This window comes from Vicia villosa, unplaced genomic scaffold (genome assembly GCF_029867415.1).
Source record: "Vicia villosa cultivar HV-30 ecotype Madison, WI unplaced genomic scaffold, Vvil1.0 ctg.000345F_1_1, whole genome shotgun sequence".
NCBI lineage: Eukaryota > Viridiplantae > Streptophyta > Magnoliopsida > Fabales > Fabaceae > Vicia > Vicia villosa.
This window is the reverse complement of record NW_026705154.1, coordinates 811,539-883,627: the sequence shown is the minus strand read 5'-3', so window position 1 is coordinate 883,627 and position 72,089 is coordinate 811,539. Positions and strand designations below refer to the sequence as shown.

The following is a 72,089-nucleotide window of genomic DNA, read 5'->3' as shown; positions in this document are numbered from 1 at the left end:
TAAAGTGACTTTCCCTCATTCTCAGTCGTACGATAGTGTTAAGTGGTTAAGATATTTATATGTGTCTTTTTATTAAAAATAAAATCAAAGTAAAATTAGGAATGATAGAAAACCTAATTGCAGAGAGGAATAAAATAAGTTAAAAAACAATATCGTATTCACAAATATTCACCTTTATCCACCGCCACTGCCACCTTGTCGTCTCCGACCGTAGTTTTTTTTATCATTAACCACTGTTGTGTTGTTTCTTTCTCAGTCGTTTCCTTGCTTCTTTCTTCGTCTTTTTTTCTTCTTTTATCGACGTTACCTCGCTTAAGTCGTCGATGTTTCTTCGCTTACATCGTCGTCGCATCTTTACTTATTTATCTGTTGTTACTCTGTTTCCGATGCCACCATTCCAAGGTTAGTTGAATGTTTTGCTATCATCTATTTCTGAAATTTTGGAAAATCACTGATGCAGAAACTTGAACTTTGTATTTCGCAAGAATTATGCAGAAATCATGTGTAGCATAAAGAAGAATCTTATTTGTCTTATACATAAATCATGTGCCTTGTTTGATGTACTTGTATTGAAGCATGAAGTGAAACATGGAGGGATCAAATTTGATGTGTAGATATTTGTGAAGTCTAAAGAAGAAATGAAGAACTCTGATGCACCTTTGTGGATATAAAGAAAAAAAGGACCAAACTTAGTTTGTAGGAGTATTAAGACTTTCACTAACTTGAGTACTTCGCATGTCAAGTGTGAATGTTTTCTTCATATAGCATGAAGCGCACTTTCTTTTAATAACATAAACTGATTTGATCCAATTTTTTTCATGAATGTTGTAGTTATTCATCAAACCAGTCTAACTTGCCTCAAATTCCCCTTCACTATCAAACTCATACATGCATTTCTTGAAATCTCTTAAAAAATAACTTCCCTCCTTCATCAAGTTCCCAAGGTGTTTTATTCCATTTTGCAATAAATGTCAGGTGCATAAATCGTGATGAGCCTCAGGCATCACTTTAGCAAGTTCTCTTGACATTGCTTGATCTCGGTCAGTAAACACAGTCTTAGTTTTTTTTTTTTTGTTATGTGCTTGTAAAAATGTAGCAAACAACCATTAAAAGGACTCGATCGTCTCATCATACAATAATGTTGCACCAAAAATGACTGAATCTCTATAGTGGTTAAAACCAAAAAATAGAGCAAGTGGTCTATTGGCATGATTGGTACAATATGTTGTGTGCAATGACATAACGTCACCAAAATACCCGTAGTCTAAAATCATATTTGCATCACACCAAAATACGTTTGTGATTTGTTCTTCTATATTCATTTGGTATGCATGGAAGAACGATGGATTTTCTAACAATTGTCGTTGAAAGTATTGGGAAAGACATCTCGCATCGCCATACACCATACCTCTATGCCTTCTTGCATTGAGATAGTTTTTTATATCAACGCGTGTATATACAAGATTAGAATTATGCCCTGCATGTGTGCTCATAAGTTAAAACGTTGACTTATGTCTTAATCCCGAGTCATCAGCTAAATCAATTTCATATGCTTGAATTTCAGTTATCTGTCTATGTGATGCTAGCATGTGTGTTGTCTTTGGTAGTTGCAAAGTATGATTATGATCTGATACAAATTCATGGATGACAAACTTCTCATTCTTCAATACAAGAGAAATCTTTGCTTTGCAATCCGTTCTAGTTTTGGCTCTATGGTTTCTAACAAAAGTATCTCTCTTGTCTGCCTTTCATAGTCCTTTCCTTACAGCAAATAAACCTACAAGATGATATAGATCCATATTTTTTATTCTTATTCACATAATGTGTCCTAACACCAAAGCCCATATTTGCACCATAAGTGAGACAAAATTGATAAGCTGCCTCTGATGATTCAAATTCCCCATACCAAGCATTGGCTTCCAATCAATATTTAAAGATGCCATTTTCCTAAATAAAGAAATATGGTAAATAAATAAATAATTTATTAGCATATTTGTCAATTATATTTGTAACAGTATATTTAATACTCTAGCTTCTTAGTTTCTAGTTGAAGAAAACAAAGTTTAACCATAAGAAAAACAGTGAAACAACTTCCATGGCTTCCTTGAAAAAAATAGATAACGACACATGCTCTTTGTAACAAATCAACAAACAGAGCTAGCTATTTGACACAAAATAGAAAACAGAACAACCTTAATAAGAGTAGGAGAAAGCAAAATGTGGCAATGACGATGATTGACGATGGCGACGATCAACAGAAAAAGCTAAATGTTATTTCTACTTCGACACTTTAGTTTTAATTTTATTTGTTAAAATAAATTTTCTACGTGTTAACATAGTATGCACTAATTAAATTTGATGGTGGAGAGTGAAGGAAAGTTACTCTAACGTTCTCGCGCAAACATTAGATAATCATGTTCCATCCAAAAGAGAGAATCAACTACCTACCTAAGACAATTATATGTCTCTATTCTCTCTAAAATGTCCTTCAATGTTTAACAAATTTATACTTCAAAATATCCTTAATAGTACTCCCTCCTTTCCTTTTTAAGTGTCATATGACAAATAATTATTATTATTACTTTTAAAACAATGGTTACTTTTTTGTCTATAATATCCTTAACTTTTTAATAATTTATTTTACTTTTTTTCTCTATAATAAATGATTATGGGTAATTTTGCAAAAACTACCATCATTGTTACTTTGAACTTTGAAATGACACTTAAAAAAAACATTTTTTTCTAAAAAATAACACTTATAAAGGAACAAAATAAGTAATAATTAACAAATGTTATTACTTCATACATTCAAACTCACTTGTAACTCATTAACTCACATGTGATGGTCACTCAATTACACCAATAGCATGTGTTGGTTTGTCTTTTAAAAGAGATAAAAGCAATTCTAGAGTTATAAGATTGATTCTGGAGTGATTTTGAGGTATTTGATTCTTTTAAAGTAGAATTAATTTTGCCTCTAAAATTGATTTTATTAGAAGCTCGAATTTGTAGCTTGAGTTTAAACATGTTTTTTACACTGAAATTTGTTGTTTAACTCACTTTTACACACATGTATCCAAACATAAATCAATCATATTAAACTTAATTATATTAAAATCAATTATGTCATACTTAATTTTTTTCAAAATCAATTATGTCACCGTCAATCTAAACATAGGAGTACGCTGCACTTGGATTATGTAAGTTTCTTGTAGATTAGTGAAGCAAACTTGAAAGAAATATTAGCAAAAAGATAAGATTTAATCATAAAGATATATAATAGGTATTATTAATCCTTTTTTAATATCTATTATTAGTAAATGTTATCTTCATGGAAGTGTTTCACAATATTGAGTAATATTTTTATTATTGTTAATTATTTCATTATATTTATATTTTTTTTGACAGAATTATACTTATATTTTATATAAATATTTTAATGCACTTTAAGTTGTGTTTTGACTGCTGCATTGCTTATTCAGATAGGGTTTTATACAATACAAATGGAACCTAGGTCGTCACAAGGATACAAATAGTTTTGGAACAATTTTATTAATAATTTATGTTTTAGATCACTTTTACATGTGATGTTAATGTATAGAAACTACTAAAACATATTCTTAAATAATTATAAATTAAGTCTTAAAAATTGTTATTGACCTATAAGATATAAATGATTTTACTCGTGCGAATGTATGAATTTTTAACTAAGGATACTTAGCAATTGTATTTTCCCTCTTACTTTATTCTTTCCTTAATGTTTGAGCTCAAGCAAACAATACTTTAGAGATGGAAATTGAATTCATTAGATTATTATTGATTCAATTCATCTATCAAATAATTCATCTATGTTCATATGTTATATGAGAAATTAATTAATAGATTGAATTCAATTTATCTATTTAAAGTTATAAATGAATTCAAGTCATCCAACATATTTTAAATTATAACAAATTATTTAAAATTTAATGATCACTTTTATGATTAATAATAAAAACTCATTTATATAATCAATTTTATCAGACAATGATCTTGATGATATTAGTTTCAATAACAACAAACTTGGCAGCCTTCAAGATTAAAGACATTGCCAGTTTAATTTTTTTTTGGAAATAGAGGTTTCAAGATCATGCATGAGAATTACTATCTGTTAGAGAAAATAGTCTCAGATGAGTGTTGAATCAGTGGATGTATCAAGCAAGTGATCGTGAATCTTCAAATTTGTGATAAGAATTACTGAGACAAGTCACATACATATACTTTTAAATGATCATAAATCCTCTCTGATTTTGTTAAAACTAACAAAAAAGCTTTATAGTGCGTAGTTAATGAATTAAAGACTCATTTGGATCAACTAAGAGGATTTTTACATGGAATAATCGATTAGCCCATCAGGGTTATTCAATTACCACTTTTGTAATCGCAATAATTGATTATAGGATGTCATAATCGATTATATGTAGCGCCATTTAAAAATCTTCCATATTTAAATAACATATCAATTATGAGCATTAAAAAACCCATGAATTTTTTTTACTGTGAGTCACGATTCATCTTATAAATAAAGAGGTCGTTTCTTATTTCATTTACACTATAAAACGTATTTTGAATACTCTTTCTCACTTCTCACTCTCTTATCTCTCTTTATTTCTTCTTCACTTTTTACTTAGTGACTTTAGAATGAAATTTACTTATAGGGTATTTGGTTCTTGTGTAGAGGCAACTTTGTAATATCTTTTGTGAGATCTTTTGTTTGGCTATAAGCAAAACCAAGGTAAAAAGTTTTTTTTTTGTTTGTGAGGATTTCCGTCAAAATCTTATGTTTGTTTAGCCTATTATAAAAGCTCTCGTTTGGTTCAAGATATTATCCGTTAAAATATCCATTTGGTTTGTAATTTGCGCCTAGTGTAAAATCTCTCATCTGATTCGGAATTGGACTTGTACAAAATCTCGTATTTATTTTGGAGGGTAGCAATTATTGAAACTAATGTTTGGTTTATAGGATAGTCATAGTAAAACTTCAGTTTGTTTGTAATGAGATTTGTGGAAAAACATATAAAAAGCTCACAACTTAGTGGAAACTCTCAAGAAGAAATTCTTGGGGAGAGGAGTATTCAAAGTGGTTAGGTTGACCTCTATAAATCCCTAGTGTAGTTTTATTTTCCCTTATCTCTTAATACTTTTTGTCATATATTTATTTTTGTTATTTTCAAATCTTATTTTAACTCTGATTTTACTCATCTAATTTATTTTGTTGCTTACCGTTTCCAAAAGTATTTTTAATAATTTCTTTTAGGAGAATACTTAGATACAATTCCTTAAGTATGGTTTGTACTATTTTCTAATAAAAATATGCCAAGTGTATAATTTTCTCTAACACATATGTAATTTTCTCCTATTTTCACTTTTTAAATGATATTAAAATACATTTGTCATATTTTCATTGGCAAATAGCATAAACCACGCCTAAAGAATTGTATGTAAGTTTTCTCCTTTCTTTTATAAGAGATTTTTAATTAGACATCCTTTTTCAACGCCACACAATTCACCCCCCCCCCCAATACACACACACCATCTTCTGTTTGGGTCACTTGTCTAACAATTAGGAATCCATAAAACTTAATACGCGGAACCTAGAGGTTCAGTAAATTAATTTTTCAATGCTCGATAATGGATAGGGTTTTTGGGGCATGCTTTGTTAAGATCAATCATATCCTCCCACACTTGCCATATTTTGGATTCCTTTTTCACTATCACATCGTTAGCTAGAACATTTAGGTATTTAATCTTTCGTATGAACCCAAATTCCTTCAACCTTCTTACCACTTCCGAAATGGATGATCTTTTAACCTTCCCCACCTTGCGCTTCCTCTAAATGACAAGATTAAACTTAGGTTCATTCGCTAGATGGTGACACATTGCATTTGGATCTATTATGAGTGTATCGACTAATGCCCATGCAAACAAGTCCAAATTTCTCTTTAGTAGCTACACAATGTTCGTCTTCTTTACCTCTATTATTGTAGTGCCTATCTGGGTGAATTGGGGGCCTTTGGGACCTATTAGCACGGTCTTTAACTCTTCATAGGTGTTAATATCCCATTCTTATGGTCCTCTTATAGGTCTAAATCCATGTGGTTGACCTTGTGGGAGCTAGATGGAAAGGCTAACTTTGCCTTGCTCTTATTTCTTGGCTTTAAATTTTCTCGGTAGCACATTACCATCGATTCTCGATCACCCTTGACTATCTTAACTCGCAAGTTACTTAAAGTGTATTTCATAGTTAGGTAAAGAGTTGATAATACGACCTCCATAGCATTGAAAGCATGTCGCTCAATAATGATATTATACGGGGAAATGGTGTTCACCGTCATATATCTCAGCTTTACGGACTTAACGTCCCCCACCCCATTTCAAAGGTAGTGAAAATGGTGACGTATCTCTTCACTTTCACTTATTCTCCTAAAAAAATCGACCAGTGAGCCTTTAAAAGGGTGGAAGAGCTTGGGGTCTATTTTCAAACCCTCGAAGACTTCCCAATAAAGGATAACAACGAAGTTTCCAGGATCTAACAAGATCCTTTTGACATTCCAATCATAAATATAAAGGTTGATTGCCATCAGATCATTCTCGTAGGATATGATCCCCTCCACATATCTGCTGGAAAAACTGACTTTTAGTGCACAAATTACTTTCTTAATGGGCGGGGCACTAACAATATGCATCACTTGCCACACATACTTTTTCCTAGATGAATTGGACTCAACACCCCTCGTGAACCCTACACTTTTCGTATTTGATGTGTGATATGTTCGGTCAGGCTCATGGCATATTCAATACTTAGACCCCTTCGTGGCGGGGGTGTCCTCTTGTGAGATTATTTTCACAGGGGGGTGTTCTTCTTTCTAAACCGTATAAATTTCCCTGCACATATTTCTACAGGCGAACTCCTTGAATCGACCTCCTGATCTCACGCTTTAGATGGGGACATAATATCGACTCTAGATCAGAACCAAGTCTAATAAACTGACATGTACACAATCTCTTAAACACGTTGTCGAAAAAAAGGAAAAATGCTTTATATAAAAGACCGGAATGTACAAATTCCAATAAAAATAAAAATCTAACAAAGTACACTTCATATGTTTAATATTTTAATAATGAGCTCTTATTTTATATAACTTTATATCGTATAATTGTATACTAATGTCGAGCTCTTAGCATTAATCTACAAATCTTAGACAAGACATATATAAGAGATGATTGGGATGTAAATAAAATTTTAAAGTTTAATTTTCTATTTTATTTTTGAAAAATGTCAAATTATAATTGAGTAAGATACAATGATACAACAAAACAATACAAGAAAAAATACTCAAATACAAGTAATAATTTATGTGAATCATCGGATCTAAAAAGAATATAATTTACCGTTGAGATCGTAAACAACATATAATTTCATAATTTTATTAGTTACCATTCATAATCTTCAAAAACTTAAGAACAACGTCCCAAAATACAGTGTCAAATATCATATGAAACTAATAAATTAAAGGCTTTAAAAGGTGAATACAATAAAAAGTGAATAAGTTAAATACCTAAAAAAGAAATAAACAAATATTTTATTTCAAATAAAAATAAATGCAGGAAAAGCAAAAGAAAACATAGACTGCATTATTCATCTTAACAATTTTCTTGATCCTCCATAACATAAGGCTCATTCAAATCAAAATCCAATATCTTTTGTTCATCATTATGGTTCATTTCTTCCTCTTTAACATGAGACTGAGACAGGCTTTTGTCTCTCTTTATCTTCTCATCATCGCCCTCATCATCATTCTTATTATTTTTGTTTCGAATCTTCGATGAAGATCCTATAAAGATTTTAATCTTTTTCATCCCAAGCTTTTTCTTCTGAATCTCATTTGAAGATGACTCACCCTTATGAAATTCTCCCTTATGATGAGCAACGGATAATTCAGGAGTTTTTGACTCATTGCTAGACATATGAATATCTTCTTTATGAAGAAGATCAGAGAAATTACGAGTTTTTGACTCATCACTAGATATGTGAAAATCTCTTTTATGATCGGTCCATGAAATAGACTGATATTTATCGGATCGAAGATACAAAAGATTGTCAGCAGCCTCAGCACTACCAATACATTTTCGGCCTCTCTTATCTCTCTTTTGCCATCTAGGCAAGGAACAATTATCATCGCCTTGATCATCTTCATCTTCTTTGTTTTGTCGAATAGACGAATTAGAATTGTTGGAAGAAGGAGGACTAACTCCTTTAACAACCCTATCGGGGTGAGATCTCATATGACCATACAAAGCATTGTTTGTCGAAAATTCCTTCTTGCAAATATAACAACTTAGTTTCTTTTTCTCATCAATTTCTTCTTCATCACACTTATCATTATCATTGAAACGATTAGCTCTATTGTTACTAACTTGAATTGAGAGAGGAGTTTTCACCTTTTGTGAATGATGATTAGCTTTCTTCTTAAGAAAGTGAGATCTTCGGTGACCACCCAAAGCTTTTCCGTTGTTATATGCTTTGCCACAAATATTGCACTTGTGCTTTAAATCTTCAACGGAAATTTTATTGATCTTCAACTTAGAGTTGTCTTCATCACTAGACACTGAGCTTGATCTTTTCATCTTCATAGAATCACTCTTTATTCATCTGAAAATCAAGTAATAATAAAATTGAAATCAAACAAAAAAACCCTAAATAGAACCTTTAAACAAATGGAAGAACATGAAAGAATATAGTATTATATAACGAGAACATTTACCCAATGTTGAAAAACAAATATACAAGCTAAAAGGGTTATAAACTTTGAAACGTTTATATAAAAAAAAACCATGAATCATGGAAGAGGAAAAGTTATGATTTTAGGAAGAATTAAATGAGGAAGAGGTATTCTCTCCCAAAAGGATTTGACATTAAATCAGATTTTAATACCAAATCAATTCATTATTATTTTATATAATTTATAAATAAAATAAAATAAAGTACTAGTAATTATCCGATCCAATTATGACATATAATATTTATTTACATGTTTAAAAAAACTTAAATATTCAATGCATAGCTATTACTTATAATTTTATATAAAAGTATTATGACAAACAATTTGTTTAACAAAGGATAAAGTTAACATGTGCCCTTGTATGCTCAAAGATACATGTTAAGAAATCTAAAGATAGAAAATTTGTATTGGACAACATAATAAATACATTAATTATCAACTTTTAAATAAAATAAGAATTTTTAAGAATTTTTTTCCACATTTAGCTCTTAACATCTGTCTGCATTATCCTTTAACAAAACTTTACTTAAGGAGTAAAGTTTATCTATAATATAAGAAAATTTGTTGTTCTGGAAATCACAAAAATACCTCTTTTGTTATCTTAGTATAAATTAATAATTTGGGGAAAAATAATGTCTTTTGTTATTTTTTACATCTCACTTTTTATTTTCCAACTCACTTTTCACTTTTCACTTTTTACTTTCCACTTTTCACATTTTCACTTTTTCACTTTTCATTTTTTATTACTTTATTATTATTATTTCTAATCAATTATTAACAAAATATTTTAATAAATTACTTTTTAATAAAAAAATTATTATGATCATTTTACATAATTATTAATTTATATTTAAAATAATATTTAATTTTTAAAAATTAACTTTAGTAATTGAAAATTAATAACGAATAAATATAATTTGAAATAATTTTATTTTAAGAAACAATATTTTTTAACAAAATAATAATAATTTTAGTTTAAAAAAAATTATTTCAATTAAAATGAATATAAAAATATAGTTGAAAATGTGTGTTATTGGATAAAATACAAAAATGTGTATCACTTATCATTAACTTTAATTTATATCATTCAAAATATTATTATATTAATATATATATATATATAATTAATAAAGTTTATACAATTAAAATAATGCTTGCACAACTAAATATTAGAAAAATTATTTGTTATTGATGTCATTTCACAAATATATGTTATCAATGTAAATAGGAGAAATATATATATCTATGGAAAAAAGTGTATTACTTATTCAATTGTAACATACTACTATTATTTATAGACAAATTTTATTAGTATCAAATTCTATTAATTCAGATACTTTTGTAATTGATACCTAAACAAAAATAATATTTGTATACAGTAAAAAAATCTATTATTGATCTAAATATATTTATATAAGAAAAATGGTATTTATGATCTAAAAAAAATTTATTCAAAAAAGGTGTACAAGAACAAGAAAAAAAATTATTATTGATCTAAACATCTTTATGTATATTGATATGCTGAGAGTAGTTGTCCCTCGTGTGGCTGTGTTGTAGTGTTCCTCTCTTTGGGCTTAGGCCCTTTTTGTATTCAAAAAAATAAATATTTTTATGTAAATGATACCTAAATATAAATAATATTTGTATATGGAAAAAATCTATTAATGATCTAAATATTTTTATATATAAAAAATGGTATTTATGATCTAAAAAAAGTTTATTCAAAAAAAGTATACGGGAAAAAAACTATTATTGATATAAATATTTTTATATACAAAAATTTACAACCGATTCAGATATTTTTGTAAACGATACCTAAACATAAATAATATTTGTATATGAGAAAAATCTATTAATGATCTAAATATTTTTATATATAAAAATGGTATTTGTGGTCCAAAAAATTTTGATTTAAAAATGGTATTCGGGAAAAAGTCTACTATTACTTTAAATATTTTTATATACGAAAATTTACTGTTGATCCAAATATTTTTCTAAATGATACATATACAAAAATAACATTTGTATGCGGGAAAAATATATTATTGATTTAAATATTTTTATATACAAAAAATGGTATTTATGATCTAAAAAATTTGATTCAGATTGATTTTGATTTAAAACAAATATATTATGTAAATAAATGCGTGTACCAAATCAGAACTCGTGCGTATGCACGGGTTTGTTATAGTTTTGACACAAAGTGATAAGATCAGTTGACACAATGAGTCAAAGTTTATTTTGACATTAAATTTTATCACTTTCTTATTTTTAATTTAAAAGTCAATATTTATTTATTTATTTATGATTTTGTTGAGGGCATATTATATGAGAATGTTTTTTTTATATGAGAATATGAGAATGAATCTGAACCATTGGATTTTAAAATAAATGGTGGAGATTATGTGTGAATCTTTTTTTTCTCTCATACATCAATTATTTTAATAATGGAGGAGAGAGAAAAAAAATTCACACATAATCTCCACCATTTATTTTAAAATTTAATGGTTCAAATTCATTCTTACATTCTCATATAAAAAACACATTCTCATATGATATGCCCTCGATTTTATTTTATTTAAATAATATAATTTATTTCCTTTTTAATATGAAATATAATTAGTTTTTCAAAATAAGATGTTTTTTAAAACACTTCCTTCCTTTCTTTCTATTTTATTTTATTTTTTATATTGAGAACTTAAACTTATTTAACTATTTCATTAATTTTATATTTATAAGCTTATTTTTAAAATAAAAATCACTTTAAGTTGTATTGGAAAGCAGCATTTTGTAACTTAATTATAATATGTATAATATTAAGATAACATTTTTATCCATAATAATAATATTATAATTATTATTATTATTATTATTATTATTATTATTATTATAAAAAATTTTGATATAACATATTACTTTGTTTTGTTTTGTTTTTTATTGAATAAAAAATATACTCGACCACTCTCTTATTTATGTGTAATATAAATATTTTAATAAATTATTTATATGAATTTTTAATATATTAAAATTCTATATTTTTACTAAAGATAATATTAGTTATCAATATATTTTGGGCTAAAATAATATTATCATGATAATTTTATATTTTTTTTAATTTTCAAAACTATTTATTATTAGTATTATTATAGATTTTTAACATAACATATTTTTATCGATGATGTTTTTTATTATTAATTTATATACAAATATTATAATTGTATAAAAAACCAATTAATTTATTAATTTAAACCGTCAATAAAGTTATATTAAGTATTCAAAAAATAAAAATTAATATATTAATATAACTTCGTATTAATCAAAATTATTAATATAAATATAATAATAATAATAATAATAATAATAATAATAATAATAATAATAATAATAATAATAATAATAATAATAATAATAAACTAATAATATATAGTTATATTAAGAAATGTGATCATTATATAGTTATATTACTTAAGAATTAAGATAACTATAATTATAGTTATATTAAGGAATGTGATCATTATATACTTATATAGGTTATTCATTAATAACATATAATTATAATCCTGTCGCTTCTCCCTCTTTAAACATTTTTCACTTGCCATTAACCCTTGGCTACCAGAATCCAAAATAAGTAAACGAATCAACAATCGACCGCATAGCGCAGTGGATTAGCGCGTTTGACTTCGGATCAAAAGGTCGTGGGTTCGACTCCCACTGTGGTCGCTCCTTTTTTTCCAATTCGTAATGCTTCAAAGCTTTCAGGGAAGAATTGCTTTCTTTTCATGTTTCTTTTTTGTCACTACCATTTTTTTTATTTTTGTTTATGGTACATTTTGGTCCTTAAACTTTTCATTCATTTAGGTTTTGTTCCCTATAATTTTGAGTGAATAACATATATTTCATAACATGGTTGTACAAATTTATAACAGAGAACCTCTCAAAGAAGGGGATAGGAGAGGCTAGTACAATTGAATGTTATAATGTTATGCTGTTTTTTATGTTATATTCTTTAATGTACATGCAGAAACCGACACTAACTATTGCACAGAATTAATATGTTATACTAAGCTTGTTTATGGTTGTCCGAGAGATGAGAGTTTGTTATGAAAGGAATGGTGAGCTGTATTTTCTGTTAAATGAATGTTAAAGTTAGTTATTAGTTAAATGTTACGAATTCTATTAATTTCAGTTAATGTGAAGTTTCTTGAATCTGAATGAAAAAGAGTTTCAATTAGTTAAAAAAAACGTCAGTTAGTTTTGTTACTTGTTTTTCTGATTTCTGTTACTGTTAGTTGAGTAGCTGACAATTAGTTGTTGATTTCTGCAATTATGGCTCGAGCTTGCTATTGTGGCTGTCAGTGTGAATACATGTTCATGCTAATTCTCGTTTGGAGTTAACTGGTGCAGGTTATTTTTTCTGTTATGTTATGGTTAGAGTTGTTAGAAGTGAAGTTAGAGAATTAGTTAGGTTGTTGAATTGGCGAGGAACTGTTAATTTGAAGTCATTAGGTTTCAATAGAAATTAGTTTTTTTTTGTTATGGTCGAAGTCAGTTTGAGAAATTGTTAGGATGTTAAGAGTTGGCACGGTTTGGTTATTTATGGTGAGTTGAATGTCATTTTAGTGAAGTGTTAAAACATGTTGAGAATTTAGTTAGTGTGAATTCAGTTAGTAGATTTCTGACTTGGAAACTTGGAATCTTGATTGAATGAAAAAGATATAGCTGCTGGAGCTGATTAGAACTTGTTAAACTATGGTGGTTAGTATTAGGATTGATTGTTAACACTCAGTTAGTATGTTGAATTGGTTTTGTTCCGTTTTTCTGTCATGACAAGAAACTGTTTGTGATTCTAATAAGTGTGCAGTCAACTATGGTATACTCGTGTGACTTGAATTGAATGATATGCTGAGTTCTGGTAGTTTATTTTTTCTGTTTTGGTTAGTTGCTGTACTGTTAGGTTTGAACTCGGATTGGGGCTTGATTTGGTTTTCATACGGCATGCTTGTATGATTGATGAAATTGAGCTGAAAAGTTGCTGTTACATCTTGTTTATCTCAGCTGAACAGGGCTGCCATATGGTGTTTTTCTGATACGGATGCATAATGTATTAACTTGATCCTGCTGTGTACATTCTGCATAGTTCATTTTTACCTGCTTGTCTATAGGATATATGCTTGAATGATGAATTAGTATCTGACTTTAGGTACAGACCATCTGACATGAACATGTTTTGAATGTGTAGTGTATGTATGTACTACATTATGATTTTTCCCAGAATTTGATGATGCTGACTTGCAGTAGGTGTGTATTGGCTCTTCTTAGGATTGTTTTCGAATGTTCTTGTTGCATTGAGCCTCATTTTTTAATTGAATATGCATGACTGAATTTAAACAGTAGAGTGTGCCTAATGTCTTTGGAAATGTACTGTAGTCAACTTTTGTTAGAATGAACATGCAGGAATTTTAAGCATGTACCTGGAATAAACATGGGTGGTTTCTTGTATGCAGGTTTGCAGCAAGTTTTGGTGGTTGGACTGCTGGGACTGGGGTAGCAGGTTTGATGGTATATGGCAGGTCATGTTGAAACTGATCATTGGTGTTGGTTTTGTGGGTTATGCAGGTTTGGCAAATTGGGTCTATGGAATTTGGCATGCCAAAGTACATGGAAGCTCATGGTGTATGCTTGAATCATATGGTGATGGATGGACATAAAGATGAAGGAGACTTGAAGATTGGAATATGAATAGGTCTAGGGTGATGTGTTGACTGTTTGACCAATAAGTCAATAGTTGACCAAAAGTGAGCTGTAGGTCAAACTTGTCTTTTTTTTTGTATAATTTTCAATGTGATGTATTCTTGAATTTTGGCAATGTAATTGACTTTTGGATATGTAGCTTTGACCTTGACTTTGTAATAGACTTCTTTTCAAAGTAATGAGCACTTGTATTTCCCCTCCATTTGTAATGTCTTTGGAAACTTAAGTGGAAGAAGTCAACATGACTTGGTCAAAAAGATGCTCCTTGGAGCCCTTGAAGAGGTGTCCATAGGATGACTTGTAATGCAAGTAATGGAGGGAAGATCAAACCCAAAATGTGGCAGAAAGGAGACTCATGATAGTTGTAAATCCAAACCTTAATTCAAGTCAACCTCAGTTGAAGTGTCTTTGCCAAAATCAAGCATAAAGGAGTGAAACCTTAATTCATGCTCCTTGGAGCCTTTGATAAGGAATATCCTTGTATGATGATGAGAAAGAATCCATGATAACCATAAACCAAAACCCTAGTTCCATAGTTCAATGCACACAGAAGAACCAGCTGAAACAAGCTTATCTAAAGAAGAAACCTCAAACCAATGAAAACCTAATTCGCTAGAGGATTTCTGATCCAATGTCTCAAGTTATTTCATGAATGAATGCAAATTTACGTACATTATCTAATGAGTGATGCAAATGAAGAGCGATGTTGTGGCTATTGATATGCCTTTTGTGTGTGAGTTTCGTGTTGTTTTTCGTGAGGATATTTGCGACTTACCGCTAGAGCGATAAAGTTGGATTAACTTGATATTATCCTTTGTATGAACTGGTTGGAGTTCAACCATGTCCATATTAACTATTTCGACAAAATAATGTCATTTCCAGAGCTTGTGGAGGAGAAAGATCTGCTTGTATCTACTAAGCAAGTAGATGAATTTGTGAAAGAATGTGTGAGGGCAAAGTAGTAATTGGTGAGTTACATGCCACTTGCGAATTTTTAGAAGTGTTTCCTGAAGACAATAGTGATTTGCAGCCAAAAGGTGAACTAGAGTTTATGATAGATCTAGTGCTAGGTACGAATCTAGTGTAAATGACTCCATATAGAATGTTTGCTTCAGAGAAACCCACATAAGTTGTAAAGTAGCTAAGTCGAATGTCAAACGCAGCCGTTGGCCAGTAGAAGAGAAATCCATATAAGTTGTAATGTAATAAACAACAATAAGCTATGTATTTTTTTCTTAATTCATTTTCAAGTCTGAGTGTAAATTTTAACTACTAATTGCGTTAGTGTGTGAAGTGGACAGTGGGCCTTATAAATTATACAAGAGATTAGAGAGAGTTTTGGCCTAATTGGGTTTTTTTTTCTCATTGTTGAAATTTTATTATGGGCTAATTATATTAAAGTTTTTAAAGTTTTTTTGGGTTATGGGCTACCCATAACCCATATAGGCTAGCCCATATTTTTTTAGGGTTTTTACGGTCCGAGTTAAAAAAGGCCCGGAAAAATGGGCTCAAAAAATAAGGCTTAAGCCCTAATTTTTTTTGGGCTCGGTGTGCCGGCCCATTTTGACGGCTCTGCCTTAAGGTTTGTTTGGCTTTAAGTTTTGATTCTCCAGAAGATGAATCTTTGCTTCTGATCCTTCATACTCTGAGTCTTCGGAGGTTGATTTAGTCTTTAGAAGTTGACTTCTTCAGAGTCTGAGTCTTCAGGTCCTGATCCTTCAGATATTATCTTTCTTCTGACTCTGATTTTCAAAAGTTGATCACTTCAGAGGCTGATCTTTAGAGGCTGATCTTCAGAATTTGCATCTTAAGGCTTCTCTTTGAATGTTTAATGCAGTATTAGAACTTACTTTGAATCATAATCTTATTCTATGTTCTTGCACAGTTCAACAAACATTAGTATATCCAATTGTTCTTTTAATACTTTGTTATAATCAAAACCTAAGGGATATGGTACAAACCAATTTTTTTCCAACATGGTTTATTCTGAATATGCTCTATGATTGTAGCTTTTTATCTATAAAGTAGCTAATCTAGTGAATATTTCTATCCTACTATTTTCAATCACTTTTATCATGAAATCCACTTGTTGTTGAATCTCTCACAATAACAAGATTGTATCTTTTTTAAGTTGATCATTCAAAGAAGCCGATTTTGTGATAGTATAACACATGATAAAATAAAGCACTAATAACACATCATTTAACACAGTTCAACAAACATTAGTATATCCAATTGACTTACTTTGAATCATAATCTTATTCTATGTTCTTGCACAGTTCAACAAACATTAGTATATCCAATTGACTTCAAATTGCTCGACATAAAAGGGTTTAGCTCATGATGAGCTTAGTACATACATCAATATTGGATGATAAGCTAAGCATTCTTAAACACATAATGAAAAAGAAATGAAAATCTAAGAGTAACTTCTTCATTTTCTTGCAATCTTTAATCAACAAGAGACGACCTCTTTCACACCAAATATCGGTAGCATACTGTTGCACCCCAAAATTTGCCCTCTTTATTCGAGCTATAAGTTATATAATGACGTTTATTTCGTCATTCAAAAATTGAAGAAAAATAATAAAGAGTTTTCATGGGTTTAAGAAGATACGGTGTGAAAAATGGTTTAAATAGTGTAAATACGAGAAAATTCACAAGTCCTATTTGGAAGGTGATATGAGCTAAGTTCCCGCGAAGCTCCAACCGTTTCGACGATATCTACAACTTTCGTGTTCGGCTCGGAAGCCAGTTCTTTGAGGAAAATGGTCGAAATTGGAAAATCGCTTGGACTTTTATAAAGAAAAGAGTGCTGAATGTAGGGTTACGGGCCTCAGAAAATTCATATCTCCCAATCCGCTCGTCGGATTCGCTTGGAAATTTAACTGGAGCTCCGTACCATCATTACCAAGATTTCATATGTTCGGACCGAAGGCCAATTATGCACGGAAAACTCCCAGAATTTTAAGGATCATCGCGTTGTTTCGGTAAAAAAGTGTGTTTTCGGGTATCTCACGCTGAGTTCGAAAATTTATAACTCCTTCGATTTTTATCGTATGAAGTCCATTCTAGTGGCATTTTCTTGGAAATTTCGTTAGCTTCGATACTTCGTCACACATGCCTGTTCAGATTCGGAGCCGAAGATAGGGTTTTATCGAGTTCTTTGAGCGGTACGCGCAAAATTCTGCACAGTCGCACCAGATGAATGGACGTTTCTCGTCATTCAAACGTGCATATTTTCTTCATCGCTTATCGGATTGAGACGATTCTCGCGGCGACGAGTTAAGAATTTGGTCATCTTCACAATGGCATTGGTTTCGTTCCGGAATTCAGAGCCAAACCGAGTTTCTTTAAAAACGAGCCAAAATAAGACGCACCGAGGGCAATTTGGACATTTCGCGTTGACAATATATAAACTTTTTGCTCTTCACAAATCAAAGGGGGGGAACTCTCATAATTTCACTTCACCCAAAAGATCAAAAACACTTTCTCTCAATTCTCTCTCAATTTTCTTGGATCAAAATCACAAAAACCACAAAAACTCACAAAAATCTTCATCAATTCAAGATCAAATCTCAAGAACAAATGAAGATCAAAGCAAGAATCAAGAGTCTCTTTCCTTGTTGATCATCATTTTCTAATCTCCCTCTCTCTCCCTAGTGTCTTGCGCCCCACTCTCTCCTTCACCTCTCTCGGATTTCGTTCGTGTTTGCGTCGTGTTCGCGTTCGTGTTCATCCGATCTCATTCTCTTCGTTTGATCCGGTAAATTCACTACAAACCTTGCTAGATCATCAGTTTTGTCGCTTAATTCGACATTGATCATGATGATTTTTGATTGTGGATGATAGATCTATGATAATTGATGATGATAATTGCTTCTTGATTGAATGATTTATGTTGATCTTGATTATTTGATTGAATTCGAGATTTACCGGTGAATTGCTGTTGATGATACATACATGTTGCTTATGATGCAAGAAATTGCATGCTAAGTGTTCGATCATTTGAGTGTTTGAGGAATTTGTGCTTAATTTTGAGTTTTTTGCATGATAAGTGTTTGTTGAAATGCTTAATTGAGATCTTTGAGTGAGAATTCACGGAGCCTTATGGTTTTTAAACCTTATTTGTTGCTACTTGTTGATAATGATCAAATTCGGAATTGGTTGAAATCTCTCTTTATCACTTGCACCATACTTGTTCATGTCTTGTAGCATGTCGCATGTCGACTCGTTGCTTTTGTTTACATTTGCCAAAGCATGAAATGTTTGTTAATAAGGTGCTTAACGTACGCACTCATTGATATGTGAAATCATGGTTAATCGTGAATGCTTGATCTTGCTTTCGATACTCATACTTGCTAATTCATGCTCTTGGTGCGACGCCGACGCGTCGATTGTTTGTGTATCATTTGATGTTAATTTTCATGCATGAATTGAATCTCATTCGTTGCACAAAGTGAAGGATTTTGGCCCTTAATTGCATGTTTTATCATTACTCGCATGACGGTCGTTTGTGGTGGTTTGTATTTCGATTGCTCGGGCGAGAATTTGGGTTTTTTGCTATTTTGCCTGTTTAGGTCGACCTATAGCCCTAATAGGTCGACCTATTGCCTTCGTGTGACCCTCGGGTATGCGCACGCTGACCCTGTAGGTCGACGCAAGCCCTGTTCAGGTCGACGCATGCATTCTGCAGGTCGACGCATAGTTTCTTGTAGGTCGACGCATAGCCTTCTTGCCTATCTCGGGTATGCGCACGCCGACCCAGTAGGTCGACGCATTGCCCTGTTCAGGTCGACGCATGCTGTCAGCAGATCGACGCATAGCTGTTTTTTTGCTTGTTTCACTTCCTAACTTCAATCTTTCATATCTTTTTACTCGTAACTCCGATTTGCGCGTTCTTTATATCGTTGGAAAGCTTGTGAAACATGCTATCTCATGAGATGATTGGTATTGATTGATTTTAGTTTATTCATGTTTGTTTTCCCTTTGGCATTTGTTTTCCATTTCGTGTTTGCGTTAATCGTTCATTTTCTCTTAGCTTATAATGCAATAACGCAATTCCGATTGCGATGTTTGTTATCTCTAACTTGTGTGCTAGTGTGAAAGGCTTTTGGACGCTCACCGATCGATGTTTACTCTATGAGTGTTTCGCTTTACTTGCGGGACACGATTTCATTCATTCCCTTTGTATTCTCATCCTGGAGACACATCTCTATTACTTTATATCTGCTTGCTTGGTTTGCTTGTTCCTCTTGCAGGTGTATTGTGATTATGCTTGACGCGCATGTCGACCTTTGTGTGATTTCATGGCTAATCGGTGTGCTGACTATTTGCTTTTGCTTTGCTAGCTCGCTCACGAGATCTTTAGTTTCCTTGCTTTCTTCGCCTTAGTTTACGGATCATCATTCGTTTGGTATTGATCCCGTTTCATTTTATTTTTCTCGCACTTTATCGCTTTCTTGCATCATCCTTTAACATGAGAAGTAGGACTTAGACATTCATCTGGCCAAGTCCTCGAAAGAGGCTCTGTTTTTGTTGGTGTGTTTACATTTGTGCTTTGCGGCAGGGAGTCACGGTGTAATAAGTCCTATATGGCACTCCGTTAAGTCCTCATGGAAGGCATGCGGAAAGGGTTAGCAATCAACCCCCGCCCAGTCTCATTGAGTCCGTTCGGTATGCGCACGCTACGCGTTGCTTGCTTCCGAACCTGCATAAGATCTTGTTATCGAGTATGTCAGGAAAAGGGTTCATGCAACCGGACCCCCGCCTTTCCTATAGCTCGCGTTGCTCGACGTTGATGCTTGGTGTACGCACGCACTGTTTTCCTTTACGATCCATGACGGCTTGGTTGCTGAGAGGGATCCGCTCCTCTTGTCTATGGCCCGATCATTTTCGCGAGGTCTAATGCTTGGTTGACTTGGGTTGAGTTGCTCCCCTTGGCTATGGCGGGACCGCTTTTCTACCATTCGGTCAGTACCGTTGGTCTTGTTTGCTTTACGAGCGGAGCTCGTTTGTATGATATTCTTGTGTGTTGTTTTCGCTTTTCCCTCGTAGGTTGCTAGTTTAGTTTAGACTTGTACCCTTTGTATGATAACATTAGGTAGCAAGCTTTCCCCCTTAGCTTAGGTTTTCCTCATGCATCTTTTAAAACACAAACCACACTCTTTGATTTTCTTTTCTTAAGAGCTTGTTATTTCCGCTCCATTCCCAAGCATAAGTCTCCAAAGGTCGAGCAGCGAAGTGTGAATGTAACACGTTCACCTAAAAAAACACAAAACAAACAGAAATTAGTTAGCCGAGCTACGGTAGCTCTGATTCTGCAAAACAGATACGTAGGCAGCGGGGTAGGGCCCGTGCGAGCACAATCCTTTCTTTTCCCTACATTCTGCATTCATTTTAGTCCAGATTAGCGTAGATTTGTTACACACCCATAGATTTAGACACTAGCGTGGATACCATCGAGTACGATGGGCGTGAGGGGTGCTAGTACCTTCCCCTCGCGTAACCGACTCCCTTACCCTCTTCTCTGGTCGTGAGACCGTTGTTTTGTTTTGTGGTTTGTTGGCATTCCCTTCCTTTTCAGGATAAATATGTTAGTGGCGACCCTGTTAATTTTCGCGGTAGCGACACATACATTTGAGATAATGAGAAGAAGAAGTTCTCCACTTTGTTCAACTCACTCTCTTCACTAATTTTCACCAAGTGTTTCTTTCTCTGTATTGTTGAACCTCATTGCATTTGCTCTAAGCTATAGTCACTTCCATCAAGGGTTTTTTGTGTTGTCTTAGATTATGGGCTTTTGGATATTCGTGAATTCTGACCCAAATGAATCAATAAGTTTCTCTCTAATTCTTACAAACATCCTTTACATCAGGTAGACAAGTTGGGCGCTTGTAGTGGGTGATAATTATGAAGAGTTTTTTCCTGTAGCATCTTATTCTTATCTCTTTGCTATTTGATTCAAATACACTCCATTCTATAAAATGGTGCCACGTAAGTCCTAAAAGTATGAATGCCCATTCTTTATAACTTATGTTGCATCCAGTTCTACACTTCCAATTGGGGTTAAAGTGGTGTTCCATAACTTTCGTGCCAGGACTCATCAGAAATCATCTTTACATAAGTAACACATACATAAAAACTAACAAACAAGAGCCCATATTATACTATTTATAATATACTCAAAGACAACAAAATACATTAAATTAAACTAATAAATAACTAAATTAAAAAGATAAATCCAAGTGCTAAGGTTTATAATAACACAAAATGTGAGTTATCAACAAGTAATTAGTTACATGGAAATTTTTTACATCACATTTTCTTTCATCTGCATGCCATCTAATATTCTTTGCTTCATTTTGTTCCTTTATATAAGAGATAATTCACTTTTCTAGATTCATTAAATAATTAATTATTCTAGTCAGTATATATACCAGACACATTGATTATTCAATGAACCTAAAAAATGAAATGTCTCTTATATAAAGGAACAAAGGTAGTATTAGCAAAAAAATTCTTAAACCTTGGAATTCTTGGTAGGTACCACATCACCTTGGTAGAAGAACCCTTACTTCTCACACCACCATCTTCATCAACATCATTGTCCTCTAACTTGTAGCGCGACTCCCCACACCTCAGGTACTCATTCAATTTTTCATACTCTTTCTTGTATAATATGCAATCATTATGACATGCATGTATTTTGTCATACTCTAAGCCTATTGGACACAATATCTTCTTGGCTTCATAATTATAGTTCGACAACTTGTTACCTTCTAGAAGCATATCTTTTAACAATTCAAGTAATTCTGTAAAACTTTTATACATCCACCCACTTTTTACCTTCAGATTAAACAGTCTTAACACATCTAACAATCGAGTGAAATTTTTGCAACCTGAAAATAAAAATTCTTCCTTGTCACTATGTAAAGTAACATATACATGGGTTCTCCTAAAATAATCTTCTCAAATATCACATATTATATATTTTAGTTGATCACCCATATCTTCATCAACTTCAACTTTATGTGACACAATTTGCTTTTCTGTCAGTTCACCATGCCACACCCATGTCATATAACTCTGACAAATTCCATTACAACATATATGATTGAATATTTCTTCCTTTCCACATTTTTTTCGTATTAGTGTATAGTTTACAAGGAATCAATTCTTTATTTTCAGTAAGGTTTCTTTTGGAAAATTCAAGAAAATAATTTATTCTAATACTCATCACTTAATCTATTGACATTCATCCAACAACGATTTATAATTACGTATTTTCTGAAAGTAAAATCAAAATCCTACATAAATTAACACAACAACAACAATAACATTCAATCTCAACAAAAAATAATAATATTAAATCTTCAATCTCAACAAAACAACTACAACTTCAACAACAATAGCAACAACAACAACTACTACAAATTCAACAACAACAACATTAAAGCATATGTCTAAAAAACAACAATAACATTAAACCTTAAATATCTCAACAACAACAACAATTACCGGTACAATCATGGAGAAAGTATTTACGTACCAGAAACATGGTGAAAGAGTTAAAGAAATGAGCCTTGAGTTTTCTTATTCGAGCTTTGTTCGAGTTTCATTATTCTAATTTAATTTGGGTTTCCTTCCTTCTTTATTTATTGAAGATGGAGTTTCGTTTAATTTGGAAGATGAGTTGGTATGGTGCTCTATTCGTTTGGGTTCAAAAAGTTTAGGAGAAAAGTAAAAGTGAATTAGAGTTAACACTATGATTTTGAAAAACAATGTTGTTAGATTGAGAAAGTAAACATCTCACCCTTTCCACTAGAGTTCTATTCATTATTTCGGTGAACCCATTCAATTGTGGTGTCTTTGGAGGAGACTTTTGGTGATATATACCTTGATCTTGACAATACTTATTGAAAGGTCCTATATACTATCCCCCGTTATTGGTTTGAATACACTTGAGCTTTTTCCCTGTTTCTCTTTCAATCGATTCTTGAAACGACTTGAAGGTATCTAACACTTGATCTTTCGTTTTCAAGGTATAAGCATATGTTTTCTGAGAACGATCATCAATGAAGGTCAGAAAGTAATAAGCACCACCAAGTAACTATGTCTTCATCGAAACACACACATCAGAATGTACTAAATCCAATACTTATGATTTCCTCTTTAGTTCAGATGACATAAATGAAACTCGCCTTTGCTTACCCGCCAAACAATGTGAACACTTTCTCAACTTTTCATTGGAAATGCCATACAAAACATTCTTCTTAGCCAAAATACTCAAACCTTTTTTCACTCATATAACCCAAACGCTTGTGCCATAATTCAGATGAGCTATCACTGTCACAAGTGTTGATGTAGCACTTTGAAACCCCAAGTTAGACAACATACAAGTTCAAATTCCTTTTTCCTGTAGCAACCACCATTGAGCCTTTCTTTAACTTCCATTCATTGTCCGAAAAAGAATTATCATATCCTTCGTTATCCAACTTTCCAACGGATAAAAGATTGAATCGAAGTTCTGGAATATGTTTCACACCTTTGAGAACTAGAGTAGTCCCATTGCTAGTTTCGACACAAATAACTTCTGTTCCGATGACATTAGCTTGCCCATTATTTCCCATACGAACAACCCCAAAGTCACCGATCTCATAAGTTGAAAAAAGATCACGTCTCGAGGTTTGCATGAGTAGAAGCACCACTATCAACCACCCAATCCATCTCATCACATAATAGATTGACATTCTCTACACAACTATCACGAACAATAAAGAAATCATCAACAATGGCAACATCTTCATTATTGTTACCTTCCTTTTTGTCGTTGTTGTAGTTATTCTTGTTTTCCCTTCTCAACTTGCGACAATACCTCTTTATATGTCTCTTTTCCTCGCAACAATGACACTCAATATAAGAGAATTTATAAGAGTCTCTTTATGATTTACCACGTGAAGTTCCGCGATTACTTGAACCTTTACTTTGATGTCTCCTCCTTGAATTGATAACCAACACCTCGGAATATGAAGAAGAACCTTGTGACTTACGCCTCAACTCCTTATTCAACACACCACTTTTAGCCAAGTCCATTGAGATGATACCATTAGGAGCGGAGTTAGACAAGGATGTCCTGAAGGTATCCCAAGAATTAGGCATAGTATCAAGAAGCCACAAACCTTGAATTTCATCATCAAAAGTAACATTCATCACTGACAATTGATTTAGAATACCTTGGAAATTATTCAAGTAATTGGTCATTGGTGAACCATCACTATACCTCAATGACATCAATTGCTTAAACAAGAACAACTTATAATTCCCCGTCTTTATTGCATACAACTCCTCAAGTTTGGTCTAAAGAGAGCGAGCATGAGTCACCGAGCTCACATGATTCAAAACATTATCATCCATCCATTGGCGAATATAACCACAAACTTGTTTATGCAATAAAGACCATTCTTCATCACTTTTTCCATTAGGTTTTTCATTAAAGAAAACTGGTAAGTGAAAACCTGTCACATAAAGTAAATCTTCCATTTTTCCTTTCCAAACATTATAATTGGAACCATTCAAACTTACCATCCGAGATGTGTTTGTCTCTATTGTTACACAAATCAAACTACGCCTCTAGATACCACTTGTTGGGAGAAAATCACAAACGCAACAGAAAAATCCGACAAGACAAACTCTCTCAAATATCATATGTAACTTAAAGACAATCAACAAAAACACATCAAACAACACAACACAATTTTATCGTGGAAAAACCTCCGTTAACTAGGAGTAAAAAACCACGGGACCCGTAGGCCACTTAAAATCTCCACTATAATCAACAATGAATACAAACAAGGTTCTCTCTAACACTAGTTAGATGTATGCATCAACATCATCAAGATTTACAATCAATATTGGAATACAACAAGAATCAAGAGAGACAAAACAACCCAAAAATACCAAGAAATTCTAACCTCCAAGATTGACTCGACACACTAACTTACAAAGCTCAGAATTCAATCTCCACCGTTCAGAATTTGCTACTGTGAATTATGAACACTATATCAAAATTTCAGGATGATCCAACCGTTGGATTTTGCGCAAGTTTAGATTTCTGAAACTGATTTGTGCAGAAAAGAGGTTGCGGGAGTAGTGTTTTCTCTCTAGCTTTTCTTGTTATTTCTCTCACACAATGAATAAATAACCTAATTCTCTTTGTTGGGTAACAACAAATACTTATATACACATGAGTCACTAACCCACATCTATTTGGGTCTCTCTAAATAGGAGGGAAAGCTCAACAAATTGGACGAGTAGGTTGATTTTCTCTGTGACTATTTTGTTGTTCTGTGAGTATTGTTGGTAGATATTAAGATTTATGCATAGAGGATTAGTTGAGGGTTATTTTTTTTTGGATTATAATGCAAACCCATCTAATGGTTTTTCTACTATATTCATTTTTGCTTTTTGCAACAATTTTTTTAAACTTCCATTGAATTTGGAGGAGATTGGTTATACTGCTTCTATGTTGATGGTATGTTCTTCTATTACCATATTTGGACTGGATTTTGAGAACAAGGGTTAAAAGATGTGAGAATTAATGAATATTTCCCGAAAGATTTATTAAGAACAAAAACATGTATCAGGAAATGGGTTTTTTTTTATCCAGATGCTAAGCAGCCAAGAATCTTCTAATCTATCATATAAGAAAAGAAATAGCTCTGAAAATTCCCAATATGCCCTACTGATCAACCAAGCCTCCACGTGGATAGTCTCCAAGGCTTTCATTCAATTTTCTATTTTATTATTAAAATCATTCCTTTTCTTTGGTCATTGCAACGTAAAACAATCTTCCTTTTGCTTTTTACCCTTCATCTTCTCCTTCTCTCTCCACCAACCCTTCATTATTCTGGAATTTTTTTCTTCCAATAATATTATTCTACCACCAGGGTATTCTTTATGAGAATCTATCATCTTCTTCCCAATATCTTACCTGGTATATCTTGTTCATGTGACTCTTAATTATTTTTGTTTTTTATTCTCGTTTTCACCTTCTTTTGAACATACTTGTCGAGTTCTTTTGTTTTAGGTGGTGAACAGATCTGGAGATTCGAAGAAGAAAACGGATCTTGAAAATCTGAAGATTCAGACAAGTTTTGTTTTGGTTTTGCAAATCTAAAGTTGTATCACCTTCTTTTGAACATACTTTTCCTCTTATTTTATTTTAGGTGGTGAACAGATCTGGAGATTCGAAGAAGAAAATGGGTCTTGAAAATCTAAAGATTTAGACAAGTTTTGTTTTGGTTTTGCAAATCTAAAGTTGTATCTTTTAAGCAAAATATGATTTATTGCTAATTGAATAATGGTTTGTTGATTAAGTATTTTGTGTTTTTATTTTCGGACAGGTTTTATTTTGGTTATGGAGGTTAGTGTTCATCTTCTTCATCCAACTCTAAAAGATGTGTTTATGTTCTTGGTAAAAATCACATCTTTTTGTTATATATTAGTCAAATCTTGTCTTTAAAAGCTGTTCTATGGTTTATTTATAAATAAAAAATTAGGGTTTACACATTTAGTTAAATGTCATTATTTAACATGTGATTTAAATTATTTTCAGTCTATTTTTGGATCTAAAATTTTAGAAGAATCCTCATTTTTGAGTCTATCATAGAGCAACACTTATGTAAATGTAAGTGTATACAACTTTGCAATAAGTGTATTCAGTAATGTTTGCAATTGCAAGTGTATTATAATATTCAACATTTTTTTCAAGATATTGCTATCATGCTTTTTTCAAAGCAATGGTGTATAGATGATGTAATATTGTTCTTCCAATATGAGGTATCATATTGTTCTTGCAATGGTATATAATAATTTTTAATATTTTTTCTTGATATTATAGACACCGGTAGTCCGGTACAACTATAATGATCCAATAATATAATAGGAAATTTTATAGAATAATATTAACAATCCATTAATTGTGTCAAAATTAATCTTAATAATTTTTTTATTTAAAATCAATTATGTTTCAATAATGATGAAATATATTATTTTTATTGACTATTAATTCTTGAATATTAAAAATAATTTAATTGAATTTAATATGATGATAATTTATCATTTCAAAAATTATTATCTTTGTAATCATGCCACTATTTTTGTACTCATGTCAATGTAAGCTACAAGTACACTAGAAGATCTTCATCTCACAAATTAAACTTGAAGTAAAATTAAAGTATCTTTGGATTGAGATTTGGACAAAATAGTGACAATGATGGAACTAGGGGTGGCAAAATGGGCCGCCCGCCCCGCCCGCCGCCCGCCCCGCCTTATGCCCGCCAAAAAACGAGCGGGACGGGCATGCCCGTCAAGTAAAATGGGCATCAAAATCATGTCCGGCCCCGCCAAGATGGCGGGTTGGCGGGCGGCGGGCTTACCCGCCTATTTTTATTTATATTTTTTTAATAGATTAATATGCTTTTTTTTTACCTTTTAATTAAACTTTTCACTTATTTTTTAAAACAATTTTTTATAAAAGTAATTTTTTAACAAATTTACTCTAAAAAATATTACATATATTTATAAATAAATGTATAAAATAAACCATCAAGAATTGCAATTACTAGAATTAACTAAAAAAAGAGTGAGTTTTAGAGGAGGAGCGGGTTTTGGCGAGTGGCGGGCTTTGGCGGGGCGGGTATGGCGGGCGGCGGGTTTTGGCGGGGCGGACTTTGGCGAGCGGCGAGCCTAAAATCTCAACCCAACCCGCCAATTTTTGGCGGGTGCGCGGGCGGCCCGGCGGGCCCCGGCCAATTTTGCCACCCCTAGATGGAATCAAACAATGATGTTTTCTTTTTCTTTACGTTTTCTTTTCTCTTTTCAACCTAGGCCTGCGATGATTTGAAATATATAGTGTAATCTCATAAAAGTATTTTATATCATTTTTTTTTACAAATTTAATTAAATTTTATCTTTCTACTCTATCATACATATTTTATTAATTATATATACCTCATATTTTTTATTAAATATTTTGATGATTATATTTTGTTTTTCATTAAATGTTTCATTTTATATTAAATAATAGGCTTAATGTTTATAAAATTATTGAAACTTGGAATATTTTATTACCAATTTTAATATATGTTTTTCTTACAAAAGTTCATATTAGATATTTTAAATAACTTTTTTATGACATGATAAAATGTTAAAATATAATTAAAATTATAATTTTAATATTTAACTATTAATTAATTTAAAAAAAATAAAAAATAGTTAATTTATTTTTCTAAGTCTATGATTGTTTATTTGATGTTCCTTTTTCTAAAATACAATATATTATCTACAATGACTAATACTAACACATATTAAAATATAATTAATATTATTATTATTATTATTATTATTATTTTTGTATAAAATTATTTTGGTATAAAAAGATATTAAATTTAAATATATGGTATACTGGTACTATTATTTTGTATATTTTTTTATTATACAATTATGATTATAAATTTATGTGTAATTGATACACATTTTTCAGAGAACTTAATTACATTATAATCATAATATGTCTAATATATTAAATTTTTATTAAATTTTAAATTTGATTATTTGCTATTACTTTTTAAAAATATAATATATGTTCTAAAATATAAAATTTAATATCTTTGTTTATTTCTACTGTTGTAATATTAGGGGCTTGATATGGGGTTTGTCTCTAAAGTAGAGTAAATAGAGGTGTTGGTTTGGTCTTTTTTCTCTAAAGTTTTTGAAATAAATATATGATGGTTCACTGTATTTGTATATTCTTCAACATTTCTTAAGCCTACTGTTTAATACTCCCTCTGTCACAAATTATAAGAGAAATTTTCTTTTTTGATTCATTGAATAAGTAATGTATCTAGTCCATATATAGACCAGATACATTAATTATTCAATGAATCTAAAAAGTGAATTTCTTTTATAATTTGGGACGGAGGGAGTATAAGTTATCTTTACTTTGGCCTTTCAAAAAATTTAATTCAATTAACTTTAATTATTATATAACAAAATTATGATTATTATTATTATTTTTATAAAAAATAACAAAATTTTGACTATTATTAGAAAAAATGCATAATTAATGCGGAGATAGTTTATAAAAATAAGAATAATAAACATTAAATTGCTTTATTTTATTTTATAATCATACATGTCATAAATGTTTATTTCTGATAATAATTTCAATGCAATCATTTTGTTAATAATTTTATGGATGATAATCATTATTTGGCAAAGAAAAATAAATGCAATAAAATTTTGATAAATTTATTTTCTTCTAATATGAAATTTATATAAAATAGAAAAATGAAACTATTAATTTAAATATTCAAATATGAAAATTAATCAACTTTTAAAATATTGAATGTTAACGGGAACATGAAATTACTGATCAAACTATTGAATATTAACGAGAATATGAAGTTACTGATCATAATATTGAATATTAACGGGAACCTGAAGTTACTTATTAAAATATTGAATATTAACGGGAACTTGAATGTAGTGATCAAAATATTGAATATTAACGGGAACATGAAGTTACTGATCACAATATTGAATATTAACAGGAACTTGAAGTTACTGATTAAAATATTGAATATTAACGGAACATGAAGTTACTGATCACAATATTGAATATTAACGGGAACCTGAAGTTACTGATTAAAATATTTTAATATTAACATGAACATGTAGTTACTGATCAATATATTGAATATTAACGGAAACATGAAGTTACTGATCAAAATATTTTGAAATTAACGACGGGAACATGAAGTTACAAAAGGTTGTTTAGACACAATTTAATTTTGGTGCTTTCAATTTTGTTCTTGAATTTTTTTAGACACAATTTAATTTTAATTATTCTTATTTTTTCACAAAATGTTAAATACTTTTTATACATTTTTTTCTGTTAAAAATACACATCTGAAACAAATGCGCGTCCCGTACCAGAACCCGTTCAAACGCACGAGTTTGTTACTAGTTTTTTTGAAAGTTTGATAATTTTATTGCAATTTCTCTCCACTATCTGAAGTCACTTGATCACCATAATCAACCGTTATTATAATCATTAGCAATCATTAATGTGATCATCGTTGATCACTAATATATCCATCCATGATCTCTAATCAAACCACCACTAAGTATGATTATGATCATCACTTGGATCATTATCAACCATCATTCAGACCTTAATTGACCACATCCAACCATCACTCGACTCACCACCAACCAACATAGACCATCATTATGGCCATGTTTGATCACCATTTTATCCACCTATGACCTTCAATAAAATTGTCATTGATTATGATAATAACCTCACTTCAATCATCATCAACCATAATTATGTCCTCCACCGATGACCACCACTTCAACGACTTTCAATCACCACTTTAACCACCTATGATATCCAATCAAATCAACGACACTTACCATTATAACCACTATTACGACCACCTTCGATCATCATTCCTACCATTGTCAATCACCACTCTATCCACTTTTGATCACTAATATGACCACAAACAACAACCATATGTAACCATTATGACCACCGTCAACTTTCACTTTTACCATCTCTGACCATCACTCTAACCATTGATAATCACCACTATATCCACTTTTGATCACTAAAATGGTCGTTAGTATCACTGACTACCATTATAACCACCATACAGATCACCATCTATCATCACTCTAACCAACATCGACTACTACTTTGACCACTACTTGGACCATTAAAAACCACTCCTCTAACCACCAATCATCACTAGTCAATACCACCAACTATCACTCCAACCACCACCGATCAACACTTTAACATGCATTGACCAACAATCACCATTTTAAACCATTATTATTAAATAAATACATTATATATTTACGATATTTTGTAAATATAACAGTATAAATTAGTTGAATTAAAATATATTTATCATGAATATTTATTTTTATGTTTGAAGTGTTTTAAGTCTTTGAAAATTTCATAACTCAAAATAAAAATTGTTCTAATTTTTGAAATTTAAAACTCAAAACATAAATTTTGTAATTTAAACATTTAAAAAAAAAACTCCAAACAGATATTAGACGGTAAATTGCTTTATAAAATCTATTATCGATATTCACTCATTATCATGATATTGGTCATTGTAGTCATTTTGAAATATATATTCAATCAATTTCATGAATATTTATGTCCCTAGATAAACATAATCATATTCTCGTAAACTATTTTCAACTTATGAATAAGTGTTTATTCATAGTAGGCTCTCTCGAGTAGTTTTGTTGAATAAGCTGTTATTTAAACTATTTAAACCCAAACACATTCTTTTTGCATTAAGTAGGTCAAGTATCAATTATGTTGCATGTATCTCATTGTCAAAGTTGATTTAAGAGCTAATTGACATTTGAAGAAACCGCATTTCAATGTAACTTATATCTTGCTGATTTTGACATGAAACTAAGATTATGTACAATGGTTACATTATTCAACACCCTACTTTTTCACTTTTTATCTTCCACATCATCTTCTCTCTCTTCCACCTAATAATTCAACACCTATTCAATTTTTTTTCACTACAATGGTTTTGTTTAATAAAATTCAACACCCTACCCCACATCATATTCTTATTTTCTTTTAAAGTTTTGTTTTTATGATTATATATTAATATCTATTATCAATTAAAATTAAATTAAAATAATTAATATTTAAACTTTTTTTTTAAATTTAATAATTTATTTATTTTTTCTAATTTTCTATTCTTAATTTTTTTTCTTGCAAGTAATAAATAAGAGATGTAAAAATAGTTATTTTTTAAAAAAATAAAATTATAAAAAAACTTAAAAATGCAATAAATACACTAAACACACAACACACTAAAAAAGAAACACACAAAAAATGAAACACACATAATTTAATTAGTACAATAGACTCGGCTCACAAACAAGGATAATTAGTAAAATTTTGGGTGTTAAAAGGGTTATTGTTGGGATCCATTTCACTACAAGGATGTTTAGAGCTACAAACAATGATTTTTTTAAGGCTAAATAGAAAAAAAATTGAGAGAAAAAAGTGAATTTTTTTTTATGAGTCCAAATCAAATGAACCAAGTCTCTATTTATAGAGGAAAAAAATAATGAATTTTGATAAAAATAAAAATAAATAAAAAATTTATTTACTATGAAATAATTAATTTTAAATGATTAAAAGAAAATAAAATCTAAATAATCACAACAACCAATAAAATTGTGTAAAGTGTTGCATGTGGCCCCACTTTTTTCTCATTCAACATGTTGAATCTTTTCAACACCAATTAATCCACATCACATTAAACACCTCATTCAACAAACCATTGTAGACATTCAACTATTGAATAATTTTTTCAACACCCCCATTGTAAATGGTCTAAGAGCAAGAGCTTTAAAGCGACATGTTTAAAAAGAAGAGCTTTTAAGAGCTTTATAGGAAGATCAAGAAATACAAATGGGCCAACAGCTCAGCCCAATTTATTTGATGTCAGACTTAGAATGTTGGGCCAACATAATGACCAATGCCCACTAAGATTATTTTCAAAAAATAACATGTTTAAAAGGATCAAGATCAAACAAAAATATTCTCTAAGTTAAAATAAAAAATAATAATGACAAAATAAATATTTTAAGCCAAAAGCAACCTATCTAATTAAAATATAGATAACAAATAACACCTTCCTTATCCCTTGCTAGATGCTACATAATATACTGGAAAATAACTACTCCAAAAGCAAGGAAATACCGTATACGAGTACGACTAATTATATAAAGTACATATAAATAAATATAAATGAAATTTAAACAATAAAAGAGAATGTATTAAAAAATAAATAAAAAATATTTCATGTACGGATATTTTACATACATGATTAATCACCTGAAAAAATTAATTAAATTAAATAGATAATTAATTTAATTTATATTAAAAATATAATAAATTCTTTGAATTGAATTAATAATAATTTTTATTATAAACTAAATCATTATTTAGTCAATTAAACTATTCACAATTCTAAGCGTGACTAGTTGGTTATCATAAAATATTATAAAAGTATATAGTTCTAAAAAGAAATTACTATATTATTGTTTTGCAAATATTATTTTATATGGATGGAATAAATAGGGCTTCAAACCACGCAACAAAAGACTGACACGACAAGGAAATAAGATAGCAAGAACATCTGACATAGCAACATCAATGAAAAGTAAAACTATATAGCCACTATTTTGACTTTGCAAATTGCAAATATCGATTATAAACACACATAAATGCTAACAAATACTACATCATTGTTTAAAGAATAAAATAAAATTGTTGTATAGAAAATAATTATTTCTCTATTTTAATACATATTTAATTTATATTTTAACGAAAAATATATTGTTGATCCTTAGTATTTAAGAAATCTCTTACGATCTCTTACGCATCATGAGCGCCGCTTAAAATGCCCTCGTATCTCCGAAAGTATCATTTTTTTTTTTTAAAAAATGATTTTTTCCGAAAATGCATTTACGGAAATGTTAAAAACATAGTGAATCTTTGAAAAATTCAAATTAATTTAGTTCATGAAATCTTCCGTAGCTACATCTACGGGAGGTCTTGAAAATAGGATGTTATGTACCTACGGAACATTCTGTTATGTTTTAAATTAGGGTCTTGTTAACCAGTGCCCTCAGGGCAATGGTTAAGCATTCCAAAAAAAGAAAATATTTCATAAAAATTTTAATATTTCAATTTTCAAGGCATTGAATATGTATATTACCGAGATAAATTTACTATTTTGAAATGGTTAACCGTTGCCCTGAGGGCACTGGTTAGCATTTCCCTTTTAATTATTGACATTTCACTCAAAAACTCAATTTTTATAACAACAATGAAACATCAAATTAAAGTAAATGAAAGTAGTGTAATCGAAGTTTTCCAATTATTTTGATTTACTATAATTTGATGTTCCATTTTTGTTAAAAAAAATAGGAATTTAGGAGTGAAATATAGTTGATTTGAAAATATAACAGAATGTTTCTTAGGTACATTTATGTAACACTCTATTTTCAAGACCTTCCATAGATGTAGCTACGGAAGATTTCATGAACGAAATTAATTTCAATTTTTGAAAGGTTCACTATGTTTTAAACACTTCCGTAGATACACCTCCGGAAAAAAGCCAATTTTTTTAAAAAAAATGTGCTTCCAAAGATATATCTACGAAAACAAGAGGGCGTAAATAGAATTTCGTTGAATGACTAAAAAATTTAAGAGGTGGAATAAGATATTCTCAGTTTTTATACGTATTGCTAATAATGTTCTCCATCATTATCTAAAGCTATATTATATCTTATTTACAACTCTACGCATTATTTTAATATTTTTAAATTTCATTCTCACTATTTCTTGTCTTTAACCTCGCATACAAAAAATTATGGCGATCCTAGTAGATTCAAGTGTTAGAATAAGTAATGAAAGTTGAACTAAATACTCTAGTAAGAAATGAAATTTAGAAGTTTATGGATTTACCTCCAAATATAAAACCATTTGTGAAAATTGATTAATAAATAATATAATTAAATTGAGGGTCTTAATTATTGAGACTTATTCTCCGATTGTTAAGCTTACCACTTTCAGGACTATCATTGCTTTGACTTATATTAATAACTGGATTATACTCTAACTCAGTGTCAACAATGCTTTCTTATATGAAAATCTTATATGGACAACTCTAAAAATATGTATATATGATTATGCCCCTTGTGCTATCAGTGCTAAGCCTAATCATGAATCTAAGCTTGTCAAGTTCCTCTATAGACTTAAGCAATCTAGCAATAGATGTTATGAATTACTTATTTCCTTATCCAACATCAATAAAAACAAGTTAATTCATATCATTATCTCTTCATTAAGCATACTCCCTCATTATTCAAAATTCTTTTTATTTATGTGGATGATGTGATAATAACAGGTTACACTATATATGAATTGAAATTCATTAAAAATGCACTGCATAATTCTTTCAAAATAAAGAATTTAGATCAGCTAAAACACTTCATTGGAATTTAAGTTGCACATTTGAAAGATGAGATTTCTCTATGTCAAATAACACACATCTTGGACTTGATAGATGATTCATGAATGATATTTTTTAAGACTCTATCAACTTCTCTGACATATCATTGAAATTGCATCAAAATTCTAGCTCTCTGTGATATTCCATCATACAAAAGATTGGTCGATAAATTATTAATTTTGAATACTATAGGGCCAGAAGGCCTGGTATTGCATCACATACTCAACAATTGAGTCACTTCTTCATATACCATTAGGGATGGCAAAAAACCCACGGGTAAAATCCGTCACGGGCACGAGTTGGATAGCTTAACGGGTATCCACGGGTATTATAAACGAATATTTAGTTACCCGTTTACTTTAGGGCACAGATACGAATTTGATGGTATCCATACCCGCGGGTATCCATATCCGTTAATAATGATTAAAATTACCTAAATATCCTTTTAAAATTAGTATACTTAAATATATTTTTAATATCCTTGATAAATTAGTATACTTAAATATTCTTTTAAAATATTCTTACTATACTTAAATATCCTTTTCAGTAAAACGTAAAAATCCTAGATGCCACTATATCATCTTCTTCTTTCTCAATTTCAAAAGTAGCGGCAGCCGCAAATAACGATTTCTTCACGTTTCCAAAAGCAACACCGACGATAATTTCTTCCCTTCCTCTCTCGGCGGCGCGACTTCTACAGGTGGGTGATATTATGTTTTCCCCTATTTTTTATGCTTAAACTTATTATGCTTTTCTTGTTTATTTTTCTTGCTAACTTCTCTATTTCCAATGGAGAAACTTCTATGTTCACTTGGTGTAATAAATCTAAGCAAAATAGGTTTTTGTGTTGTTCTAAAGTTGTGTATCCTATTTGTGGTTAAGCTCTTGTGAAGTTTTTGAATAACAAGTTTTCAGTTGTTAGGAAATATGCACTAGAAAGCTCACATGAAACCGATTACTACTTTAATAGAAACTAACAAGATCCATATGGCTTTAATAATGGATTGATGTTGAAAGTGATTATTACTTTAATATAAAAATATTTGACTCAAATTGATAGGTAATTTTAACGAAATATATTGATGTTATTTCTTTGTAGAGAATTCGCTCCTATGGAAAATGTACAAGAGAATTTGGAACCCTTAAATGTGGATGACTCTAATATCGTCGCTTTGAATGTTCCTAATGTTGAAACTAATTCAACTCCAACACAAATTAAAAATACAACTCCGTGTGAATCTCAAGCTGAGACACAAGTCACGCAACATACTCAAAAAAGAAAGCTAACTTCAGATGTTTGGCTTTATTTCCAAAGGAAATGGAGTGTAGAAGATGGGAAAATGAAGGCCATTTGCAACCGGTGTGGTACAAAACTCTCGGGTGATCCAGGACAAGGAACATCACACCCGCGTAATCATTGGAAGACTTGTGCACTTCGAAATACTCGAGATATAAGACAAGCTATTATCAAAACTGAACAAGTTGACAATCAAACAGTAATGGTTGGTTCTTATTCATTTAATCAAGACATAGCAAGACGTTCGGCTGTAAGGATGATAATTCTTCATGAGTATCCTCTAGCGATGGTTGACCACATTGGTTTTAAAGATTTTTGTGTTGTTATGCAACCTTTATTTAATGTGGTTTCTCGTAACACTATTAAGGCTGACATCATGAAACTCTATAAGGAGGAGAAAGAGAATACAATGAAGTTACTGTCAAAAAATCAAAGTCGCATCGCAATTACAAGTGATATGTGGACTTCAAGTAACCAAAATAAAAGCTATATGACAGTTACAACTCATTTTATTGATGATTCGTGGAAACTACAAAGTCGGCTCATAAGATAATAATATGTTTTAACTCTTTAGTTATTTTGTTTAAGAAAACATGTTTGCTATTATGCTAATGTGAATATGGTTTGTTATAATGCTAATGGTATGCTACTGTTATATTAACTTTTATAATTTGTAAATATAATGCTACTGCATAACTAAGTTATATATATATTGCTACTGTTACTTTTATAATTTGTTAATATAATTCTACTGTGTAAGTTTTATAATTTGTTAATAACTTTTATATATATTGTTAATATAATGCTACTGTGTAAGTTTTATAATTTATTAATATAATGCTACTGTTAATATAATTTGTTAATAACTTATATATTTGTTGCTACTATAATATAACTAAGTTATATATATTGAAACTTCTATGAATGGTAAGTTATTAACTTGAACATAGAATGCTACTATATTAACTTCAACATAAATAAGTTATAATTATGTTGATATAATGCTACTGTGTTAGAATTGTAACAAGTATGGATTGATTTATAGAATTGTTACTTAGAGTTGTCACTTTTAGAGAATTGTAACAGGTCTGAATTTTACTTTAGTAATTTTTCGATTATGCTAATGTGTTAGTGATTTTCCATTAGGTTCATTTATGTGTCGACTCCTCATAATAGAAAAACTCTGGCTGATACCTTGCTTGAATACTTGATGGATTGGAATTTAGATAGAAAGTTGTCTACATTGACTCTTGATAATTGCTCTACTAATGATGCTATGATTGAACGCATTTTGAACAAGATTTCACCTAGGTCACTCATATTGGGAGGTCAATTATTTCACATGTGTTGTTGTGCACACATTCTGAATTTAATTGTGAAAGAGGGTATGTCCTTAATCTCCGGTGCCATTGATAATATTAGAGATAGTGTTGGATATTGGACAGCAACACCGAAAAGAGAGGAGAAGTTTATAGAGACATGTGGTCAAGTGAACATTTCTTATGATAGAAAACTTATTCAAGATTGTAAAACTAGGTGGAACTCTACATTCTTAATGCTTAATGTTGCCATACAATATAAGAATGCTTTTGGGCGATAGGCAGCACGAGATACTCAATATAAAACCTTGCCTAGTGAAATTGAATGGATGAAGGCAAAAGAAATTTGTGAAAGGTTGGAAGTTTTTTATGATGTTACAAACTTATTTTCTGGTACCGAGTATCCAACTGCAAATGTTTATTTTTCCAAAGTATGTGAAATGAATTTGGCTTTGGTTGAATGGTTTGGCTCTACTGATAAGGTCATTAAACAAATGGCTTCAAGTATGCTTTATAAGTTTGACAAGTATTGGAAGGATGTTAATGGAGTGATGGCAGTTGGCACCTTGTTGTTGGAAAAAAAGAAGCCTGGAGGTCTAATTTTGCAAAACATGTTAATGCAAAAAAGAGTGTTGTGATTAATAAGTCTGAATTTGACCATTATATGGAGGAGAAAGTGCTGCCAGACGATGAAAATTTTGACATTTTAGGTTGGTGGAAGGTTAGCGGATTAAAATATCCTATGATGCAAATGATTGCAAGAGATTTCTTAGCAATTCCTATCTAAACTGTTGCTTCAGAGTCTTCATTTAGCACTAGTGGTCGAATTCTTACTCCTCATCATAGTTGATTGCGTTCAGATACTCTAGAGGCTTTGATGTTTGTCCAAGATTGGCTATGGACGGATGTGAAAGGTAACCGCATTTGTATATTTTAATCATAAATTTATATTAAGAACAAAAAGTTGAGTACATTTAAATTTATTCTTGTATTTATTAGGTTCTACAAAATCAAAAGTTGAGAACATTGAAATAAATTCAGTTTTGGAAGATACAGATGCTGATATTTTTGAGGAAAAATTATGAGTTCTTTTGCAGATACTTTTCATGTCAGATCAAGTAGGTAACACAAATATACTATGATATTGAAATTTGAACAATTATGTTGATTTTCAATTTATTTGGAGTTCTTTTCTGTTTATTTCAGAAGCTATGGAGTCGTCGTTGTTTCCATGGAATTTATTTGGAGCAACATTTGTTAGAGACTAATGAAACCTCAATGTTATCACTCACATATATCATTTAATTCAGTTTACTACATTCATGTTATTTCTATTTTGAAAAATATTATAGAATAGATTCAACTAAGTGGTAGTTTAATTATCAACTATGGAGTTTATGACTTTGTACTAAATCTTATGTGAAATTTATGCATTCTGTTAACATTTTCTCACATTCTACATCAATATTCACTATAAGATGCTTTTGAATTTAATATAGAAAATGTATAACACATACTTTTCTATTAATAAAAAGATAAATTTTCTATTCAATATATAAAAAATTAGTAAATTTCAATTAAAAAAGTATCCATGGGTATTCGTAAATACCCGCAGATATTTAAAATTTCACGGATATCCACCCGACAGATATCTACAAGGGTATGGGCGGGTATGGATATCATTTTTATTAAACGGGCAGGTAGCGGAAGACTAGTATCCATACCCATGGGTATCCATTGCCATCCCTATATACCATAAACAATTACAAAGTTGCAACTCGAGTTCTTAAGTACTTGAAATCATGTCGTGATCATGGTATATTATTTTTCAAAGATTCAAGAATTCGAGTGCAAGGCTATTATGATGTAGATTGAACTGGATGTCTTGATTCAATAAGGTTTATCTCCAGACAATGCTTCTTACTAGAAAAATTACTCATATCATGAGAAACCAAGAAGCAACTCATTGTATTGAGATCGTCATTAGAGAGAGAAAGTATAGTTCATTCACAATTGAAACATGTGGGCTTCAATGATACTCTCTACTTTCTTAAAGATTTAGAAATCAATTGCATTAAGTTGCATGTTAGGTATTGCAACAACTAGAGTGTAATTTACGTTGTAATCAATCCAGTTTTTTATGAAAAGATAAAACATTTATAAATGCAACCATTGTAACGCCCCAATTTAATTAATTATTTAATTAAATTGATCAAGGATTTATTCATTGGAATTAGTTGAAGTCGGGATTTATCGGTATTATTCTAAAGGCGTAATTGGATTAATGTGTTGATTCGAGCAGTTAAGTTATGGTCGGATTAGTCGAAGAAATACAATGGCGAGTTGATATCATTTAAGTTATGGATCGATTGTAGCTGTGGAATATTATTGGGAATAATATTCGTTTATGTTATGTGACTATTTAATTATTTATAGTGTGTTTTATGATTTATTTGATATAATTAAGGGTGGCAAAACGGGCCCGACCCGCGGGGAAAGCCTGTTTTGCCCGCACTTTTACACGGGGCGGGGCAAGGTTTTAGGCCCGCTCCCTTTAATGTGTCAGCCTCGCCCCTCCCCGTTTTTTTTGCGGGCATTAGCTTTTTCATACAATTTTACTATTTTTAGGCCTAAAACATTTAATGCTCGCGGGCTTTCCCCGCCCCGCCCTCACTTTTTTGCAGGGCGGGGCAAGGTTTTAGACCCGAACAATCAAATATGTCTGCCCCGTCCCGCCCTGTTTTTACGTGGGCTTTTACGGGGCGGACCTAAACAGGGCGGGCATGCCCGTTTGCCACCCCTAGATATAATGAAGTTAATAGTATTGGCCATAAGTGGTAGAAATATGACACAATAGATGGATTATGGGTTAAGCCCATTAATGAGAAGTGAGATAGTAAAGGTTAGGGTTTTAGAGATTTAGTCTCATAACTCATTTTGGTGAAGAAAAAGAAAGAAGATAAGGCAGAGAAAGAAGAGAGGAAAGCTAGGGCATAAAGGGGGAGAACTCCAAGAGAATATGAAGCTTTTGCTAAGGTAAGGGTGGGGTTCTTACTCTCTAAGGGTTGACATGATGATGTATATGGTAGAGATTAAGCTTCATAATTGAAATCCATGAATATGTATAGAATTGCAATGTTGATGAATGTTGAAATTGATGAATGGTTTGCTGAGTACTAGATGAATTGTTAGAGGTTTATATGAGGGAATGAGATTGTGATTATGTATGGTCTCCAATCTTTCAAGTTCATAGTTTTGGAATGGTTAGGGTTTGTGATAGATTTCCATGAAATTATGGTTGAAATAATGTTTGAATAATGATTGTTGATGAATGATGTTAGCTGATGATGTTATATGCCTTAATTGCTGATTGAGAATGGTTTTGGACGATGGGAGTGTGGTTACGCAGGTCTGTCATCTCTCTTATTTTTCTGCATAATCGCACGCCCGCTAAGCGGCCCCTGACTCGCTAAGCGGATGCTGGGAACAAATTTGAAAGTGCGCGAGCTCCCTAAGCGGAGCTGGTCCGCTAAGCGAAGACGTGAAAATGGTTTGCTTCTGTATTTAGTTGTGAGAAGCGCGCTTGAAGCCGCTAAGTGGACAGTGCTGTTGAAAACTCTTTAGAACTTTGAAATGATGTATCTTTTGATTCGTAGCTCCTTTTTAAGTATCGTTTGAACTTATGACAAGCTAAAATAGATTCATATCTTATAAGAATGAATTGAGAGACATTAGAAGGATTATTAAATATGACTTATACTTTTGTATGTGGTGATATGCATAACTTGATAATGATGTTGTATGCTATATGTAATTATTTGTACATCTTGATAGGTATGAGTTAATAATGTTGTCTTGCGATGAATTAACACTAAATATGTTTTCATTATGAAGTTGAATATAACGTGTCATGATGTTACTTGATTCGTATAATGTGATGTTTGTTGTTAATGTGATGAATGTGTTGATGTTGTTGTTAATAAGACAAATTGTTGATGTTTATTGTTAACATGAATTAGTTGATATTGTTATTAGGGTTAATAGGTATTTACACCCCTGTAATGTTAGCGAATTTTGTTTTCCCCCCTCCGTTGTGAAAGGCAGGTTTTGGCAACGGTTTTTTCAAAAAAATTGTTGTCAAAACCTGCCTTTGGCAACGGAGGGGGGAAAAGCAAAATTCGCTAACAATACAGGGGTGTAAATGCCTATTAACCCTTGTTATTAATATGAAGAAATTGTTGTCGTTGTTGCTAGTATGTGGAGTTTGTTGTTGTTGTTGTAGACCCTATGGTCAATGTTGATAAGTTGTATTGTGATGTATTATGAAGTGAATTAATGTGGTTTGATGGTACGACATAGTGACGTGATTGAGACGTGATGAATTACTATGATAGTAATGATATGATTATTGTCATAGAACCTTGGCATTGAGATGATGATGTTTAGACAATGTTGTGACATGCTGTTTATGTTGTAAATGTGTGTTTTGTGGATGTGCATCATTGTGTCGCATCCATTGCATAAGTGTCTTTTAGCCTGAAAATGGCAACGACTAATAGCCTGAAAGATGGCAACCACTATTAGCCTGAAAGATGGCAACGACTATTAGCCTGAAAGATGGCAACGACTATTAGCCTGAAAATGGCAACGACGATGGCCCAAGTGACAATGTTTAAGACGAGAGTTTTACTCCAATGGTACCACATGCATTTGCATAAGTCGAGTCACATTTGAATTGTATTTTAATTGCATTTGAATTGTGTTTGGATTGTTGAGATGATGAGATGTTTATTGTGAGGTGATGATATTATAATTGTGAATTTGAATATGATGTCCTAATTGATCAATGACATATTTTCCGTTTTGAAAGTTGTATTATATTGATAACTTCTTTGTTATGAAAATTGTTGTAAGATGTTATGTGATGAGAAGTGGTGAAATTATGTATGATCTATATCTCCTATATTATTTATCATGCATTCCTTTATATTGTAAGATATCTCACCCCTTCTGCTGATATTTCCCCTACCATGGGAAATGGACAGGTACTCAAGATTAGCTGTGGATGTTCGAGGTTACCTTTATGAAGTCTTTATGTTGCTCTTTGATAAGTCAAGAGGGTCTGACTCTGATACGTAGCACGAAGGGGGACATTCATTATTATTTAAGTTGTTGTTGACATTTATTTTTAAGTTGAATGAAAGATGTTTCTAAGTTGATTCTAAAAGTTAAGTCGACGTTGGATTCAACTGAATAAAGTTGTGTTTCCGAATGCTATGTATCTATGTTAAATGAAATACAAGTTTTTTATTTGTTTTAAGTTGAAATGTGGCATGCCATTGTATGTTGAAGATTTTTCAAATGCACTGTGATTTTTGCTTATAATTACTGGGTATATTTGGGGTGTGACAACCATCATGAAGCTACTATCAACGACTCCAAATGATCAACTATAGTTGACTTCTTTACCAAACCTTTATTACCACAACCCTCTCACACATTGTTATCTAAGTTGAAGGTGGTAGAAACTTACCAACTTCTAACTAGTGGGATTATTTAGTTAAAATGATTATACCATATGCTATTAAAAAACCTTTTAATTCAATCAGACCAACATATTTAAATAAATATAGATAAAATTATTATTATTATTATATTATATTTTGTACTTAAATAAAAATACAGAAATAAAACTTAGTTATCTTAAAAACTTGTGAAAGTGAATTGAAAAAACTTAATAAACAATGTAATAAGTTGTTTTCATAAGTTCTAAAAAATAAATAGTCTCATAAAACTTATGTTACTAGCAGGGCTGTTCCAATCAGCACTGAGACCCCGTTCTAATTTTAAAAATGGGCTCAAATTTAAAATATAAATAAAATTATATTAATTAAAAAAGACACATAAAAAATACAATTATGTATTAACAATGATATATTCAATTATAATTATTTTGAGTTTTGATCTATCTCAATTTTTGTATGCATTGAGTTTTTATCATAGTATTTTTTTGATTTATTAAATTTTTATTATAATATTTTATTTATTTCGATTAATATTTATAAAAAAATTATACCTTTCACAATTTGGGGCCTCCCCAAATTGAAGGCCCTGTGCTGTAGCACTTTTTGCACACACATAGGGCTGGCCCTGGTTACTAAATAAGTTCCGATAAGTCAATGCAAACCAATTTTTAATCTCATTATTCTTTTAATTTGATAATCTATACATTGATTGAATTATTTATTTACATATATTTAAATAAATAATCTTTTAAGTAGGTTAATAGGTGAATGAGACATTTGAAAATACCAAACTCAAGCTTGAAAATAAATCTTTAACATACTGCATATCAAATTTAAGCTTTAAATTTATTAGTAGACTAAATTGAAGTTTAACAAAACCTATATTAATTCTCAGGCCCAATTAAAAAACAATAATAACCTTTATATAAATGAATATTAATTCATAGGCTTAATTAAATTATATAAGATCATAAAAATTTGTCCAATAAATTAATTAATTCATAAACTTAATTTAATTATATTAAACTATAAACACAAATTTAAAAATTATAATAATTTATTATCAATTTCATAAATGCACTTACAAAGCCAACAAATGTAAAAAAACTCACATATTATATATAAATTTTTAGCGTGACTAACACAATACCATACTTGATAAATTTTTCCCATTTATAAACTAGACCTACGAAGGAAAGTAAACTTAAAAATCATCAACATTCACAGCGCTTTTTAAACATTTTTTTTATAAAAAACAATAGAAACAATTAAGTATTAATAAAAAATCAACGCATATCACACCGACAAATCTCATTAATTTAAAAAAATTTCCTTATCAATAACTCAATTTTATATTCATCCACAAGAAAAGTCCGCGCACCGACAAATCTTTCTATAAATATTTAAAATAAAAAAAAACTTAATGAACATATTTCCGTAATCTATTTCGTTTCCCTGAATAGAAAAACACATTTATTATTTATTTCAAAATTCTTTTATACATTAAAGAAATAGATTATCAACAACAAAATTACTTATCTACACTAAACCTAACTTCTCTCCCCAAAACAAACCAATTGAAAGTAAAAGAAGAAACCATGGGCTTTGATAGTGTAGTAAAATCAACATCCATCATTTTGACCCGACCCGATCATGTAAAATAGTATTACAAGAAAGAACACAAGAATACCATAACGCGAATTCGACACATATATAACCAAAAATTGTTCCTCATATTCAATTCATTATTTTTTTTCTTCTCAATTTTCAAATCTTCTAAATTTTTTTGAGTTCTGAGTTTCTTCAGAGTTTCGCACGCACCACCACCGTTTCTTCTCATCGCATCGCATTTTTTTCTCTCACACCAAACAAACTCTCTTTTCACTGTTTCAATTAATTGCGACAAACCAAACAAACCTTAATCCAAGTTTGTTTTTCTCCGCGATCAAACCCTCGTTGAAGATCTACTCAACTTGTTTCCCAGCATAATTTTCCTGGGAAAAAAAATCTGGGAAATTCATAAAGTATAATTCTTTTCCCTTTTCACTTTCTGGGTCTTGTTGTTCTACTTTCAATTCAATGTTATTCTTGAAATTATTATTGTTTTTGTTGTTGTTGTTGGTTTAATTAATCAATTGAATTCTTCATTTTTTTGATTTGATTTTGTTAATTTGTGATTTTGATTGTGCAGATATGAAGAGGACAAGAGATGATATTTACTCTGCTTCTCAATTCAAACGCCCTTATGGGTCTTCACGTGGTGATTCGTATGTTTTCTTAATTATTGTTATTGTTATTTGAATTTGAAATTTTGTTTTTTTTTTGTTGCCCTATTTTGAGTTTATGCGCCAATTTTTGTGTTTCAGTATTTGGAATTAGTTGCGGTGCCCTAATTTTTGTGTTTCACAATTTACATGTCTATTTCACTTGTGGTGTTTAGTTGTTGTTGGATTTGATTAGGGTTATGTTTGATTTGAGCTTAATTTTTGATTGCGGAGTTTGGTGTGTGACGGGATCATTGGTTAAAATGAATTGATGTGTTTGGATTTGGGTAAAATATGTTGATTTGCATGATTTTTGTTTGTGAAACTTATTAGGCAAGTAATTTGAGTAATCTTGAAATTGACTTGAATTTGGATTTAAGAACTTTGTGCATGCGTGTATTTGGGGTCTAATTTTTTTGATTCATGGTATACAATGAATTTTGATGGTGTTGATATTTAGGGTTTCTGAAATTGTGCTTGTATTTTGTGTATGAAGCTATGGCCAAGGCCAAGGTCAAGTCCCTGGAAGTGGAGGTGGTGGTGGAGGTGGACTTGTTATCGGCGGTGGAGGAGCAACTACTTCCCAGAAATTGACTACAAATGATGCTTTATCGTATTTGAAGGAAGTGAAAGACATGTTCCAGGATCAAAAAGAAAAATATGACACCTTCCTTGAGGTCATGAAAGATTTCAAGGCTCAAAAGTAAGTTCTGATTTTTTTTTTAATTTGACACATTGACACCGGTAATAATTTGAAAAATGACTAATTAAACCCAATCACAAGTGTCGGTGTTGGTTTCGGACATTGACACCTTTTCTCAGCGACGTCGGTGCTACAGTGATGCTTTGCAATGACTATGAAATGCAGAACGTTGTGCCTAAAGAATCAATGAATCTCTATTTTTTAAAACATTTTGTTCTGGTTGTTTTCAGGACCGACACTTCTGGTGTCATAGCAAGGGTCAAGGAACTATTCAAAGGTCACAACAATTTGATATTTGGATTTAACACTTTCCTGCCCAAGGGATATGAGATAACTCTTGATGAAGATGAAGCTCCTCCGAAGAAAACAGTTGAATTTGAAGAAGCTATTAGTTTTGTGAACAAGATAAAGGTAATGTACTTTTTTCAGTTACTGAGTGAGTTTACTGATATCATTGATTCGTTGCTATAACCGGTAGATTTTGCTTCTACAGAAACGATTCCAAAATGACGAGCATGTTTACAAATCATTCTTGGATATTTTGAATATGTATCGCAAAGAACACAAGGACATTGGTGATGTTTACAGTGAGGTAATATTTTTTTGGCACTTCGCTATCTTTTTTCTTATTTTCTTTGAACAATTTGGTTGAAGTGTTAACTTTTGAAAAAAAAACTCTAGGTTGCTATCCTTTTTAAGGACCATAGAGACTTGCTCGAGGAGTTCACTAGATTCTTACCAGATAATTCTGCAGCACCTTCCACACAGCATGCTCCATTTGGTCGAAATTCATTGCAACGCTTCAATGAGCGGGGTTCTATGGCACCCATGATGCGGCAAATGCAAGTAGACAAGGTATTAAGAACGTTCCTCTTCATAAGTATTATTGTACTGTTTTATTTATAAAAAAATATTGTCTTAAAAACATAATTTTTACAGCATCGATATCGGCGAGACCGATTTCCTTCTCATGATCGTGATCTGAGTGTTGAACGTCCTGATCTGGATGACGACAAAACAATGATGAACTTGCATAAGGAGCAAAGGAAACGTGAGAGTAGGGATAGAAGGATCCGCGATCATGATGAAAGAGAACATGATCTTGATAACTCACAACGCTTTCTGGACAAAAAGAAATCTGTTAAGAAAGCTGAAGCTTATGGATTGTCTTCTGATTATGCTTCTCATGATGATAAACATGCATTAAAGAGTAAGCTTTGGATTAATACCATGCTTTGGATTAATACGTTGCTTGAAAACATGATCTATATTTATTATAGTTTAGGTTCTTACAGGTACTATCATGCTTTGTATAACAGAATTGGTTTTCTGTTACACTTTACAACAGAATGGTTTTCTGTTAAAGAAGTTGGTTATAACGTTTAAAGTGTAACTAACTGAATCCAAATCAGTTAAGATACACTTACTATTAATACACAATGCTTAGTAATCACAAAGAACTTTTGAGTTACAGAATATGGAATACAAATTCATTCTCTATTACAGAATATAGGGCTAGAAGCCCGTTTAACAAGAGAATTAAGGAAGATGATAAGCGTACGTAGATCAATTGTTATGGAACTATCAAATATGACTTCACTATTTCTATTACCGTCATATAATTTGTATTTATTTATGAGTGGTGAGATGCATAAAGCTTACTATTAGGACCGCTATTGAGTGTGCAATCTCATATTTGGAGTTCAAAAACACATGCATGATTAAATGTAGCCATTTCGAGTTCTTGAAGTTTCTTCATTAGTATTTCTTTGTTCTTTTAACATCTTTCTTGAGTGTTAGCTTTCTGTTTTTTATTTGAGATGATATATTGACCTATATAATTTTCTAAAATTTGCTATTTATTTATTTATTTTTTTGTATTTATGCCAGGCATGTATAGTCAAGCATTCAGTTTCTGTGAGAAAGTTAAGGAGAAGTTGAGCAGTGCTGAGGACTACCAAACATTCTTGAAATTGCTTCATATTTTTAGCAATGGAATAATAAAAAGGAATGATTTACAAAATTTGGTACGTGTTTGTTCTGTGAGTTACAATCTTAAAGTTATGCAGGAAGACATTTCATTTTAGATCCTTTTTGTTATGCTGCTCCTTTTACGACTTTATATAGTTCTGTTAGGTGAAGTATGAAAATTAGCAGTACTGGAAGTGAAACTTGAGTTAAAAATTAAGCCCCGAGTATGAAGAATTTTCAATAATATTCCAACTTAGTGTTTTCAGTTGTATTCTAATGAAATGTTATTTTTATAAAGATCCGAATAGTAATTCTCCTGAAGTCGGTTTCACTATCTCGGAAGCATTATCTTGTGAGTTCTATTGCTGTCTCTAGTTTAACTTATATTCTTTTGAAATATATGTTTCAGGTGACTGATTTACTTGGAAAGTATTCTGATCTCATGAGTGAATTCAATGATTTCTTGGAGCGGTGTGAAAATATTGGTAATTGTTTTCCAACTCTTTTGTTTAATGTTATTATTATTGCGATTTCTCATATTTGAGGTTTTGTTGTGCCTATTTGTTTTTCCAGATGGGTTCCTTGCTGGTGTCATGAGTAAAAGTATGTCAACATGCAATAAATATCAGTTTTCCTCCTTATGCTCTATCATTATAATATTTACTTTATTTAAAAGGATTCATTCAAATGACGATGTTGAATTACCCGTGTAATTTACATGATGTTTTTTCCCATCCATTTGGTTAACTTTATGTTTCAAATATGTTGATTTCAGAGCCACTCGCTACTGATGGTCATTTATCAAGATCAGCCAAGTTGGAGGACAAAGAACTCAAGCGTGAGATGGAAGGAGCTAAAGAGAAGGAAAGATACAAGGAGAAATATATGGGAAAATCCATTCAAGAACTTGACCTTAGTGACTGCAAACGTTGTTCTCCCAGCTACCGACTTCTACCTGCTGATGTATATGACTTAAAATTGATCACTTTTCTTGTCGGCTTTGTCAACTACGTTGTTCTAATCTCGTGGAACTCCTTCATACCTTTTTTTTTTTGCAGTATCCGATTCCTATGGCTAGTCAGCGATCTGATCTTGGTGCACAAGTATTGAATGATCACTGGGTATCTGTGACTTCAGGAAGTGAGGATTACTCTTTCAAACATATGCGCAGGAATCAATATGAAGAAAGCTTGTTCAGATGTGAAGATGACAGGTAAAACTTTCGCCCGTTTTTGGCTTCCCATTCCTCTTCGTTGAATATAATGTTCATTTTGGAGTCACTATTTTATCATGAGATGAAATTCATTGACATGCATTTAAAGGTGACGGGATTGTTAATTTCGATGTAGGTTTGAGCTGGACATGTTATTAGAGTCTGTGAGTTCTGCTGCTAAACGAGCTGATGAGTTGTACACCAACATTACTGAAAATAAGATCAGCGTGGAGAGTCTGAGTCGTATTGAAGATCACTTTACTGGTTTGTATCAAAATAATCTCAATCTAAAATGTTAATCTCTTTAACCGTATTTTTCTACACTTAGAGCATTATGAATTGATTTTGTCTGATACATGTATATGCAGTTCTGAATTTAAGATGCATTGAACGCCTATATGGTGACCATGGCCTTGATGTCCTAGACATACTCCGGAAGAATCCAACTCATGCTCTGCCTGTAATATTGACTCGATTGAAGCAGAAACAAGAGGAGTGGAACAGGTGCCGTACCGATTTCAATAAAGTTTGGGCTGACATTTATTCTAAAAACCACTACAAATCACTTGATCACCGTAGCTTCTATTTCAAGCAACAAGATTCAAAGAACTTGAGTACCAAATGTAAGTCAATCATAAACAATAATAATTGAATTGCACATGTGATACATATTATACTTCTGTTGTAATATTGTATGTTTTGGTAATATACAGCTTTGGTGGCTGAGATTAAAGAAATTAAAGAGAAGCAGCAGAAAGAAGATGACATTGTCCAGTCTATTGCTGCTGGGGCTAAATATTCTCTCCTTCCACATTTGGAATTCGACTTTTCTGATGCCGAAATTCATGAGGACTTGTATAAACTTGTTCGATATTCGTGTGAGGAGGTATTCTCAAGTAAAGAGTTATTCAACAAAATTATGAGGCTCTGGAGTTCCTTCTTGGAACCGATGCTCGGTGTTACTTCCCTATCACATGAGACCGAAAAGGTAGAGGACAGGAAAGTAGGACATAGCGCCCAAAGTTCTGTTGCACCGAATGCAGGAGGTGACGGAAGCCCTCAAAGAGAATCAATTTCAAGGTTACCAAAATCTGAGAAGAATGAAGGTGATGGTAGAGTAACTGAAGTGAAAAATGTTCACCAAACTAGTTTAGCTGCCCATGATAAAGAAAATGGCTCTGTTGGTAGCGAACTCGTTAGTAGAGATGATCTTTTAATGGATAAAGGGCAGAAAAGTGTTGAGTGCAATGATAACAAAGCCCCTGGATTTGGTAAGCAGTTTTCCTCTGATGAACCAGGAGCGAGAAACACCGCATCTGTTGCAATTAGAGGTGAAAGCAGTGTGAACAGAACCAACTTAGATATGTCTCCAGGTCTGTATTGATGTCACTGTCATGTGCTTTTAGTTTTTCAGTTTATGTTTACTCAATTCAATTCTTTTGCACTTCTCTTTATTTAATGTTGTTGTTGGAATACTAAATTTTGTTTATATTTCAAGGCCGAATACTTACTCCATCCCGACCTACTGTTGCTGATGTCTCTGGAGCCAAAGCCAAGTCTCCGAGTGCTAATCTACCTTTGGTAGAGGTATGAGTTCTCATTTATGGCCAATATCAACTCTTACCAATGTTTAGTATTTATTGTTATTTTTTAGCCTAAAAGTTTTTTTTTTTATAGAAAATGGTATAATTCGATTTAAATAATAAAAAAAATGATCTACTTATTTGTGTTTTAGGGATGTGATGCTATCGCTCGATCTCCAATACCAGTGGCCAATGGCATGTTAGTTGAGAACAATAAAGTTAAAAGCTATGAAGAATCTTCTGTGCCTTGCAAAATTGAAAAAGAAGAGGGTGAATTATCCCCTAATGCTGACTCTGAAGAGGATAATTTTGTTGCCTATGATTCAAACCTGCAGTCAATTGAAAAGTCAAAGAACAATGATGATATTAGGAAATATGATGCAGAGGCTGGAGGTGATAATGATGCTGATGCTGATGATGAAGATAGCGAAAATGTTTCTGAAGCTGGCGAAGATGTGTCGGGAAGTGAGTCTCCTGGTGATGAATGTTTCCCGGGAGATCACGAGGAGGAGGAAGATATGGAACATGATGATGTTGATGGTAAAGCTGAGAGTGAAGGTGAAGCCGAGGGGCTGTGTGATGCACAAAATGGTGGAGATGGCTCATCTTTATCGTTATCAGAGAGGTTCCTTTCGACTGTGAAACCTCTCACAAAGCATGTATCAGCCGTTTCATTCGTTGAAGATGTGAAGGATTCAAGGGTGTTTTACGGAAATGATGATTTCTTTGCGCTTTTTAGGCTTCATCAAGTAAGGATAACGTGAATTCTTTTTTGTTTATATCGAAAAATTTTCCTTTGTGTTGATGTCATATCCTTTATGAACTTTGGCAGATTCTTTACGAAAGAATCTTATCTGCAAAAGAAAATTCAACTAGTGCCGAAATGAAACGGAAAGGAAAAGATGCTAGTTCTACGGATCCTTATACAAGGTACATGCCATAAATATGTATTAGAGCATTTTTATTCCCATTTTTCCTTATTATTATTTATTAGGTTTAAGTACTTGTACAGTTGTACTTCTCAATTGAATTTACAAGATTCTGTTTTTCTTATTTTCCACAATTTTTTTTGGCTTAGATTTATGGACGCATTATATAATTTGCTCGATGGATCTGTTGAGAATGCTAAATTTGAAGATGAATGTCGAGCAATTCTTGGAAACCAGTCTTATGTGTTATTCACATTGGATAAGTTAATCTATAAACTTATCAGACAGGTATGTTGCTTTGTTCATTTGTCCCGCACTTCCAATATGTTTCTCTTTAAAGGCTCTAAATGTAATACACCTTCACTTCAGCTTCAAACTGTTGCAACCGATGAGGAAGACAATAAGCTTCTCCAATTATACGAGTACGAAAAGTCTCGGAAACCTGGCAAATTAAATGATTCAGTATATCATTCAAATGCACATGTCATCCTTCATGAGGAAAACATTTATCGTTTTCAATGTGTAAGCCCTTTGTAACCAGGAGTCTGTTCTTGATTTCATCATTTGTCATTGACTAATTGTTCTTTATGTTATTTCCATTGTCGTCATCTTATTGCAGTCGTCTAGCCCCTCTCGGCTCTCCATACAACTCATGGACAATATGAATGAAAAGCCTGAGATTGCCGCTGTTTCGGTTGATCCAAATTTTTCTTTTTATCTGCATAATGATTTTCTGTCGGTTCTTCCTACCAAAAAGGAGCCTCATGGCATTTTACTAGAAAGGTACGCAGATTCTGCAAAATTCATAATCATATTGATAATCATATTCATTTAAGTAAGTCATATAAGTTTCTGCTTTTTATTTTGCTCAACTCAGAAACAAATCGAAATATGGGGACTTAGACGAGCTTTCTGCAATTTGCGCTGTAATGGAAGATGTCAAAGTAGTAAATGGATTGGAATGCAAGATGTCTTGCAACTCATCCAAGGTACGCATCCTTTTCATACTTGTGCCCTTGTATGTGTTTTTCATTTTCCGTCTCTTCATACTCACTAGTTTCATCTGCAGATTTCTTATGTTCTCGACACGCAAGATTTTTTCTTTCGACCAAGAAGGAAAAGACGAACCTCGTCATCATCATCAAGTACATCATCTTCTCGGTCTCGCAGAGAAAGAGAGGAAAGATTTCGCAAATTTATGGCATCCGCCATCTAAACTGTATATTCGTGATGAAGAAGAATTCACACAAATACTTGTGTTCATATAAGAAAAGTCTTGATGTGACAACAACCTAGGAAAAACATTTTAATTTTTAGTCATAATGAAAAAAGTGAAGGAGGGAAAATATTCAATAGGAATGTGTAATCTGTATAAGGTGGTCACATGTAACCATGAGTGTCACTCCTTTGTAAATAGTTTGCTTCATTATTTATTTGTAGAATATTGTGCCAAATTCATATTTTTCTTCAATATTTGCAACAATATTTTGATGTTGCTTCAATCCTTCCAAGCTTGCATTGCATGGCAGAAGGGGTCTTGTTGACCATTATGTTTCTTCAAAATTCTCTATCATTGAGATTAAATTTTTATCTAAATAAATTTTACTATATGTTGTAGGATTTAATAAGATTTTATTATGTAACAGCTTTTTGGAAACGTTATTGTATTTCATGATACTTGGCAGCTTCAACTACCAACAAAATAGTTGTCAGCATAGTTGACTTTTAAAGATGATGGTATTACACAGATATAACTACTAAATATTCAGTTGCCAGCAAACAAAAATCTTTAGGATAAGATCATATAAATTTTTAGAGGTTGAAAGAAGTATGACTCATAAATTCATAATGTGATTTTTATTTTAAAATTTTGTTGTAAAAGTGAGTTAAGTTTAATTCAAACTCTTATGTATTATCATATTTTGTTTTGTTTTGTTTTGTTTTTGGGCAATATTTCACTTTTCTTGTGAGAAGATTGTCTCCGAACTTGATTCTTTCCATTTCCCTCTATTCAATTATATTCTTGCAATCGTGGTTGCTAAATTCCTCCAAAGATTATAGCAAATACCTTCGGATAAGATGGAACATTCCAATAGAGACGACCTCCTCAAAGTCTCATTGTTGATGGCCACCACTCACCTTGTAGAGAGTTGACGCCAAAAAAGTTCATGTGATATGATGTAGGCCAAGGCGGAACTGAAATTGGGTTTACATTCAATTTTATAATCATGCTAAAACATCCAATTTTATAATCTTACTATGTGAGAAGTATTCAAGACTTTGACGCGATAGTCACAAGACCTTTAGGGTACATCGAGCTTTCAATAGTCTTTGAGATTGATAATGAAATAAGAATAATTAGGGTAAAGTTCTTGATCATAAAATTTGATTCCGTCTACAACTACAACTATATCTTTGAAATGTCATCATTGAAAATCTTAGGGGTGGTTTCTTTGACTGTTCGCTTAAAGATCAAATTCTACACTCTAGAAAACCAAATCATAATGGTGAAAATCGATTAGAGGTCGTCCAAAACTTACTTCTTAGTCTTTCTCACAAATTAGAGAAGCACGGAGAAATTTTTTTATTTAGATTATAAAGTCGACGAAATGCTAGAGCAAGATTCCCAAATAGTATTATGTAACCATGAATGTCACGTTTTGTAAATAGTTTGCTTCTTCAATAGTTACAATGTTTTGATGTTTTTGTTTTCATTTTGTTTCTTTGTCAAAAGTTCATATGTAAGTTCAAGCCTCAAATGTGTTTTTCCTTTATTTCTTGACCAATACATTTCTTCAAAATTCTCTACCATTGAGATTAATTTTGGAAATTTCTTCACCCACCTCCTAACCTTCTTGGCCACCTCCGGTGAATTTACCAAAATACCCCTAGTTTCGGAAGTTCATTTCCGAAAACGTACTTTTTTTTGAAAAAAAGGTGTTTTCGAAAATGTATCTCCGAAAAGGTGTTTTTTTATTATAAAATATTGATTTCGGAGATGCATCTCCGAAATAAAGTTGTTTTTTCAGAAAATTGGTGTATTCGGAAGTTCATCTCCGAATTCACCCCCCTTGGAGAAATTTGGAAATGTACTTCCGAAATAAGGTCTGGACAGAAGAAAAATAACAAACAATAACGATTCGCTTTATTTAATCGGATGAAGATTACATCGATCACATTACATAAGATTAAAGTTACATATTGTTAAACACGGGTAGGTGGGGACGAGTCAACATTTTGATAACGTCGTCCGCCGATCTTTGAAGTTTCGCGTCCAACTCGATCGGGCCCTTCGAAGAAAATCGGTCGAACGTTGTCCACAAAACTGCTAAATCTTCGTCGTTCTTGATCTCAAAAGGTGTGAACTTAATGTCTCCCTCGTCGTTAAGCGATGGCGAGCGGTACTCGAGCTTGACAACCTTTCGATTCTCGGGATAGTGCAAAAGCGTGTTGAGCGACGTTATCAACTCCGCAAACGGCGTGTCGCGCGAGAAGCGAAATTGGAACGGCATCGGGTAGCCGCTTTCAAAGTAGACGAATGCTAGGTGAGGGTAGGTTTGTGTCATTTGTGTTTTGTGGTGTGAAGAGGATGAAGAAGAGTGTGTTGTATTTATAGACTTATTGGAGCAATGATGGCCCAACAAACCTTATCCTGCTTCAGTGGACTTTTCGGAAATGAACTTCCGAAAATTGGAGGCAGACTAGCATATTTCGGAAGTTCATTTCCGAATTATGCAGAAAACAGAACTAAATTTTGCATTTTGTTGATTGCTTAGTGTTTTGTGTAAAAAATACAAAAGAAATTCAAAATACACATAAATTAGCCAATGATGACATAAAACATACTTATATTATATATGTATTGAATCGGTCCGATTTTACATGATAATCAACAATACATACAAAAATGGTCATTACAAACAAAAAACGATCTGGAACAAACTAAAATTCACCGAACCAATCGGTGGATCCTAAGTCCAAAATAGGTATGTTCTTCGACCGCTCTCTATTTTGCTCGCGCTCTTGGCGCATCATTTCTTCAAACTCCGCCATTCTTGAAACGAAAGGATCCGGCCAAGTCTCCGCCTCATTTGAATGATGCGCCGTCCATTGACAAGAAGTAGCCGGTATAGGACATCCCGGTTTCAAAAACACTTGGACGAAGTGCCGCGATCGTAGATACCCGATGCATATGATCCGGCTCGACGCGTCCAATGGCGGTCGACTATGAAGTGGAAAGAAAGTCTCACTTAGTCCAAACCTCGTCAAATCGACACATACCATATCATATGCACTTGCTATTAGATGACCCATATCGGGGAATGACATCCACTTCGAAACCGGAGCGATACCGGTAAGTGATGGAACAAGTGAATCATGAATTTTCGCAAACTTTTCTTGATTTTCATATAGTCGGCCGTAGATGTCCCGATATGAAGTCAACTCCGCAATAAGTTCCCGTCGGACTAAAGTGTAATTATTTTTCCCTTTACCGAGCAAACCCGCAACGGCCCGATATCCACAATTGCCGTCTCCTCCAACATCAATCAATGTAGTGAAATAGGGAATGAAATGAGAGATGTTTACCTGAAATTGTAGCTTTCTATGCTCCCTTTAACGTGATCAACGGTTTGAAACTTGATTTTAGGACGAAAAATGGATGGAGATTGATTGGGTTTTGGAGAGGGGTTGGAGAAGTTTTGGAGAAAAATGATGAAATAGTGAAGGAGGGAAAATTGTATATGCAGGAATATTTTCGGAAATGAACTTCCGAAATATTCACGGTTTTAAATTTTTTTTACTTCGGAAATGCATCTCCGAAAACACCACCTTTTTGGTGTTTTCGGAGATGCATTTCCGAAGTAAAAAAAAAATTCAAAAAAAAAATAACTTCGGAGATGCATCTCCGAAGCAGGGGTAATTTTGGGATTTCGTTGGGGTTGACCCCATAGGAAGGTGGGTAAAGAAATTTTCTTAATTTTTATCTAATTCCACTCTTGCAATTAAGATGGAATTTATAAATAAACAAGTTATAAGAATGATTTAATAGAAGAATAAAATTGGATATATTTTTGGTAATGAGGTTTAGGGTGTGTTTGGATTAGCGGTGGACAGAATTGATTCTAGTAGAATTGAGTTTGGTAGAATTGATTCTAGCAGAATTGAGTTTAGCAGAATTGATTTATGTTTGGATACATTTTTGTAAAAGTGAGTTGAATAATAAATTACAGTGTAAAAATCATCCAGAATCAATTCTGGAGGCAGAAGCTACAAATTCTAGCTTCAAGTAGAATCAATTCTGGAGACAGAATCAATTCTACTTTTGTCAAACCAAACATCTTAAAATTATCCAGAATTGATTCTTCACCTCTAGAATTGCTTTTGCCCTTTTCAAAAGCCAAACCAAACATGCACTTAATTGCCGACGATGACATTTCATAGTAAGTTATTTAAATTTCATCATATTTCATGACATGTTATAATGAAAGGTATTTCAAACTTTATCATGCATTTCAAACTTTATCATGAAAAGTACTAAGCAGTTTCAAGTTCCAACAAAATACAGTAGTTGTCAGCATAGTTGCTTCTGTAAAAAGATGATAAAAGAGAAATATCTTGCTTACACCTGAATTTTACACTACACCGTATAAAAATGCGGTACCATATACATTTTTTCTTTAATTATTATTTTTATTCAAGTTGGATTTTGTGTCACACTTAAAAATAAGCTTTCAGACTACGATGTAAGCATAAGCTGTTTATGTTTTCTGGTGTAACTATAGCATACCTCGTAATGTATTGAAGAGGTTAGTCATAAACAATCTCAATGTTAAGAATATTATATAAATATGAAATTGTTTAAATGTTTTGAGTAATTGATTGTTTGGGCTTTATTTTTAAACAAACAACTATGTATGTAGGATGTTTTGTTTCTTGGTATTAGCTGATCAAGTTGATTGATTGTGGTATATATAAGCTAAAAAGAGCACAAAAAAACCAGGGCTCTCTCCTCTTATGATAACTTAAAAAAAACGACTAGATGTGAAAGGAAGTGACGAGTTCTACTCTTGGGAACAAGATTGGAAGTCTCATTTCAACTTTTGATGTGTAATTTTCAAACTTATATTATCATAGAATGTTATTATTATAAGTAGTTAAATTTTTTTAAATTGTGACGAAGATGAAACTTTTGAATCTACTTATGAAATGTAACTTTTTAGTTCTATTTATGCAAAAGCACTCGTTCAATAATCTCATTTCATTTTTTGATGTGTAGTTTTCAAACTTATATTATCATGAATGTAATAGTTATTATTATAAGTAGTTAATTTTTTTTAGATTGTGACTTAGACAGACTTTTTGAATCTACTTAAGAAACAAAATTTTTTGGAGTTAGAAGTTGTAATTCGATGTTTTTGTAGAAAAGTTAGTGATCTGACCTGATCAGAGTGGATCGTTACGGCAGCTGGATCTGGCTTGATGAACAAGGTGGGTGGGGGGGGGTACCTGCAAGGTTCTCCGATGTTAAAGTCAGCAGCTATCAATCAGAGAGAATGAGGGTTTAAGAAGTGAAGAATAGATACCTGACCCTCTAGTGAAAGAGGGTATTTATAGTCCCCAGCGCTGGGCCAAGGTTTCCTAATTGGGCCAAATCCAGTTGGAGGCCCACGTGCTAGGAAACTGCCAGAACACCCTCTTCTAGGGCTGAGTCAGCAGGTGACTCACATTCTGGGAAGAGCGTGGCGTAAGATTCAGAGGAGGTTGACCGAATCTTTCGCTGACGCGTTACGTGGTCTTCTTGACAAGTCCGTAACTGCCACTAACGAAATGGGCCCAAACGTGTTGGGCCTGCTCGGCTGGGTAGAAGAGCTGGGCCTGGTCGGCCCAGTCCAGAACAATTAGTATTTGACTATGTTGAAGTAGTTAGACGAAAAAGTAGGAGTCAGCTGTATTCGACAGAGTCGAATACAACATTTTATTGTTATGTCGAAGCAAAATATAAGAAAATTTCTTATTACATCATATGAGGTGGAAAAGAATCCTATGTAAAATCGAAAATGCCTCTCAGTTTCTGAAAATGCATTTTCAAACGCACCATAAATTTAAAATATACCAAATACATGCGTAAGTGAACTACACATTTATTTTGTTAAAAAAAAGCCCGTAAATATATTTCAGAATTTCAGAAATACATTTATGGAATATTTCTTTTCTTTATCCAATGTACTGGTTATCTTTATAAGTTCTTTTCAAGTTTCTATCATTAAACACCAAGATATAACTGGTATGTTTTGGGTTAAGGTTGTATATTTTGGGTTTGGGTTGTATGGATGGGCTTGGGCATTGATCGCCTATAAATAGGCATGCTATTGTAATAAATTTGTAAAACAACAACACACTTAACAATACTGACAAATTTACAATTTTCTCTCATTTCTTTCTTTTTCTTCCTCATCTTTCTTGAAAACCCTAATTGTGAATGACGGAGTACTGACATTGGAAGCAAATGCATCTGATGTTCAGAAAGCTGCGCACAAGGATCAAATAAAGAAAGATGAAAAACTATGTTATTAACTCACAAGTGTGTGGAACCTAACGTGTTCGAGAAGACTATCGAAGAAGAAATGGCTAAAGAAGCGTGAGACAAGTTAAAGAAGTTGTACGGCGGAGATGAAAAACTTAAAAAAAGGTGAAGTTACAAACATTGAGAAAACAATTCGAAATGAATCAAATGAAGGAAGATGAATCAGTCTCAAAATACTTTTTATTTGTGGTGCTGGTAACAAACCATATGAAGGCGTGTGGCGAATCAATCAACAATTTACAGAAGATTGAGAAAGTGTTGAGATCTATGACTGTAAATTTTGTTTACATTATAGTGTCAATCGAAGAGTCCAAGAACCCAGCTGAGATGAAGTTAGAAGAACTTCAAGCTTCATTACAGGCTCATGAGATGAGGCTGGAGCAGAGGAACTCAAAAAGGGAAAAGGTGGTTGAGAAGGCACTACAAGCAAAATTCATTAAGAAGTCTGGAAAAGAGAAGGTGAACCAAAGAAAGAATCTTGATAGTGATGAAAAGTCAAGTAAGAGTTCAAAGAATTATTCTGATTCAACCAAGAAAGACATGGGCAACAAGTATTCGAGGAAGAAAGTTGACATGAAGAAGGTGCAGTGTTACAAATGTCAAGAATTTTATAATTATGCTCGAGTATGTCGTAGAAAGAAAAAAGTAAGAGCAAAAGATAATTATGACATGCAATATGCATACATTGAAGATAGTGATTCTGATCATGTGATACTAATGGTAAATACTCAGTCGACCAATGAGAAAACCAACACGCGGTACTTAGATTCGGGATGCTGTAACCACATGACTGAAAATAAAACCTGGTTCACCAAGTTAGATGCATAAGTCAAGAAAGTGATCATGTTTGCATATGAAACACACATCACATCAGATGGAAAAGGAGACATATTTGTGGTTAGGAAGGATGGTCGAAAAGACAACATCACTGATGTGTTGTATGTACATTTGATGAAAAGTAATTCGATAAGCATAGATCAATTACTTGTAAAAAGATACAACATGAAGCTGAAAAGTTGATTCTGAAAAGTACAAGATGAAAAGCTTGATAAGCATAGATAGAGGTGCATGATGGTGAAGGAAGGTTAATTCTGAAAGCACCATTGGAAGATGAAAATCCCTTCAAAGTAAATATCAACACAGTTGATCACAAGTGTCTTGCTTCGACTGCTGAAGAGAACAAGAATTGACTATTACATCGCATGTATGGTCATCTAAATTTCAGAAGTTTAGGTATGCTCAACCTGAAAAAGATGGAGCATGACTTAACTCAGGTGAAGGAACCAAGTCAGGTGTGTAAGGAATGTTCTAAATCAAAGAAGGTTAGGAAAGCATTCAAGCATGAATTACCAATGAGGTCAAAAGAAAAGATGAAGCTAATTCACTCTAATGTGTGTGTACCTTTTGAAGTGAGGTCGAATGGAGGTAAATTCTATTTCCTAACTTTCATAGATGAATACACTAGATATACATGGATTTACCTTATTGAAAGAAAGAGTGAGGTATTCACACAATTCAAGAAGTTTAAATTACATGTTGAGAAACAAAGTGGATGCAAGTTAAAGAAACTGAGAACTAATAGTGGCGGTGAATACACCTTTCGATAATTTGCAAAATTCTGCAATAAGGAAGGTATAGAGCATGAGTTCATTGCACCCTATACACCTCATCATAATGGTATAGCTGAGAGGAAGAATCAAGGTATACTGAACGTGGCCAGAAGTATGTTGAAAGCTAAAGAAATGCCAAAGAGATTTTAGGGTGAAGCTGCTACGACAAAGCTATTCATTTTAAACAGATGCACAATGGAGAAAATAGTCGAGAAAACACCTTATGAGGCTTGGACATGACATAAACCAAATGTTAGTCCTCTTAGAGTTTTTGGATCATTGTGTTTCAAGCATGTTCGTGAACAATTGAGGAAAAAGATAGATGATCAAAGTATGACCATGGTGCTCATTGGTTATCATTCGACTGGTGCATACAAGTTGTATTCACCAACTGACGATAAACTGGCAATCATTAGAGATGTTCTGATGGAAGAAAGAAAATGGTGGAATTAGACTCATAAGTCGGCTCTACATATGCAAGAAACAGTCCCAAATGTGCTTGAAGAAGACTAACGAACTGAAATCATAACCAATCAAAATGAAGAACCACCTGAGCAAAATGTTAGAAGATCGATTAGAATGAGAAGTGATTCGATAGAATTAGTTAGATATGAGATATTTCTAGATCAAGTAGTCAATGTAGATGATGACTTTATAGAAGAAGCAATAATGATGACTGAATCAGAACCAAACGATTTGGATTAATCCATGAGTGATTAAATCAACCATAAAATAAGAACTTAGGGCAATAAAAAAGAACAAGACCAGGGAGCTTGTTGAAAGATCTATCAAGAAGCCATTTTATGTGAAATGGGTTTACAAGCTGAAACAAAGGCCAAATGGTGATATTTATAACCATAAGGCAAGACTAGTGGCGTGATGTTTTCTACAAAAACCTAGTATTGATTTCGACAAGGTCTGCGCACCTGTTGCAAGGTTGGAGACAGTCAGGATTGTTGTGCCGACAATAACATATAGAGGGTGGAAGACACGTCATTTGGATGTAAAATCAACATTTATGAATGGACCTTTAGAAGAAGAAGTCTATGTCAGTCAACTACCAGGATTTGAAATCAAATAGCAGGAGTCGAAGGTGTACAGATTGAGGAAGTCTTTATATGGCTTGACACAAACACTAAGGGCTTAGAATAAGAATAAATAACTTACTAATTGAAGCAGGTTTCAAAAAGTGTGTCTCTGAACATGGATGAAGGTAGATAAAATCACAAGAAAGGGGGGTTTGAATTGGGTTTTTAAAACTTTTCCATTTAGAAATACTATTTATACAAGATAAACAAAAACAAATGTGATAAAGATAAAAATGACACATTCATGTTATCTAGGTTCATCTTAGAAAAAGTTAATCTTGTCTACCCGCCAAGGTGATTTTTCCTTAGAAAAGGACATAATCCATTCACTACAATGACAAACTGTCAAAGTCTTATTGAGTATACAGACTAACATAGTCACTCAAGGAAAAAACTTACATTTGCTTAATATTTGTGTTTACATGATTGCTTCTTACAAGCTGATTACGCAAATGTTTAAGTACAAGAGATAATAACACAAAGGTGTTAAGCAAGTCATGAAAAACAACTCCTTGCTTTTACATGATTCTACAAATATGTATTTGATAGATATTTGGGTAGCATCTTGTAGTGTTCTTCTTTCTTTTCTTTCTTTATCCTCTTTTCTGTTTGGCTTCAGCTTTCAGCTTCGCTTGAGTATTTTGACTTCAACAGCTTTAGCATGAGCTTTAGGCATTCATCTGAGTATTTCGGCTTTTGGAGCATTTCTTCTGAGATATTTGATCTTCTTTTATAGTCTTTAGAAAGAAAGAGACGTTATGAGGATAGAAGGGTCCTTTCCAATATCAACGGTTACTTTTCAACAGATACTTTCAAGCGAGATGTTGGATAATACAACACGTTACTTCCTTAGCCTGTAGCTTGCAGATTTATCATGAAAAACATGGAAGATACCTTCTGAATATTACAAACATCTTGTAATAATGGACTTGTTAAGCATATCGTTGTACTAAAATCTTCTTGAAAAAGTTTATTGATCTTATCTTCAAATGATGTACTTATGATCTCAAGTAATATACTTGGAAGAGATCAACTTCTTGTATTCATTCTTCTGATGAATTTTATGATGAGTAGTTCAGAAACTACTTTATTATCATAGCATAAGAACATCAGAGTCATTAGGAACATTACCTTGTCTTTCAGAAATGATAACAACAACTTTTCTGAAATACGACGCATGACTTCCTATCTGAGATCAAATCTTTCATGCAATAGTGTAAGAGTCTTTCAGAAATAGAACAATGTTTTCATATATATAAAGCAACAACTTTTTCTAAAGATAAGTCATAATATCTGAACTTTGAGACATGACAACTAACCCACATTTTTTATCTTGACCTTTATAAGCTGATCTTGACTATGTCCTCAGAGTTAGAAGCAACAACTCTTATGACGAACACATCTTGACTTCTGATCTTTTGAAGCAAAAGCTTGTATCTGATGTAGACCTGTTTTTTGATCTTGGAGCAACTTCTTCTTATTTTTTCTGGAGATACTTGAGACTTCTGAAGCAGCAGCATATTGAGTGATAACTACAAAGGATATCTTCGTCCTGGTTAACATTCAACATTCTTCAGAATAACTGATGTTTCTTTTAAGAAGGATGTGAATAGTCTTTGTGACGTGCCGAGCATATTTCTGATGATTCTTTGAACAATAGTCCCGAATCAATAAGCATTTCTGATCTGCACACTTAAGAAACCGTTAGAAACAAAATTATTTACATATAAAATATATATGTTGTTATCATCAAAACTTAGAGATAAAGCGTAGAACCAAATCTTGTTTTAACAATGGAGTGTATGTCAATGATGAAAACATGTTCAGTGAATCATTTTATGCTTGTACACAGATGATTTGTTGATCACAAGGGTATATGAAGCATATTTAAGAAGAGTCAAGTCGAAGCTGATGCACGAGTTTGAAATGTCCAACCTAGGGAAATTGTCATGTTTCTTAGGGATGGAGTTCAAAGACACAAGTTAAGGAGTATTCTTGAACCAGAAGAAGTATGCTCAAGATATCTTGAAGAGGTTTAAGAGGAGTAACTATAATGAAACTGCCACACCATTGGAAACTTGAACAAAGTTAAAGAAGGATACAAATGATGAGTTTGTAAGTGCAACACTGTACAAACAAATTATTGGATTCTAGAGGTAGATTTGTAATACCAGACCAAATACTTATCAAAGTGTCAGATTGTTGAGCATATTCATGGAGAAACCCCAAGAATGTCATCTCATTACGTGATGAGGATGCTGAGATACATAAAGGGTACGATTGATCATGGTGTGCTGATGCCAAGGCAGAAGAAGACCATCACATATGCATAGGTATATGGCTACACTGATTCAAATTACAGTGGTGATCAAGGAGAGACAAAGAGTACTACAGGCTACATATTCATGATAGGAGGTGCTCCAATCTCTTGGAGCTCAAGGAAGCAAAGCATTGTGACTTTGTCATAATGTAAAGCTGAATATGTGGTTGCATCGCATGCAACATGTTAAGCAGTATGAATAGAGATGCTACTGCATAATCTATCCAGTCATCCTGCTGAAGTAAACACATAAAGAGGAGGTAGAATTTTCTTAGGGATCAAGTGAATAAAGGAAAGCTTGAACTTGAGCATTGCAAGACAGACTGCCAACTAGATGATATACTCACCAAATCCATGCAGAAATTTAGGTTTGACGAGTTAAAGAAAATCATTGGGATGAGAAGTGTCTAAAACATCAATTAGGTGGTGAGTTAAAAGTTATAGTTTGACGTTTTGTAGAAAAGCTAGTATTCGATTGTGTCGAAGTAGCTAGTTGAAGAAGTAGGAGTCAGCTATATTCGACAGAGTCGAATACCGCATTTAAATTTTGTGTTGAAGCCAAAATATAACTTTTATGTTTTGGGCCTGGCTTGTATGGATTGGTTCTGAGCCTTGACACCAACACACCTAACAATAATAACAAATCTACATTTTTCTCTCCCCCCTCTCTCTCTCTCATCCGCTCTCCCCTTCTTCTTCTTCTTCTTCTTCTTCTTCTTCTTCTTCTTCTTTTTCATCTTTCTTGAAAACTCTAATTATTCCAACACTTGGTTTTATTTATGCAAAAACACCCATTCAATAATATTTAGATTTAATATTTTTTAATTTTTCAGTCATTTATAAAAATGAATATAGGCACCCAATAACACTTGGATGAGATGACAGAGTCTCTTTCAGCTTAACTAGAATTTTTGTGTTCAAATCCAACTCTAGGCATGCATCAATGTTAAGTCTCTTAGAGAGAGTTTTCCCCTATTATGGTCCTAGAAGGCTCGAGGAATTTTACCAAAAAAAAAAAAGAATGTAAACACATTTCACAATTGATAACAGAATTGTGATATTCGAAAATTTCTATTAATTTATAAAAACTTTTATTTTTGAAAGCATTTATATTATAAGGTATAAATAAGGTAGAATGAAGATGAAGAAGAAAAGAGATAAACATTGAAAAAAATGAAAATAAAGAGATAAGAGATAAAAAGTGCACCAGAGATTTATATTGATTCAATCTAATCAATTACACTACTTTTGGCCTTAAGACTTTTTTCTCGAGAGTTCAACTAAAACTAGACTTGAGATTTTACAAGATCTGCCCACAAACCTTCAACAACAAACAAACGGTTTATAGAGGATTATTTAAACACGTGTTATAAAGCCATGAGACGATTTCCCACTCTTTCTAGAAAACATGGAGCGGGGAAGACCAAATCATCCCTCAATCGTGGGAGGAACAATTTCTCCTGTCCCTCACATTCCTTAACAATTTTCTCCTAAGACATCTCAGAAACGACATGTATTACATGAAATGGGTCGTTGATTTAGGGTTTAAACCCAATTGAGCGCCCCATAATATTCTTTGTCCAACCACCTTGATTTGTAAACTTTGGACAACCTGCTCCTCTTAGGCGCTCGCCATCCTTGTTTCCATCACTTATCATTTCTCTTTTTGGCCCAATAAACCATCGCACTCAAATTCTGTCTTCATTAATGTATATTAATCAATAAACAAATCGAATAAAGTACTTTGCAATAACTCATTAAATAATTGCATTATTATGTTATTTGAAGCATTGTCATATATCCTCCTAACTACCCCGTCCTAAACATTGCCGCAACATTTAGTCCCATATACAAGTAGGCCATAAGAGTTCCATAAGCATAATCATCAACCATGTATCGATAATTGAAATACTCCAAATACACCATGTGAATATATGTGGAACTCTTGTTTATAAAAATGGTTGAACTCACAAAATAAAAGAGATATATTCTAGTGGCATATCTCACTTGTACAATTGTCTGTCATTATCTATCCTTACAACTTCAAAGTGTCTCATAAATAACTTTTTTAAGAAGTTAAATTGCGCATGACCCCAATTGTTTTAAATTTCCCGCTCATTGTCTTCAAGTGTCATTGTCATCTGCTCAACTAAAAGATAGAAGTTTTCTGTCTTTTTATGTCACCTCTCTAAAAAAGTTATCGATAGTCTATGATCAAGTATGCCAAAGCCTCTAATCCGCTATCTTGAATAATATGAATGAACCGTTGTTTGTGTGGGATATTTAGATTTATGATCTTGTTGTACTTATTATACACTTAAGAGGCTCATCACATAATTGAAAAACTAATAAAATAAACTAGATAAAACAATAATGAAAAGGAAAATGTAAAAACTTGATAAAACAATTAAAAACAAAATCCTTTCTAGATATGGGACTTGTAAATAAATACTTTTCATAAAAAAAGTTAAGAGAAAAAAAATGAAAAGAGCTATTTGAAATTTTAAACTAAAGTTAAAATATTATATATAGTTTTTTGCCTTATAAATATCAAGAAGTCAAAAAGCATTATGGTAATTGCATAGCCACGTAGAGAGAAATCAATGTGGCATTGTTGAAAACAAAAAGCTTACAAGAGAAAACCAAACGCAACAATTTGTAACATCCACTCCCTCTCTATCCTCCTTTCTTCATCACATTCTCCCTCGTTTTCAATGGCTCCTGCTTTCATTTCTGACCCTCCTTTCTCCTCCAAGAAGAAGAGGGTAAACTTTTTTCATATTTCTCTTTTTTTTCCTTTTTCAATTTTATTAACAATTCAATAAAACCCATTTTTGTTTTCTTGCATTTTTCAAACCCTTGAGCTATAAATTTTTTTTTTTTGTTAAACCCATTTTCCATTTCTTGGCTTTTTGTTTTGTTGGGTATAAAGGGTGGGAGTTTCTCTATTTATTTATCCATTTTGTTGTTGTTGGAAAATTTTAATTTTTTCATGGTTTCATTTGTTATTGCATTTTCTGATATAATGGTTTATGGTGTTGTGAATTTTCAGATTAATGGCTCAGCAAAATTGAAGCAAATCAAGCTTGATGTTAGGCGGGAACAATGGCTTTCTAAAGGTAGCTTTATGATCTTCATTTTTACCTTGAAATTTTTTACTTATTGGTTATGTTTTTCTTTGTTCAATCAACCAATGATAAGTTTTTTTTTCTTCTTTTTGCCTTCACACAGCTATGAATATTGCATGTCTTAATCCTATTATATTTTTAAGGATATAGAGAATTTAGAGAGCTTTGTTTGAGATTTTTTTCTTTCTTGACAAAGTCATATTTTAAGATTTCTAGAAATGTTTGTGAAAGTTATTTTAATAATCATAATATCAAACTATTCAATTAACCTTGAAGGTGTGTAAGGTGGTGTCTGATACCAACACATGTAGTTACGTTCAATCACATCCTTTATCTCAACTTTGTCTGAAACCAACACATGCAGCAAGGTTTAATCACATCCTTTATCTAACCTTATTATTATCTCTGTGCCCAGTGTCTGATATTGACACATGTAATTACGTTCAATCACATCAGTTATCTCAAATTATTATCACTGTAGAGAGTGTAAATCAACACATGTGAAACCTACATGTGAATTTTCAAAATGTAATCTTCAAACTTAGATGATATTCAAACGTTGGCTTAATTAATCTTGGCAGGGACAAGGCTTCTCAACTTCATGTTTCAAGCATGATGTTCATGTGATGTGACTGTGTTTTATCATTGATTCCAATTTTACTGATTACTGTAGATAAATTCAAACACGGTTAAAACATTATTTATGAATTGCTTAAAAATCCTTTGAATGTTGCTAAGTTTTTCTTCATTATTAATGTTCATTGTTGATTATGTTGTTGTGTTTTAGTAAAAAAGGAATGCAATATTGACTCAAATGGAAGGGTTGATAGTTGTCCATCATCTAAGCACATTGCGAGCGAGGAGAATCAATCACCATACAAGGAAAACAGGAGGAAAGGGGGAGAGGATAGTAAATGCGTATTAGACAGCTCTATTCAAAGTACTTATAATCGCGACGTGTCAAGGAATGGTTTTACCGGTAGCAGCAACAGCAGCAGGAGCAGCACGAGTACGTTTTCCTCAGGAAATCTCAGTGAGGAAGATGGATGCCTTGATGATTGGGAGACTGTTGCAGATGCTTTATATACAGACGATAACGAGCATTCCACGGTTTTAGAAACTCCTTCAGAAGATGAAATGAAGAAGTCTTGTATTAATTCAGAAGCTGCTAACAGTCACTCGATAAAAGAGTTCCGGTCAGCAGTTTCCGAATCACATATAAGTTGTAGAGCATGGAAACCCGATGATACTCTTCGTCCGAGGTGTTTGCCCGACCTCACAAAGACGCATAGTTCTTCGTTGAATACAAATTTTTATGGTAGCCACAAAGTTGTACCGTGGTCATGGCAAACAATAATTTCTCAACCTTGTCATTGTCCTATATGTTACGAGGATTTAGACGTGACAGACGTAAAATTTCTTCCTTGTTCATGTGGATTTCATCTATGCCTGTTTTGTCACAAAAAGATCATCGAGGCAGACGGGCGGTGTCCGGGATGCAGAAAACTATATGATCATGTAGATGAAAATAATGTATTCAATATAGAAGCTAATGCTTTTCATATAACTCAAACATGTAGTATGAGTACAAGGTGCTAGATCATAAGAAAAGGACAGACAATGTTTTCTGAACTAATAAAGTAAATGTTTTTTCAGGTTTAATCTATCTTCTATTCAGGTTTTTGAATGATTGGATTAATTTACTTGGTCACTTTTTTTCATGTTGGTGATAAATTTTGATATACTAGTTTGTGTTATTTGGTTGGTTGGCAATAACTTATTAATTCAAAATTTAAATTAACCTATTTAGCTAGAACAAGTTTGGATGAATATGACACACTTATAGAAAGAAAAAAAACTTAAGATAACTGTTTTTCTAATTTCAAACTATTGACATTTTTACTAAGACTATGTACAATGGGGGTGTTGAATTTTTTTTCCAACTGTTGAATTCATGCAATGATATGTTTAATAGCTTGTTTAATATGACGTGGATTACTTTGTGTTGAAAGAATTCAACATGTTGAATGAATGAGAGTGGGGGCCACATACAATATTTTGCAAAATCCTATTGGTTGTTGTGATTATTTGAATTTTCAGTGTGTTGTGAATGGTGGTAAAGTAGAGTGTTGAATTTTATTAAACAAAACTATTGTAGTGAGTAAAACTTGAATGTGTGTTGAATTATTAGGTGGAAGAGAGAGAAGATGATGTGGAGTATAAAAAGTGAAAAAATAGGGTGTTGAATTTGGAAACCATTGTAAATAGTCTAAGACCTTTACTTTACAATGAGTATAAGGATTTGTAATGTCACAGATAAGATAATAAGTGAAGAATCGTGCTCCTTAGTTTTAAGGGCAAGAAGGTCCAAAATCCAGAACCCCAAGAAAATAGGGGGCTCAACTTGAGAGATGTATATAAAAAACTATAGTACTAAAGTAAAAAATAAATATATTTATTACCGAAATTAATAAACAAATCAGTAATTATGGTCCAGTGGTTGTTCATTTGCATTGAATGGAGGTAACCTAATTACATAGGTTCTCAAATTTTAATTATAATTTTTCTTATATAATCAATTAAAATTGAGATTTTAATCAAATTTTATTTTCAAATATTTATTATAACCCTTATAATTTTTTTTAAATTTATTTTAGTATAAATTTTAGAAATTATTTATATGTTATAATTAAATATTTAAAAGTTTATAATATAATTAACTTATTTATTATCAAATTTTTGTGATGAAATCAAATTCTCTATTATTTATTTATGCATTGATTTATTATTTTTATGATCATAAAAATAATTTTTTTACCAGTCAGGTAAACCTACGTATTAGGATAAAGACGTTGTTTAGACTTACTCCTATATTTCTTAGTCATATGACTTGGTTTTTCGCAACTAAAGTAAGAGAAAATACTACTTTTATTTCTTTGAGACAATATTTGTTGCCTAGAAATTAGAGCAATTAAGGTCCTTAAAAGATTTTTATTCTTAATTCAGTAAATCATATTGCGATTTTGAATTGTTTAACGATTTGTAGATGATCTTATTATCCGTATTGAAATTCTTTTTCATATTTTTGATCTTGTCTTCGGGATTCTTTTTCATTTCGAAGACAAGTAAAAAATCAATTTTTTATCAAGGGTCTATTTTTTTTTGCCCTGGGCCTCTAAAAACTCGGGACCGGCCCTGCTTAGTTTGGATGCAGTCATAGGTTGAAACTTATCCAACCATTTGTATTCTAACTTCTAAGGTGTTCTATGACACGGTCTCTAAAGTTAGAAGTTTATCACGAGGATCTAGCTTGGTTCTACAACATCATGAAAAATGGATGACGATTTTTGATATGGGCTACCCTACTGTTTTTAGATATAGTGTGATATTGATCTCCTTGTCCAATAACCTTAGCATTACTTTCTTCCCGTTTGTGGTATATTCATCCATGTCTACAAAGAGAGGCAAAAATGAACACCCTTATTAGCCCTGTACTCCTCCAAGACCATCACCAATGTAACTCCCAAGTATGTCTCAACAACCATACACACATTCTCCTAGTTAATGATATGAGCAGTGAAGAAGTTACCTGTAAGGGAGAGATGGAAGAGGCTGAAAAATCATCAAGGATAATAGTCATCTCACGAAATGAAAGATGAAATGAGGATGTCTCCTTATGTCATCTCTCACATGGAGTGTTGGGACTCTTTAGTTAAAAGATTTTGAAAAGAACCTGTGAGTAGCAGAACATCTGGTCCCACATCGGAAACGTATGAAAAATGACAAAAACATCCGCATATGCTTCGTATATAAGGAATATTTTCGTTTTACTTTTCAG

The 72,089-nt window shown here is 32.2% G+C and overlaps 5 protein-coding genes and 1 non-coding gene across 6 annotated transcripts; 5 read left to right on the top strand and 1 right to left on the bottom strand.

Annotated features, from left to right (window-relative positions):
• Nucleotides 1–7,654: 7,654 nt before the first annotated feature.
• Nucleotides 7,655–13,964, bottom strand: LOC131627027 (uncharacterized). The gene is made up of 2 exons (XM_058897862.1): nucleotides 13,932–13,964; nucleotides 7,655–8,682 (listed from the first exon to the last, which is right to left on the bottom strand). The coding sequence occupies exons 1-2, from the start codon at nucleotides 13,962–13,964 to the stop codon at nucleotides 7,684–7,686; spliced, it is 1,032 nt and encodes a 343-aa protein (XP_058753845.1). The 3' UTR covers nucleotides 7,655–7,683.
• Nucleotides 12,469–12,542, top strand: TRNAR-UCG (transfer RNA arginine (anticodon UCG)). Its single transcript has one exon. It is a non-coding gene; the product is annotated as a tRNA-Arg (tRNA).
• A 22,864-nt stretch (nucleotides 13,965–36,828) lies between the features above and the next one.
• Nucleotides 36,829–39,417, top strand: LOC131627026 (zinc finger BED domain-containing protein RICESLEEPER 2-like). The gene is made up of 5 exons (XM_058897861.1): nucleotides 36,829–37,427; nucleotides 38,160–38,502; nucleotides 38,614–38,926; nucleotides 39,193–39,246; nucleotides 39,332–39,417. Exons 1-5 carry the CDS (start codon nucleotides 36,829–36,831, stop codon nucleotides 39,415–39,417), a joined length of 1,395 nt encoding a protein of 464 aa, XP_058753844.1.
• A 6,149-nt stretch (nucleotides 39,418–45,566) lies between these two features.
• LOC131627045 (paired amphipathic helix protein Sin3-like 2) lies at nucleotides 45,567–54,003 on the top strand. The gene is made up of 23 exons (XM_058897884.1): nucleotides 45,567–45,881; nucleotides 46,049–46,124; nucleotides 46,618–46,824; nucleotides 47,055–47,235; nucleotides 47,318–47,416; nucleotides 47,506–47,679; nucleotides 47,764–48,034; nucleotides 48,715–48,851; nucleotides 49,205–49,280; nucleotides 49,369–49,398; nucleotides 49,571–49,758; nucleotides 49,854–50,008; nucleotides 50,145–50,272; nucleotides 50,377–50,631; nucleotides 50,722–51,381; nucleotides 51,507–51,595; nucleotides 51,744–52,340; nucleotides 52,424–52,521; nucleotides 52,670–52,808; nucleotides 52,890–53,042; nucleotides 53,140–53,303; nucleotides 53,398–53,509; nucleotides 53,590–54,003. Exons 2-23 carry the CDS (start codon nucleotides 46,051–46,053, stop codon nucleotides 53,734–53,736), a joined length of 4,134 nt encoding a protein of 1,377 aa, XP_058753867.1. The 5' UTR covers nucleotides 45,567–45,881; nucleotides 46,049–46,050; the 3' UTR covers nucleotides 53,737–54,003.
• A 6,240-nt stretch (nucleotides 54,004–60,243) lies between these two features.
• On the top strand, nucleotides 60,244–60,933 carry LOC131627025 (uncharacterized). Its single transcript, XM_058897860.1, has one exon. The coding sequence runs from the start codon at nucleotides 60,244–60,246 to the stop codon at nucleotides 60,931–60,933; it is 690 nt and encodes a 229-aa protein (XP_058753843.1).
• Nucleotides 60,934–67,717: 6,784 nt separating this feature from the next.
• Nucleotides 67,718–69,922, top strand: LOC131627011 (uncharacterized). The gene is made up of 3 exons (XM_058897848.1): nucleotides 67,718–67,888; nucleotides 68,176–68,242; nucleotides 69,039–69,922. The coding sequence occupies exons 1-3, from the start codon at nucleotides 67,838–67,840 to the stop codon at nucleotides 69,848–69,850; spliced, it is 930 nt and encodes a 309-aa protein (XP_058753831.1). The 5' UTR covers nucleotides 67,718–67,837; the 3' UTR covers nucleotides 69,851–69,922.
• Nucleotides 69,923–72,089: the final 2,167 nt, after the last annotated feature.

Bases quoted from the DNA above. Each gene is read 5' to 3' on its own strand.
- LOC131627027 (XM_058897862.1), bottom strand. From the start codon at position 13,964: ATGAACTATGCAGAATGTACACAGCAGGATCAA. The intron at 8,683-13,931 runs GTTAATACATTA...AGATGAATAAAG, and splicing joins AATGTACACAGCAGGATCAA to AGTGATTCTATGAAGATGAA.
- LOC131627026 (XM_058897861.1), top strand. From the start codon at position 36,829: ATGGAAAATGTACAAGAGAATTTGGAACCCTTAAATGTGGATGACTCT. The intron at 38,503-38,613 runs GTGAACATTTCT...TTTGGGCGATAG, and splicing joins TTATAGAGACATGTGGTCAA to GCAGCACGAGATACTCAATA. The intron at 38,927-39,192 runs GTCTAATTTTGC...GATTGCGTTCAG, and splicing joins GGAAAAAAAGAAGCCTGGAG to ATACTCTAGAGGCTTTGATG.
- LOC131627045 (XM_058897884.1), top strand. From the start codon at position 46,051: ATGAAGAGGACAAGAGATGATATTTACTCTGCTTCTCAATTCAAACGC. The intron at 52,522-52,669 runs GTACATGCCATA...TTTTTGGCTTAG, and splicing joins TCTACGGATCCTTATACAAG to ATTTATGGACGCATTATATA. The intron at 53,510-53,589 runs GTACGCATCCTT...TTTCATCTGCAG, and splicing joins TGTCTTGCAACTCATCCAAG to ATTTCTTATGTTCTCGACAC.
- LOC131627025 (XM_058897860.1), top strand. From the start codon at position 60,244: ATGAATCAAATGAAGGAAGATGAATCAGTCTCAAAATACTTTTTATTT.
- LOC131627011 (XM_058897848.1), top strand. From the start codon at position 67,838: ATGGCTCCTGCTTTCATTTCTGACCCTCCTTTCTCCTCCAAGAAGAAG. The intron at 67,889-68,175 runs GTAAACTTTTTT...GTGAATTTTCAG, and splicing joins TCTCCTCCAAGAAGAAGAGG to ATTAATGGCTCAGCAAAATT. The intron at 68,243-69,038 runs GTAGCTTTATGA...GTTGTGTTTTAG, and splicing joins GGAACAATGGCTTTCTAAAG to TAAAAAAGGAATGCAATATT.